This window comes from Anopheles ziemanni, chromosome 2 (assembly GCF_943734765.1).
Source record: "Anopheles ziemanni chromosome 2, idAnoZiCoDA_A2_x.2, whole genome shotgun sequence".
Lineage (NCBI taxonomy): Eukaryota > Metazoa > Arthropoda > Insecta > Diptera > Culicidae > Anopheles > Anopheles ziemanni.
Window position 1 is genome coordinate 86,718,972 of NC_080705.1, and position 72,089 is coordinate 86,791,060.

The following is a 72,089-nucleotide window of genomic DNA, read 5'->3' on the forward strand; positions in this document are numbered from 1 at the left end:
CCATACTTGTGTGTTGCCATTTAATTTTCTCCATCCATTGAGTATGGTTTTTGCACGAAAGGACTCGTGAACATTACTCCTCCCGAGTTTTTGTGTGTGTGTTTTCTGTCTGCTCCCTTCAAGCATAATTTTATCACCAAGGTGTCAAGCAAATGTTCCCCGCCTTGCAATTGAAAAAATCGGCGGAAAAGCGTGGGGGCTTAGGATGGGAAAATATGTCAAACAACCGTTTGTTTTTTAAAGCATAGACCTTCCAACTTTTTTCAATTCATTCCCAATAGCTTGCAGCTTTTCTTGGGCTTTATTTTATGCTGCTCTCGCGGCCCTTCGTTACCAACGCCACAACATCCTCTCTGGACGGAAACATTAAACTGAGGAGCAATAAAGTGAAAAAGAAACGAATCATCCTCAATTGACATAATTTAATTAACAGCATCATTCAAAGTTGTTGCAAAGTGTCTAATGAGTTTAGTGGATTGAATCAAACTTCGGCGCGAAGGATGGCCTGGATGTGGCACGTGTAGGACATTTTCTCACCAGGCAATTGGCATGAGTTGGTGGTAGTGAGGGGGCAATTTGGGTAAAACATGACTGTGTTTCCAGTCTCACGATAACTGAGATTCCGACTTTGAATGGAAGATTTCGGCTTTTCGTTCCTTCATGCGATACATGCCATATGTTTGCAACAAAAGAAGAATTTTCCTTTTCTTCCCTTGTCTCAAGCTCATGTGCAACCAGTCGATAAACGTAATTTTGGGTGATGAATGAGGTGGAGATGAATCAAGGCGATGATGGTAAGGAGAAAGACTGTTTGAGGATCGCACGTTCAGTCGCTGAGAGTTCAGACTTTCGCACTACTGAACCTCTTGTGATTTTTATGCCCTTTTCTCCACACGAGACAACATGTCGATGTTGAATTGTGTCTTCTATAAAAGGACAGCACGAACATCGGAGGTTCCGGACAGCTCATAAAACATGTGTCATCGAGAAAACGATGGCCCTCTGGAGAGTCATTTCAAACAAAGCGTAGCAGAGCAGAACATGTTGCAAGCTATGTTTGATTGCTTCAGCTGAGATGAGATCTATCTTTAGTTTGATAGGAATTAGATCTAACTATGGATTGATGAGGAGAATATTTTCTTCTTGTCATCCGCAAATTTTAGAAATCACTATTTTGCACAAATTTTTTGTTTCCCTGTTGTACGTGGATAGTCAGTCCTCTCGTACAGGGGAGGATCCTGTCTCGGTTGGGATTCGAACCCACGTCGTCGAAGTGGTAAGCCCATGCTACCACCTACAAGGTTACAACTATAACCCGATATATTTAGGGTATCAAATTAGAATATTATAAAACCGTAAGTATACGTTAGACAGCAAAACTGTATTAGCAACGCATTTCAGTATCAAAGCCAAATAGGAATGTTTTCTGAACCTGCTAATAGTGTTAGGCTGATTTGCAAAATGGCACAAACAGCAAATTCCCTCGGGAAGTTTGACAAACGCTAGCGTTACACAAACATCCATAAACTAACGAAAAATCGTGGGCACAAATCTGCACCTACGGATTTTCCATCGACTAAATTCCATCTGCGAAATTAGCGCTAATTCACTTTGCATTTTAGACACCGCACCGAAACTCGACGGGAGTGTCCCTAGGCGCAATGGCGTAATGACAAAATTTAATTTATCGAGTCTTCCATCCTCAAGCTCTCCAGGGACGATGTGTACATGATGAAACGGCAGAGGAAGAGGAAATCCTGATAGTTTATGGCATCTTGACGCATGGAGAATAATATCGTAAGATTATTAAATTAATTTTAGGATAGGAGCTAGTCTCCCGGCAGTAGCAGTTCGTGGTGAGGGTCAACAACGCTTCCGTCCTGTCATGAAGGTGTTTGTTTTGATTGACGATACGGCGGGTTTGGGACAAAACTCGTGTTTCGGGAGGAACACCACCAATCAACGCCATTTCCGTGGTTGCTGCAGCCTTTAATGGGGGTTAAATTTCCCGGCATGGATGCCTCGTGCGGTCGAGAATCGACGTGACTCTGACGGCGCTTCGGACGGACAACCTCCCGTTGGAAAGCCCGGCGGGCTACGCATCCAACCGCGGAAAGTTATGCCAGGCACGAAGCCACACCCCAAAGGGTTCATCGGCGCTCGACCACATTCCGCAAATGACAACGTGCCTACCTTAGACCCCCATGTTGCTTGCTTGGTTTTGACAGTAACGCCTCGCCGGAGGTTTGTACCGGGTTTACCTTGGGCTATGTTTCGCGGACGCGCTCGTATGTGGCGAAAGCGCTACCGAACGATTGAACAAACTGACAGACATGGGCATCCGGTCGCGTCGTTGCACGTGGCCCAACCCTGGAGCGTTCGGGTCCGAAACCACATTCTCCATGCCTCCGAATGTTACGACCCGGGATGGTAAACCTTCAGCAACGCATTTCAAATTCCAAGCAGTGACCTAACCTCTTAAGGTTTACGGGGAGTCTCGAAGTTACCGCTGTTTACTTGGTTTAGTCTATTTGCATGGCACTAAATCCAACGAAACGAAGCTTTCCTTAAAGTGAACTGGGGAAACTGAGCTCATTGGAACTGTCGTTAAGCAAACGGTTATAGACGATGTCATCGGCAGCACTCCGGATAGCAGTCTCTCTGCCTGGTGTGCTACAAAACCATGTCTTTGGAAAACAGGGTTCAAAGTCAAATACGCGTCGTCATCTCCACTGATGCCTTGCAGCAAATGAATGCCATTTGTGAAGATGGTAAAAGCAGCAGTATCCTCATTATGAGAAGCAAACGTCAAAGCTGTCGAGCTGTCGGTTGGAAAGCCGGGTTCTTGGTAAAATATGGAAAGCTGGTTTGCTTAGAAAATACGGATTAATTTCAGCACAGCATCCCGCAAGCCATGGTAAACGTACATTATTCTGGAGTTTCAAGGATGATGTAAAAAACCCAAAACACACCGAACCCGATTTGTGTAATGTTTACCTTCGTTTAATAGAAGCGAAAAGAAATTTCCATAACGCTGTGAACCGGTGATGGCATCCAGCTTCGGGCAAAGATTAATGTTCTCCCTCTTTCATAAACCTTAACTCGAAAGTCGGTTCTTCCTCAGGCGACGATGGAAAGGAAGACTAACTGATCGAGAGTTCTTCCATAATCGAAGAATCAATCCCGAATGAAAAAAAGAATCGGGGGTTTTCAGGCAAATCCGAGGAAAAATCTGAAAACTTCCTGTCCTGTTGGTAAGATTTAAGAGCTCAAAGTTGAACGTTTTACCGCGTCTGGCTTGGATACTTCTTTCCCCTTTGGAATTTCATATTTCCCATAAGTCCACACCGCGGGCTTTTTGTTCAATACCACCCTCCAAATACCTTGAAGTTTCTCGCTGGCTGCAGTTCTCCAGAACAACACAACGCTGTCCGTTGCCAAGAAAATGACCGGTCTGCGAAAGGTGGATGGTAAAACTGGGATGGAAAAAGATAATTAAAAATTAATGAAACTAAACTTTCGTCCCAGTCGGTTATCAAACGGCCCCACCGAGAGGACGGTCCGAGAGGAGCCAACCCAAACGGAGCTCATTATGAGTTCATCATCAGGGCATCGGGGATCATGCCGGAGACAGTTGCCACGGCAAATAACGGCGCACTCCAGGGCCGGTGATGGCGAAGACCCGCCGAGGTTCAGGATCCGCTTTGCGTCCTTTCACTAGGAGAGATGGAAAGCCAAGCCACAAACGACGAAGCAGACGTCACCGGCAGCGACGCGGTTCGATATCATTTCCGTCCGACGACCAGCCATCCCTGGTGGAAAGTGGATTCAACCTCATTACCATAAAAATTCATCATTCGTGCTCGCAAACCAAACCGTATCCGAACGGACGAAGAAATTAATTTCATAACTGCGTGAAACTCGGGACGACCAGCAGGTCGTTCGTTGATTCGTTTCTCTCGATCACCATGGATCCAGCCCGGAAACATGTGAACAGCACCGTAAACACGTGCTTACCGTGTCGGTGATGATGTTGTTGTTCTTGAATCAAACTGTAATTTTATGCCCACGCGATCCGTCGCGTTTGGTGAGTTGTTGTAAAATTAACTCGTTCATGCGCATTATTAGAAACGAGGTTACGGTGAGTTTCCACGCATTTTACGAAATTGGCAGACGGGTCGCCATACCGGTACGACCTTTAAGCCCTGATGGGGTAATTTGAATATAAGATTGAACCTTTCGTGAAGGTTAACAAACCCAATTGCTTCTCCGAATCACCCAGTGCTCAGTATAATAATGTAATCGATTTAAAAAGCTAAAAAAAGGTTTGTTCATGAATACTATAAGTTTTTAACTGACAAACTTGGGATCGGGATGAATATTGCTGATTTATTATTTTGTTTATAAAAAAATTCAATGAAAAATCGATTGTTTTTTGATCAAGACTAAAACTATCTACAACATATTGAAAAAAGAATGGAATCAATCCATTGAGCCACTTGACAATTTCATATGACTTTTCTGCGAAAGTGCTTCAAAAGTATATACTAATTTTATTTCCTCTATCTGAACTGCAATTTCTATGAGTGTGGAAGATTGGTAACTATTTCAAATCCATCGATAAAATGTAGTTCTGGCTATCCTACCGATTTTGTACGGTTTTCAATCTAAGAAAATGGTTCACGCTTTTGTTTGGGAAACACTTCACATCGGACGGGCTCATCGGACAAGGTTGAATGGGCAAGAGAAATCGATTTTCTATTATTACTTTCTAAACCATCCAACTATCTTCCACGGTGCGAATTTGTTGGGGATTACCTTCCATTACGTTTTCCTTTTTCGTCGTTTTGCTCTCGGCTTCAGCACATTGCACTTGCAGACAATCCCAAAGGGTTTTTCTTTTCTACCCAGCTTCATCTATTTCTGAGGTCTTACGGTTTGGATCGATTTATTCGATACTTACACATCCGATTGGAGGTTGGAAAACTATCGGGAAGGACAGAACAAAGCATATAGGAATCCCTTTTCCCTTCGAGTGTTAATTGTGAGCTTGACGTTTTCCCATTCCGTTTCCATAATCCTTTTTTATTTACCCTACAAGCGATGAAATTTGAACCAACATTCCAACGTATGACGGAGAGTCGGTTGTTTCCTTGGCTTGTTTGCACGGGCCAGAAGCTTTGCCATTGCTTCAAACTAAACAACAAATAAAAGCATCTGCTGAAAGTTTCGTTTTGGAGGCAACGGAGTTTAAGGGAACGAATGGAAATACTGACAACAGTTCAGATAAGTTTTATATTTTTCTAGGAATAAATAGACATTGATCCTAATATCCTTAACACTCTGAAAGGTCATGATGAGTTCAAATTCATAGTATTCAAAAATAAATCCGAAAGAATTGTATTCGAATATCAATATTTTCATGAAAGTTTTTCTTCACAAACTTCTAGTAAGCACCTACCAAAAAAGCATCAAATCAATCATAATAGTCCAATGAGGAAATTAATGTTTCCTTACCATAGCATTCAAATTCAAAGTGAAAAAGAAATCTTCCGTTCCAGCGCTACGCAGATGGCAAATTGATTGGTTTTTCTTCCGCCAAGATGGTTGCCGGCCATAAAAATTGAGAACTGTGAACGTGAAGTGGGGCCAAGTAATGTAAAGTAAAGTTGTGCTTCTGGTTTCATATTTTCCTATTTCGAGCGATATAATTTGCCACCCACTGTCGATGACAGCAAATTCAAGCGGGTTTTGGTAGGAAAGAAAAACCAAGCTGGTTCTAGACGTTCGACAGGAAAAACTTCTCAAACGAATCGTACTGGTTTGCACGATATTTGCGTTAAATAAATCATCTAACATTTCCTCGTAGAAGTATGGTACGGTGGCATTTACTTATGGCTATCGTTTTTTCTCTCTTTCTCTCGTTTTTCAGATTTTTCCAAACCTCAGTTGTTGCAGTGACAGTTTCAATGACGCTCGAACAAGTAAACGAAAGTCGTGTGCGGCGCAAGAAGGCTTCAGGCAACATCAGGCATCCGAGTTTCTAAGAATAGTTTGCAGATTGTTAAAGCAATCTCTGCAGCGTAACGAGTTCAAAAGATGAAATATCAATCAATGGAAAATCAATGCTGCCTCAATCGTACTTCATGGAAGATCACTGATTTTTGAGGTGGTTTCGAGTGTGTTCCTTACCGGGTCCGAGCGTTGATGGATTGGTGAAGCAGATACGAGTTCGAGTTAGATGCACGAACACAAATATTGCCTCGATGGACCGTACCAGACATCCGGACGTAGTTGAGCTGATTTGCATGAGCTAGAGTAGACAAACGACAAGCGGAAACGGATACCCATCACAGGAGGCATCCTGCCGATGGCTGCTACGTGATAAAACAATTTGCTTGAATCAACAGGAAGTTGCTAGAATTGCTCCCGCCGGATGTTGTGTGCAGTACCACACGGTGATCGGCAAGCGGAAGCAAAGGCTCGGGTTGGCAAAGCGGTTCGAAGTTCGGTCGAGAATTATATACGGCACGGTTTCAGGAGGGTGTTTCTTTTTGTATTTGTTTCAGGCCATGTTGTAGGTTGGGTGAGAAGAGCAGTCATGCGGTAGATGTCCATGAACCTGACCGCGTGTAGTGTTTGCTCAATGGACAGTGTGAAGGTTGTGCTCCGTGGAAAAATCTGTTGAGGTGCTTAAAACAATACATGGTCGTGTGGAAATAATTGTTCATTCTCATCGAGAGTTTTTGTGTGGGGTGTATATGTGCATGTGTGTGCTTTGTATGTACGTGTAGTTGAGGCTACCCTCAGTGTGGTGGCTGTATCCCTCCCGGAGGGACGTATTTTGTGGCACAGCCCCGCCGTGTTCCGTGATGAGTGCCAACGAGCTCAATGTTCTACACCGCCTGTAAGAAGCCTCCCGCGAACCGTCCGAGGAGGGCCAGAGCGAAGCAGGAAGAGGGGTGCGGCAGGCGGCCAGCATCCCAAGCGTTTAACAATGTTATGTCAGTGTCAGTTCGTGCTCTTCACCGTCCTGTCGTTGGTGTGCTTCGCGGCGGACTTCTGCCGGTGTTCGAGCTCGGAGTACTTAATCATTCGCCATGGCCGATCGCGCGTCCGGCACTCGAGCGAGAAGGACCACATCCGGTGGGGCCTGCAAGTGTTCGACAACTTTACGCTGCTGGACTACGACGCCAGTGGCGGCAGTGGGAGCGGTGCGGTTGTCAACGATGAGCAAACGATTGTTTCATCATCATCACCATCGCCATCCTCCAGCTCATCCGCACAGTCGGTTCCGTGGCGTGGATCCGGTGCGGCCACCGACGGTGGAGGGAATGCCGGGAGTGCCGGAGGTACCCTCACGATTCAGTTTAATGAATCGGAGGAGCTGGAGCGCATGATAGAGCTGAGTGATTTCGACAACCTGCGCTTCGGAGCCGCCAGTCCCGGGCGTAATGGCGCCTCGGATCCCGCAGACCCGTCGACAACGCGGCCAACCGGTTCCGCACCGACCACCGTCCACCCTCCGCCGAAGGAGGGCAAGCTCATCAAGAAGGAAATAATGGAGAACATTCGTCGCACGGTCGACAAGGGTTTGGAGTACTTAAAGTCGCACCGGAATCTCGATGAGGTGAAAATTGAGCTCGTCCCGTTCCGCTCCGCGTCCAAACGGTCCCATTCGCGCCGAAAGGCATCCCACGACCCGGAAGCCACGACCAGCAGCTTCCATCGAAGTAATCGTCCGGAAGAGGAACCGTTTTGGTCGACGAGCTCTTCGAGTGCGCGGCCTACTCCAACACAAAGTTCAAGTAATGTGAGGATTTCACTGTCAGAGCGTCAGCGAAACGCGATTGACGGGCCGCAATCGAACGTCGGAAGAGAATCGGAGGTCGACGGCGAGTTGAACCCGTGGGATGAGCCCCAGAGGAACCCGCGGCCACCACCAAAGGTTTCCGAGGGTCAAGTGTTTGCATCCAATCAACGACTAATCTCGTTAGGCGTAATTCCAGGAAGGGTCGGGGATGAAAGAGTGGCACTCGCTGAAGATACAGGAATAACACAGCATAGAAAAACTTCTCCCAGTGCTTCGGAACATCTCACCGATCCAATCGTGATCGATTCGGAATCCCGGCTCGAAGTGGAATGGAACGGACAGCAAGTTGTATCATCCACCGTTCAGCCGTGGCCAACGGGCGGGGAAGACTATTCGAATGATGTTGTGGAGGATGACGACCCTTCTGATAGTGACCGTGCGTCGGCCTACGTAGAATCGCCGGAGGGTGAGGAAGGAGAGACCGGTCATGGGGCCCAGGATGACGATCCGCTGCTGCAGGACGCGGAAGAGATCGAGGCTAACGGAGGCTTAGGTGATGGTTCCGAGCCGGGTGTGGTCGAGGTGGACGTGACGAACATTTTCCATATGGAGGAGGCCGAGCTCAACAAGCTGGACGAGACGAGCCGCAACAACCGGCGCAACCTGATGAAGGGCCGGGACGTGGTGACGCAGTTCCTGCAGATCGTCGAGAGCCAGCATCTGCTCGGGGCGAACTGCACCGCCGGGACGGCTCTCAATCTCGGCGAGGGCGTGGTCGACCGGTACGCACAGGATCGGTTTCGCGTCGAGGCGGAAATTGCCGTCAACCGTGCCAACATGCTGACCAGGTGAGTCGTCGCCGTGGGCGACCTTAGTTATTTAAAAAGCACGTTGTATGATTTGTTTTTCCACCAGTGCTGTTGAGTCCTTCAGCATGGGCTTCGTTCATCTAAAACGGATTATACCCAGGACTGAGGTTTATTTTGCAGACTGAGAAAATTGCCTCCAGGCGTTTGTATAATTGAGATCCCCAGAAAAACAAACATACTTTCTCTGGAAAAATATAGCAATCGACCAATGGGAGTAGTTATGCCGTTTGATTGCTTTTCCATGCCGGAACCAAACTGAACCTCTTTTGCCTTTCCTTCTGAACTACATCCACTTGGGTCTCCAATTTGGGGATTCGCTTGATTTGGTACAATATACTGTAGATGAAGCGTTTAGATGATGCGTAATGCTAGTGCTGGCGTTTAGGTGCTAAATGAGTGCATTTATTCATTCATTTTTCATTGTTCAAATTGCAAATCATTTGGATACATAAAAATATAACATAATTTACCATTCATTGCGACGAGCTGCAAGTAATAATAATTAATTTCATTATGGTAAGTTCATTACAAAGAAAAAGGAAAGAGGAAAATGTAATGTCTTCAAGGCTTGATTCAGCAATTGACGCATAAATGAATTACAAAGAATATAAATATAGCATGAAGTACTTTGCCATTACATCCATTACTCACTTCTTGCCAAAAAACCTTGACTTCCTCCCCATTCCCATATCGCTTCTGTTGCTCGTACAAAATCTCAGATACTCACACGCAACAGCATCCATCGATATTGTTCATTCTTTTCTCTCTCTTGCAAGACGGGTCGTGAAATTAAATTTCTCCAATAATTGAAGTACGTCAGATTCGATCACTTTCACACCGAGGGACTCGGAGCAAAAAAGCTTGCGGAGGGTGAACAAAACAGATGCTTCCTACCGACACCATCGATTGTCTATTGAATGTTTTGAAGCCCTCTGACGCCAGCGTGGAAGTCTAGCGATTCCTAAATGTTCTGGTGTGTACTGAGTTAAAGAACTGTTGGAGCACACACAAAATGCGTTGCTTTCACAAGCGCTTCCTGTGCAAGCGAAGTCAAGTGCCGCTTAATCTGGGCCAAGACGACGAAGGTAGGTGGAAGGAACTGAGCAAGAATCGTGCCAAAGCTGCGTCGTTCGCCCGACCCGACAGGTTGGTTTCATGCACTATTGAACCACAACAGTAGAAACCATCAACGACGTTCAGAGAGTTGGTGCTGAAGACGTATCACTTCTCATGCTTTGCAACATCATCGGTGCTTTTTGAGAAAGTTTCTCGACGTACAGGTGTTTTCTACCAACTGGTGCTGTTTTAAGACCTTTTCCCTGGAAAGACACGCAATGATTGCTAATTGTCCCGGTAAGAAACACAAGCAGACGCCTCTGGAACGACTGAGAAGGTGATTTCAATTGCTATCGACATACCTTGCTATTCCCGAGAAGTGCTGGAAATTCTAGAACAGTTTTGAAAACTCTGTGTGGGGAAAAGTTTTACCTCTGTAGAAGCACCAATCCCGCCAAACTAGCAGAAACAGCAAGAATACTTGAATACTTCTAGAGCATTCGTGTAAGGATCGGTAAATTGCTATCCCACCTGACGTTAATTGGTTGTGAGTGCCTCCATTAATTAATTTCCGAATGTCGTCATAGCGGGCGGGATTCCATCCCATATCAAGGATCGGTATACAGGACGCAGGCTGCTTGTCAGTATCACTGATTGGATTTCATGTTCAATTTTGCTAATAGCAAAGGAAGGTCTGTGTTTCTTCGGTTTGTTTGACTAAGAATCAAGTCAATGGAAACTGTGCCTCATCCTCCACCGTACACCGGCCGCAACCATCCCAAATCGGTAGTACGGCTTACAATGAAGGATGGTACGGCCATCCGCATATAGGTTACATCCACATCTTGTACCTGACGGGCCACTTCCGTTTGCTGGGGGTGACGCTCCTTGAACCGTGACCCGTACTCTTTAGAACCGAGGAGGGAGCTTTATTTCATCGACAACCAACCAACCTTGGGGCTTCGTTGGGGCGATACAAGACGGTTATTATTGAGGGAATATGCGTGAGCGTGCCTGTAATTCCTTTGCGAACGATATGGAAGCATAACCGTAGTGAAGCAAGTATAGGAAACTCCTCAAGAGGTTCCTTTCTGACGCAAGGTGTGCAGCATTCGAATGCCTGACGGAAACGGGAGTACTTTGCTAAACAATTTAATTGGAATAACTGTTGTGTAGCAAGGGTACAGGTCGCATACACGCATTAACTCTACTGATTATACAGCTCATAGAGAAATGAAGTGCTTGCTAGGAAATCATTTAAAATTGCTCAAACCAATGTTGTGCAAGACCTTTCGGAAAAATACGGTAAACATCGGTTGAAATAGAAACTGGCAATAGAGCCGCATTAATAAGAAAATCGTGCACCTGATGCCTATTTTCCTGCGGAATGCATCAAGTCTTACCTTCTGAAGTTAATTGATTCCACAATCCATCGAAATAATTTGCCCAAATAAGTAATCTCCTAGCATCTTGTTTGCTTGTACCCATAAAAGGATCATTTGTTTGTTCAACTAATGGAACAATGTTACTTTTGTCCAGTTTTTATTCCACAGAAAAGGTTGGCTGATGGTTTCCGGTAGACTTTGTTGAATACGTAATATGAGTAATAATTTATGGCGTCGTTAACCTAGTCCAGATAGAGACCTAGAGTCTCTACAAAAAGTGCAGTCGGGTGGTTAGTCTCTTGTCGAGCATCTTGTTTTGTTGAACTTATCCGGCTCAACCGCAATACTCTCCGGTGGCATACAGGATTAACTAAACACATCAAAACCGACCATATCCAGAGGGTCTCCATTGTGCAAGCCTAACTTTTGTGTCAACCAACGCGACCCGGTCGTGGCCTCGTTTGGTACGTCCTCGACATCCGGCAGCGTTACAATGATGTTCGGCCATGTTTTACTCGGCAAGTGACTTATGCAAAATAAACGATGCCTGCACAAAGTGAGATTAAAACAAATGGAAGTAAAAACCACCACAAGGGAGGGGATTCATTTCGTGCCGAGAAAGAGCATAGAATGCATCCCCACGGGAGGTAAACTGTTGAGCCTTTTGTTTGCTCAATAAAAAGGTACTTCAAGTTGTGTTTTCACATTCCTCCTTACGCTAAAATAAAGCAGTTGTCTACGAACGTTGTGGTAGCTTTTGTTTGTGGACCAAAGACCTACTAGATCAAGATCAGCAAAGATGTTTTATTTAATTGCAGCATTATCGTTCGTATCATGAAAAGAAACGATGGTTTGTTTTTGTAAAATTATGCCTTTTCTCAACATCTTCGGAATATCCGATCCGTTTAACTCCGGAAGTTGAACGCCGTTGAAGTCATTGTTATGAAAGGTAAAAGTAGTATACAATACTAAATGTTTACTTGCTTGTATAACCAATTCTTGACTGCGTTGCTAGGAATGCATGGGAACAACATCCTTCCAGATGCTTTCTCTCTGTGCAGAAAATGAAGCACTTTTGCATAAATGAAACAGTCATCAAGCCACAACCGATCTAGTTTGGTCCGGAAACACACATTGTTCGGGTCATGTGTGTTTGTACTTTGTTGACGCTAACCGTTCTACCACACTGCCCGTCCTGCTTACCACTTCTTTCCCTTTGACCGGATCCTTCCAGCGGGTTTGATTGTGTGCATGATAAACTAGTAATTTATCGTCCCAACCCTCTGGTGCAACGGACCAACACTTTTTCAACCTTCTTTGCCCCCAAAGCTTCCCTCTGCCGTGAGGTGATATTTACTCAAAAACTTTATTAGAATTAAAACATAATGAGTTTGCGTTTGCATTCCGTGGAATGGCCCGATGCAGCCCATTTTCTGACCCATTCATCAACAAAAGCGCAACGCAATTCGCTACTGTTTGGATTGTTGGAAACTCAAATACTTTGTTGTTTAGCCGCACAGCCACAATGCGTACAACGGGGACACTGGTTGGTAAATAAAGTTTGGGCAAGCTTAAAGAGTTATACTACTATCGTACACAGTTTGTTGGGGTTAAAATTGTGAGAGGCAGGTCGGTTTGTGAATCAAACCTATGTGTGTTTGATAATTTACCGAGCAAAGAATAGAAGCTGTTGGCATATTTGCTACCATAAATTTGATTTATTGCTTTCAAGCGATATTTGAAGCGGTCTATTTACTCTTCTCATTTAAATATGAATCCGAACTGTCTCCGAATTCAAACTCTCTGTGAACAAAATCGAATTTTCTATCAATTTAATTCTTACATATAATATGACATTCTAAATTTGACCGAAAGATGGACGACGTTAGGTGGAAAACTATGATTGAGTGGATGGCATTCTAATATAAATCAAAATAGTACGTCAGAAATATGATGCGATTGTGAAAGCTTCGTTTAACAACCTTTTTGAATTGTTTTCAACTGACATCCGATTAAATGTGGCGCTCCGAATTGATTGTTTGCTACGCGGAAAGCTTTGCACAATTTTCCGCCCGAAAGTGAAACTAATAGGAATGCTAATGAAGAATTCAGAAGCCAAGTTGTCTCCGGTCCCGCTGATAAACGTTCGTGACTCGGCTCTGCTCACAGCCCGAAACACGCTGGCCGTTTCCTAAAACTGTCATTGTTGCGACAGCTGGTTCCGGGCGGAAAAGTCGGCGAAGAAAATAGTATCTTTAAGGCAGCCGAACGAACCACAATCACGAAACGGTGTTTTGGCAAGCACTTGGGCCGACCTCGATGAGAGTTAGTGTTGGTGCCGCTCTGACCGCTGTCACGTGCTGACTGAGGAGAAAAAGGTTCGTCGGAAAATGAAAACGGCACCCGTCCGTACTTCTTCATCCCTCTCGGGTAGATCCACTGTTATCTCGGCGTCGTCCAAAATGAAATCACTTCCCACCACCACAGGCAACCCTCTAATGACGGGGCTAATTTTGGATGGCCCAAAACTGGCGAAGGATGGTCCGCTAAAAACAACGGTGACTGAGCACGTTGGTGGCGCGTCCTTTAGCTTTTCTCGACCCATCGAGATTCCACCGGCGGTGGAAGATGGCGCCGAGAGGCTGAAAGCGTGGGATCGGAATGATTAAACGCCCCGAGTGTTGCAAATTGATTCGCTAAGTATACGGTGATCAATCATCGACGATAGCTATCGGGGCGACCCGGGCTTCTTTTCAAACAAGCCGACAGGGACGTCCTTTGGTCGAGGAATTGAGGCATGAATCTTCCGGAATATCCACTCCAACTTGGTCTTTTCTTCGTCCACCCCTCCACTACGAGATGTTTGGTCAGCAAGGATGCCCATTCTTACGGTCTAATAAATAGATTTGCTCTGACTCGAAAATGGCGTGCGGATTGATGGTGGGAGCAGCAGGAAAACATTGGCTTAAATCTCCTCATCCAACGCACGCATAGAAGTCACCACGGGGGAACAAAGTTTCTAAGATGGTACATTATTCTTCGTCCAGTTGAGTCGACGAAACATTGGTTGGAGGTTTTAATGGCCTCAGCGATGACAAATTTAGGAGGAATCTCTGGGGAACAATTGACATTAATTTGGGATTATGCTTATTATTGTAGATTTAAGTCGCTTTATGAATAGTACTTATAGTAATTTAGAATAAAAACCGATAGAAACATTTGTGTATTGCATTAAGAACATGCAAGATATACTGCAAGATACGCTTGAAAACAATCAAATAAAAACTTCTCGCACTCCTGCTCCGACTCCTCCAGTAGATCAATTCGGAGTAGATTTTACTTTGAGTCAGGTTGAAGTAGTAACAAAATTACATTTCTTCGTATTGTTGTTTATATAAACATCAGCTGGTGTTTAAACAACTGATGGTAACAAAAACCGTCTCGTGGAACGTTAACGAGTTGCCGTACAACTTAATTAGCTCGATTTTCCTCGTTTCATCGTTTACTTCAATAAACATTGGCTCCAAGCGTGAGTGTCAAGGATCATCATCGTACTCGAGCGGGCACCAGAACCGAATAAAAGTAATTTTAAAGAATCAAACCTTCACCAGCACAATCGCCCTTTGGCAACTGACGCAAAAGTTAATTAGATTTCCCGCAAAATCTTTCATCCCACCTCTCTTTCTCCTTTCGTTTCTCCTATTTCTCTCGACGCAGAATTTTCAAGTTCTCCTCGGCGGACGTCCAGGCGTCGGAGCACCTGTTGCACGCGTCCGTCTTGTCGATGGTCGAGTTCGACGACGACATTTTCGCCGGCGGAAACTGCTTCGACTGGAATCAGCATCCGGCCAAGCGGGGCCTGTTCTGCCCGTTCGCCTACCGCCTGCCACCGCCGGACCAGGGCGCCTCGCTCGTGAAGGACCTCGCGCTGGAGTACCACTACTTGGGCAACACCTCGGAATGGTTCTTTCTCGCGCGCAAGAACGCCGAGAAGGTTATCGCGAGGAACGAGCAGTATATAAAATGTGAGTATATTTTCGATGTCACGGTTTACTGTGTATGTATACACTTCCGTTATTCCCTTTACATTCTACAGGACTATTTGAAGACTTTTTTCTTGATCGGAACATCGTTCTTTTATTTTTTAATATTTCCATGCCGGAAAGCTGTTGTGTTTTCTTTATGTTTGCCTTCACGCTATTCAAACACATCCGACCCGTGCTTTATAAACACCGCTGCGTTCTTTGGCAACCATTTTTTTGGCATCACTGCCATCACTTGCATCTCTTTTGGAAAAGTTCTTTGTCTGAGGCATTTCCTTCGAGCGAGAAAATTCTTACCCTAGCTTCGGTTTTTCTCCACACCTACATCCCGTAGGGCGCGCATTTTGTTGGGTTACTTCACTCAATGTTTGCAGTTCACATCCTTTCGGAAAGGTGTTTATTTTATACTTTTTGTGTTTTATCTGACATTTTCTCGTCAGGTTTTGTTTCGGATAGAATTACGAAAGCTTTGCGGAATATTTCATATCGCCACCATTCAAACCCTGAATACTTTCATTTATTTCCTTTCGCTTAGAAGCAAAATTAAGGCTTGTGGGATCTCCGTTACTGCAGGAAAGGAAAGAAAGGAAAAAAATCCTGTGCATTGTGCACGAAAAAAGAAGATTTATGTATAACCACAGCTTTAAGAAACATTTTGTTCATACACATTTTACGCAACATAGAATTCCGCCAACCTGACGGCAGACTTTGGGTGATGACTGCCTTTGTAGCGGGTGATTAAATGTAAGTCAACCGTTACTTCTGGCGTATTTGTTCAAGCTGTAAGGTGGTTGTTTTCACTTCATCCGATGTGAATCACACAAAAATGCTTTTGAACGTAGCGCTTGCTAAACAATCTTTTGCTCAATATTCCACGAAGAAATAACAAAATTGGAATTATTTGGCATCCAACCGGAATCACTCTTTGGCTTGAAAATAGAATCGCTATGTGAAGAAAAATCATAACATTGAAACGGTGTAGCTGAAAATATTATGCTTTCCAAACATTTGCTTGTTTACTTCGAAAGCTGGATTCTTCTGGTAAACGATGTCAACCGAAGAAAGTTAGCAAAATATTTAACATTCCCTCATACCTCCCCAACAGCTGAGCAAGCTTTGTTCGTACGACAACGTAACGTAAAGTCCAAGAACAATGAAAATGTTTTTATTAAGGCAAACCACAAATTATTGGATGAGTTTGTGATTCTTGAGAATGTTTGTTTGTCCCAATGGCATGTTTATGAATCGTACGATTTCATTTATTGAACGGTGGAAACTCAATACCGTTGTGTCTACAAACGATCCTTGTGATAAAGCAGGTGGAAATGGTGAACCGATAGCAGCTGGTGAAAAGTACTTCCGAAGCATTTTACTGTCAGGTGATGATACTTTTTCCGATTGACATGTCATTTCATTGTACTCTTGAACCGACTCTAGTTTACATTCTAGTCACTGAAGTTCTAAAAAGCCACTTGTACCCTTCTTTGTACGTAAGTCTATTGCCGTGATGAAATGTCTATGACAGGTGTAAGAAAAATATGCTCTGCACTTCACTTCATGACAACTGTGCGATGCAGCACTCGACTAAACATAACCCGATGCGTCCAATAAGATGCCCATAACATGATAAGAGACAACACAACACTTGAAGCCGTCAATAAAACTAGATTTAGAATGAAGTCATTGTTCAGGTGGCCTCCATCTTTACCTATAAAGGATACCATAGTTTTCCAGTCGAGTCGAATCTTTTTTCAAACTGCAGATTCATGGCTTTTCATCACCACTCCGTCCTCCTCCATTTGATCGCTTGATAAAGATACTTGTTCGTAAATCAACCAGCTCATTATATGCAAATCAATTTTTCAGCTCATCTCGCCTTGGGTTGAGCCGATTATGCCGGTAACGGCTAATTAGTTCAAATTTGTGTTCCGTGAAAAGAGGATCACCTTTGACCAACCACGAGGATGGTTAGTAAATATCTCTTTTTCTTGGCATCGATTTACGCTTGATACTAAACAGTAATTGGTTTCCTCATTCCCATCGTCCGTCAGAACAAGGACAAGAAAAACACTTTTCATCGCTCATAAAGCTAAACGGTCAAACAATGGTTTTTATCATAATAAAAAAGAGACGTAAAGTTTTCGTCTAAACGTTTTTCTATCGTTCCATAATCGTTTGACTTACGGACCGGCTTTTTTCCTCATTTAATTCGACTCAATGACTTCGAGTTTTATCCGGTACCGGTTTTTCTTTATCCTTAACGCTCTCAGCTTACTTCTATAAACGCTATAGCGCTGAAGAGGCACTTCTCGGTAGACCCCTAGGCACACGGGCCTTCTCCTGGCCGGTTCCGGTGGGATGGGGAAGAACTTTCAAAGCCCCCGCAGCATCCACGTGCCTATTCTCACCACGTGTTTGCGTCGGAAAGCGTCTTCGGAATTATTTTCTTTTGTAATTTTTCCGACACACAAGTGGAACCTCTTCCGGAAACTCTGCTCAAGTGGGGCAGGAAACTGCAAGTCAGCGAAAATTGATTACACCACGGGAATCAGCCAGCAAAACTGTCGGTTTTTCCTTTGGTTTCCCACAGAACCGATGCTCATCGTGTGATTCGGTCGAACCGGTTGAACAAACCTTCAACCTTTCCGCGTAAACCGTTGGTGTAACCTAAAAAACACGACTCGTCTAAGTTTCCCATTAACTCATTATTCTTCAAAAAGGCACTCGATGCGCTTGGGTTCACGAAAGCCTCCCGATGATGGTGATGATGATGATGATGTTGAGGAGGGTTTTTTGAATGAGGCGGTGCTGTGTTTTTTCAGAGGCAACGAGATGATTGTTTCGTTTTTTTATGCCTTCCAGTAAGTTGATGCCAATTTTGCCAACTACCTACTTTCAAGCTCCCGAGACAAGTGGGCCAGTAAATTGGGTGATGGTTATTCGTCCTTCCTGATTCTGTACCTTTTTTTTTGATCCTCCCGCTCGCTTTTTAGTCGCTTGTTTTTGTGTAGTATTCTAGCAAGACCTCGTTGGGTTTGTTTTTGTTTTCCATAAAACTTTTCCTTCCGTCAACGCAAACCGGGAATCAGTCCAAATGGCCACACAGGTCAAGTTACCACCGGTTGTGTGAATGAATATTCAAAATCCGGCACACGCTTGGTTTCATCAATCATTCTGCAGTCATAGGCCGATTTCGGTTGTCTAGCATTGGCCTTCCATCATCAATTCCGGACATGTTCGTATGATAAACAAATTCAACTCAGAGTTCTGGTAAAGCCAAGACTCGTGAAGTTGTAGCGCAAATGACCGTGACTGAGAATCGGATGGTTTTGATACGTCCAAGGAATCTATAATGTGGTAGTAATGAAAACTACATTTAGTTTGTCATCCGACAGCAACTACTTAACATAAATATACATTTCTCGTCAAGATGAATAGCTTTTGAATGATAAATGACCTTGAAGAATTCGATGGAGATTGTTTTGTGAATTAGAAATGTTACTGTATGCTTATCGAACTCAGTATAGAAGAACTCTGAGATTGTATGACATTTAAAGTGTTTCATTATTGCTTTCTTTTTTTCACTCAGAGCTCTATTAAGCACTAGTATTTCGAACTACCTCAAACTTTATTGTGGAGTGAGAGCTCTCCAGATTCCTTACCGTACGGTGATGTTCACATGCCTTTGCTGCCCATTTGAATGTGTAACCAACAGGAGGAACCGAAAAACTTTGACACCAACTCCTGGCATCAGGAATGTGGCTCGCAAGCGGACAAAGTTTTGCCGCATTACCGACATCGTCCATTACGCTGAACCAGGGGTTAAAATATTCAATACAACGCGTCAGAAAATGGCTTCCGGGCTTTTTCGGGCTATGTAATGTTCCCATCTATAGTCTTCCCGGACAACATCATCGTGTTGCAGAGGGCACAATAGAGATTTTCCCGCATTACCGAATCAGTATATTTTGTCTCACAGTGGTTCTTCAGGAAGTGAAATTCATGTTTTGCCTTTTGCTTCTGGGAAACATAATTTGGTTATACTCTGCTTTTTGAGCTTCAGTCACGCGTGAACGGCAGAAGGCGAAAATAAGTCTCTTCAAGACTCCCAAATGAGCAAACCCAAAGTTTGTAGGAATAAGGTATTTTCACACGAGAATCTCTCTTCCATTCTGCAGACACTGCCAGTTATCCAGGCTGCTAATCTAACTAATTTCTCTTCCGGCACGTATGTTATAATGATGCGTTTTCCGAATAAAAATAAAAAAAAAACCTCGACTCGATTGTCAGCAGCATACATGACATGGCAATGGCATTAATGGAATAAACTTTTCAAGGAGACAAATTCGACACCAAGCTGCCTCCCACACAGAAATGGAAGCCTCACACCGAGCTAAGCACCCAAAATTTAGAGATTATTTTCCGAATCTTGTTCACGGAAGAGTGAAGGCATTCCTGTCTTGGCAGCCTGTCTTTATATGGCACACAATGAACAGTCTGTCGATGGCTGCAAATAATAGATAAGCCTTTGGAATTTACTGTCGGCTGACAGCGAGCCTGGTAGGGAAAATTAATTATTTTAAGTAAAATAAATGTCACATTGTCGCATGCTAAATATGGGTTCTATGAGAAAACAATTAGTTACACTTGAGCGTGATATGTTTGTGTCAGGGCTTGTTGTTTGTCTTTCCTTTATTTTTATACAAAGACTTTGCTATCATTGAGACCTTTTAAACTGTTTGCGTCTTTTGAACTTTCCAACCATTATTTCGACCAAATAACTTTTGATATATTGCTGATCCTTCAAAGAGCTTATCCATGTATTTCATCAGAACTTTTGCTTGTCATAGTTTTTTTAACCAACTTCGTTTTCAAAGACCTTTAAGACATCTTTTGTTATAACAAAGCACTGTGGTCATCATAATTCTGGGAACAAATCATACTTATGAAAACCCAAAAACAACTTGTCGAAAACACTAACGACCTTCGATGTGACTGGCTCAACATTTGGTCATTATTCTCAAAGTTTAAGCATTTGAACACGTGTTTCATTTCTCCGGTACGGTACGGACATAACAAATTGGTTTCGTTTTTGCCTCGGCACACCTGAAAAATATGAAGTTGAAAGCTTCTATGATGTACCCAAATGAATTTAATAAAACAATTGTGGACAATGCGTTGGAGATGTGGTTTTTGTTTCTTCGGTGTGTACGTGTCAATAATGTTACTGAATAATTTTATTGTTCTTGAGGCTTCATAAGATGAAAAAGTTCTTATGAAACTATACTAAATTTTCGAAAAAGGCGTAAGCAACGAGATGAAGATAAAATCAACTGGATTAAGTAAAACAACTGGATAAAGTAAAAAGTTTCTCATTAAATATAAGTGGCGAGCTAAGCGAAACAACATATTGTGTTTAAGTTTTACCTTACAAATGTTTAATTAATAAGTGAAGGCAAAACCGAACTATTTTTGCGCAGCATCGTTTCGTTAAACTGAATAATAATAGTAATTTGCGAGTTAACAATTTCACGGAAGTGTCAGCAGAATCATCATTTTTGCTCTAGCGAAATATGACAAACTCCACCATTAGGCAAACGAGCAAAGTAAGGGAAATCCTAAACCGGTACACCAACTCCGACCTTTACCATCAGCTAATAGGATAAAATTCGAGTAAATGTTACCAGAAGAAACAAAAAACGATGCAAGTTAAACATGAAAAAACACCCTAAACATGATCCTTTTTGTGTTTCCGCCAGAGCGGGTCGCTTGCTAGGAACGGAAGTTCAACGAACATGAGACGATACTGGAGGCTTTTTTGATTCGCCCCTTCCCCCCCGCACCCATGCACGTCCTACTCAAATGATTATTATAACTCACTTTAGCCGATTGTGAGACGTAGTCGAGAAAATGACACGTTTCCCCGTCGCTGGAGAAACCCGCTCGTGTCGCAAGGGAGCCATTGATAACATGGTTCAGATTCGCCAACCTTTCGCAGGTCGCTACACACACACACGCATGTATCCGGTTTGATCCTTGAACGTTCCTGGCAATAGTATAGTCAACAGACATATTTTTGTAGCCTCCAACATCATCAACGGCATCGTCAGCGTCGGCGTTGTCGCCTTCGATGTTGTCGGAGCCATCTGGATTGTGGGAAGGCTCATGGGTTCATGGGCCTCATATCAGGCCTCAGTAAGGCTTAGAGCGCGTCTCGGTTGCATATCATGTTCCGGAAAAGGAGGAGAGGGTGACATTCACCAAGGGAGAGTGGATTAGAAGCAACAGCAACATGAACATATTTTGTCCCGTCCTGTATCTTGCGGTAACCGAAAATATGGCTCAAAGTGTATGAAATGGGGATCCGCCCTTTGAAACGCTGCCAGACGATCCATACAAACTGCCAATATAACGAAACCAATCCCTTTGGAGGGATCCGCCTGTCTTCTCTGGTGTGATTCTTCAAAACAGCCGGTTTCTGGTTGTTCAAACAGACGAGCTTTTTGACGAGACGAGAAGCGCTATGTTTTGAAAAGAATAAACTGGAACAAACCATGCAAGTGGACTATCGGACAACAAAACAAACAAACAAACAACTGTCACAAACAAGGGCTTCGTGAGGACGTGAAACAAGCTTCTCCCACCATATACGAAACTGCTAGCCGCGTTGAAAGATGGTGCTCCATCGTTCAAAGCTCCGGGCGTGTGCCAACAGTTTCATACAAATATTTCACTTAGATTAGAATGTCAAGCGTCGAGTAAGTGCGTGACGATGACGTTCTAAATGTTGCGGCGGCCTTGTCGATCTACTTGGTGAGATTTTCCTCCTTTTCTTGTGGGTTTTTCTCTTCTGAGCCATCTCGCAGTACCTTGCAGCCGTCCTACTAAGCCGAAAAGTTAGATACGCAGTTCCAAGAACATGGATTAATCAGTGTGGAACAAGCTTTATATCAAAGTTTGCACTCCTTAGCGAAAGGTGCAAAAGTTCGAAACCCCACGGAAGTTTAATTAGTTTCGCGCGGAAACAAGGATCAAAGTTTTTCGACGTTAGTTTGAGTGTGTTGTTTTGCATTATGAAATGATCATTAGGGCTAGTCAGAAGTCCTACAAGAGCTGCTGAGTAGAAACCATGCACAATACATCTTGTAATATTTTTCGAAACGTACAATTGAGAAGATAAAGTCACTTAAATGATAATTATTAAATACAAAACCTTTCATTTTTATAGTTGAACGACAATGATTTTGAAAGTTTTCCTTGTAAAAGAAACGGACAATTTTGTAGTTTTACATGCATCAGCACAATTCTATCGAAAAAATGTGGCCTCATCATCGAACCGCTTGTGGTTTGCCAACGATCGAGTACAATGGAATCAACAATTGGTTATTACGTGGAAGCCGATTATGTCGAAAGCACATCGGTGGAATCGGAGCGTGGCGCAATTTTTCCACCTGGCAAGCTCGTAAATGGTATTTTGTTGTTTTTGGTTTTTTGGAGATGGAGTCATGTATCCAAGCGGAACTGTGGCCTCTTACCATCAGGTAATTTCGGGGTAAACTGGTACCGTTCAATAGCAATCTTTTTAAGGACTTTCGTCCTGAGCCGGGGGTGTTTTTTCTCGGCTTCAGTAACTGGGAGGATGTACCTTGGGAGTTGGAAGGAAATTGAAACTTTACTCGAATCATCACGAGCATCGGTTGATTAGGTCACGAAAACGATGCCAAATTCGACGAAATTGGGCAAGTTGTTGCCGAAGGGATGATGTGGTTCCAGAAACGCTCAGCCTGATCGGTAAAATGATTCGGCGTAAAAACGGAATTGTTTCCCTTTCGTTACCATCGCAACGGAAGAAAGATTCAAACAATGTTTTTTCGGGTTTTGGTTTTGACGCGAAAAATTATTGTGTTTCTAACATCAAGTAGTAAAAAGAGGGAATAATTGAATATCTTTTTTAAAGGGGTTATTTACGTGTTTCATGAATCTGCTCTCGATGTAAAGAATGCACCGAATACAGACGTGATACTCCTGGGCCACGCAAAACGACTTTATCACTTTTTCGCAATGATTCTTGCAATAAATCTTCAAACTTTTCTCGGGCGCGAACCTGCCAGAAACTTTTGACCGTTACTTGCTCTTCGGTGGTTGATCGGTGAAGGCAGAAAGTAAGAGCACACAAACGTCTTACTTTGCAGCGACCTTTCACTGAGGACGGGTAATTAATCATTTGGTATGAAAACAGTGCAACAGTCGATGCAAATAGAAATCTTGCAAGATGTAGGCCCAACTATCGACCTCTGGTGAAAGTTTTGTGCATTCGAAGTTTTGTCTATTTGTCTACTATGGTTGTTTTTCTTTTGAAAAACATTGGAAGATGTTGGCGAAATTTTGAGATTAAAAGCATGGTAAAAATTACTAAACATTTCAGTCTAGTATTAATTTATTTCTTAATGTTCTACCAATTGAAGTATCAATTGCAAAACTTATTAACAGTATGTGCGTTTTTGAATGATGTCCGAACTTGAAAAATGCTTCCTTAAATTGGAATCGTTTAATTATTTCTGAGAAATAGAAAACCGTTCGTAGCATATTTGCTCCGAAGGATGCGATCCGATCCAAGCACATTTTCTAGAGACGATAAAAAAGCTTTCAAGAAAATGGAATCCCTCTTCCGGTTCACCACCATTCGATCGATGATGGTTTCCTAAAACTCGGAACGATTCATTCCATCACAACATGCCGAATCAAAGGCCGTAGAAATACCGAAGCGTGAGAAGAAACGGATGCCTTCCTCGTGGACGATTGTAGGATATTTCTCCACGAGTTATATTATTAATTTTTCTTCTACGCTCGTCCGCGGGCGTGCGGTCAACTGTCGTTACAGCTTTCCACGTCTATACCAATGGCTCCGAGCGCCAGGCGGAGGAGGTCTTGTCGGTGAAATACGAGGACGGACGGTGGTCGAAGCCGTACTACGACTGCGGAGGCGGCAATATCTGGATGCTGACGTACACGGTGCCCTTCTTTGGCTACGAGAATGGAACGTACTTTTTCAAGTAAGTCGATGACAAATGATCGTATATTTTTTTTCTTTTATTTGTTACTTTACCTAGAAGCAAAAACACTGGTTCAATAAAAACAACGCGCGGTGTTAGAGACGAAAACCAAGCAATAGAGTAGGACCAAGCTATGGTCAAACAATAATATGATAGAAGCAGAACTGATTTTAATCATATCATTCTCAAAGGAACACAAAAGAATTCGAGAGCCCAACCAATTAGCTGCCCAAATAACAAATTTGCACAATTATTTGCACTGGTAGCAATATATGCCTCCGAAGTACAGCTCACGTGCCATTGGCTAAATTTTGGCTAAATTCCCGGAAACGACAAGCCATTATTAATTGGGGCCGGATTGCACATAATTGTCGAGCTTTCAATTTCGACCACTCGTCGATTGGTGCGTTGCATCCAGCAGAAGCAAAATACTAAACCTCCAATGGCTTTCCGCGAAATGTTGGTCTACTGGAATCAGCAGGACTCGTGTGTTTTGGCATTTATGGCAGAAATATTTGTACCGATTCTTCAAACGGTCAATAATGAGGCATCGATGGCAGGCCGTCGTGCTTGGCTATGTTCACCGATGGCTTGTGCTGCTTTCATCTCTTACCGACAGCAAGTTCTAGCTGTTCGAGGGCACAAAAGCACACCTCGAATCCCGGCCGGATCCAATTTGATGGCGAATTGTTCGGAAAGGAAGAAAAATCGGTTCCATTTTGGGGAAAAGGTACAAATCGAGCTGAGCAACAATGCATTAAATGGAGAGAAATCGGAAGGGTCACCAGCGCGGGGTGTAGATCATGTTGCTGAAACGGAGCCAACTGGTGTCCGGGATGGTCCGTTATTTTCCGTTCCTATTGTTCGGGTTCAGCTTTCCCGAACAGCTTTTTCGGGAATCCTAACCGGGAAGCGCACACTCCACGCGTCACGAAACTCGAAATGAAGCGTGCTGATGCAGGATCACGGAAACATAATGCAACGAAACTTCCCGAAAAAACTCCATAGGGCGCTTGTTCTAGGAAAATAGGCGCTCTACCCTGGAAAAGGCATGAAAAGAGATGAATAGAAAACAATGGGAAAGCAACGGATAGCTAAGAAGCATAACTATTCTCGTCCCGAACCCTCAAATGACCAGGATCGGTGTGGTGTAGCTTACTTGTGGTCTGTCAGGCATCATCGACCACACGATGTGCTGCTACCGTAATGGGATTTGATTGAACGAGCTTTTACTCTCCTCAATCTTCGCTGTCTACAAGCCCACCTTCAGGAAAAAAGAGGGACGGATAGACCTAAGGCACAATTGATGGTGAAAATTAGGAATAGAATTTGGCTTCCCAAGGTGGAGCATTGAAATAAAAAAGGCGGTATCGACTTTTCGAACACGAAGCTAATAAAAACGACCATGACTCCGTCACACTTTTGTGGTTTTGGTTTGAAGGATCTCCCAAATACATCAGTGCCCACCTACATCACCATCCCTTCAAGTGGCAAGGACGTGCCACGCAAGTGAAAATTGATTGCGGTAATTTCGGTTCGCCTATTCGGCGTCCGAAACAACGAGACTTCGTTTTTCTTTGCGCTCTTCACGATGGACGCCGGTAATCCTGGCTAATGGCCGACTTGTTGCGGTCCTGGGAATGTCATAGGCATGGAACCCACAGGCTTTACGATTGATGTTACAGTACTTTATCGTTCGGTCCGCCAGTTCAGCTCTCGAACGCCCTTGAGTTTTGGGCACAATCTGAAGGACAAACGAAAAATGTTCGTGGACTTCGTTAGTACGTCAAGTATCGTAAATCACTCATCGTTACATCATTGACCAATGAATTTGAGCTGCATTTTTTCTTTCCTTCATTGATGTAGAAAGAGTCTGAAAGATATCTGAAGAGTAGGGCTCAGAGAAGGAAGCTTCCCTTGCCAACAAGTAGCATAAATGAGAACCATGTAGTGTGGAATTAGTCTTGGGTTAAAACAAGTCTATTTACACCAGTTCTCTACCGGCCGATTATACTCTGGCTCTTGAACATCATGCCAAAACGACGATTCAATGGGATAGATATATCGTGTTGTCGTCGAAAAAGGACTCAGAAGCATCTCGACATCTCGAGCAGGATTGTTTCCATCGAACCATGTTCAACCAACTAGCTTACACTACAACTTCCATTCCGGTTCTGTGACGCTCTTCATCGTGTTGGTTTAGGTTTTTGTCTGCAGGGGACGATAATTAACATCGGTCTGTAACTCTTTGCTGTTGGGGGCGTGCGGTAATCCGCTTATCTTTAATTTTCTTCCAACGTATCATAAATCCTGCCCACGATGCGATTAACAAAAGCGCTCCCAAAAGGGCTCTTTTCGATATATGCGTAGCACGTCTGCGTGCTCGGCTTGCTTTCAGGATGCCAATTGCTGTTCATAAAGAACAAGAACGAATTATTCGAAACAAGGGTATTTTAACAATATTCCTAAATCAAAAGGACCCTTTTCAACGAGCAATTACATGACCTATCATTAATCAAGGACCTTATCGAGACGATCGATCTTTGATTCATCGCGAAAAGGCAACCTCAAAGTAGGCGTAGAAGCAAACCTGTTGTTGACTCGAGCATCCCGTCGAACACTGATTATGATTCTCCATATCGACTCACACGCGATGCTCCATCATTCCCCTGGAGACTAATTATTTGACGATAATTAATAGTTTTGGAAATGGAGAGGAAAATCGATCCATTTCCTTCGGTTGTTCGATCGTAATCACCGGTTGCTTGTCGTTATCGATTGAAAGTTGGTCCTTTTCAAGCTCGCGAACTCATAATGATTAATTGTCTGTGGACAGAACGGAAATGTTTCGCTGTTGGTGAAATTTGCTGTTATCAAGCGGTATCTTTTATTGAGAAACTTTGTCCATACGTGGATACCGGAATATCGGGAAAAGAAATAGAACTGATATGCTACTCCAATTTCAAGGCGTTGCTTAAAGTGTTATTTCGTTTTGGTTAATGTTCGTTCTGAGCCTTATTGAAGCAGTCAATGAGGTGGTTTCTAATAATTTTCTATGCTGATCTACATTGTTTTATGCTTCGTTTACCCTTCCTTTGTCGTATAAATTTTCGTTTGATTTAAAAGAACGCTGGTTAAACAAATCATAAGTTCAGTCGATGTCCTACGTCAGTTCTACGACTTATTGAAATCGAAAATATAATAAAAGAAACTATGACCTCTGAATTTCTTTCTTCCGGTTAAATGAGGCTCGGAAAATGAAACAAAAGTGCTGAACCGAGCAATAACGCTAACGATAACGCCTACAGTCCCATCGTAGGTTCGGCTTATCGCTATCTTTATTGGAACAAGAAAAAAGAAATAGAAGATCGACTAAATAGCAAGCGCACAAAGTAGTTCGCCGTCTGTTGGTGAAGCTTCTGGTCGAATTCGCAGAAAAACCAGCACCCGTTCGGGTGGCTTCGAGGGCGGAAAACTTCCATCCGGACCAGTTCCCGCACGAGATTACTTTCACTTATTAACAGACTTCCGTGTCTCGTGGGAAAAGTCCGCCCGTTTTCCTTTCGCCGTGCCGCTTCCTCTCATCTTCCACGCTCGACCAAACTTATCCTTACACTCTTGCCCACATGATGGAACGTCTCGTCTACCCTTCATCCTTCTGCCCCGCGCCCACAGCCATTTGATGTTCAATTAAAAATCAATGAGCGACAACTTAATAGGATTACTTTCTGCCGGAATCGTCAGCGGACAGCGCCATTCACAACAGTTTCATCACTTCCGATTAGGACGATGTCGGTTGCTGTGTCTTCGAGGCCCCGCTTCTCAACTTTGCGCTGTTGTTTCTGTACTGCCCCCTTCTCTTCTGTTTTCCCTTGCATCAGATTAAACTTTAGCGATTGACAGCTGAGCAAAGCGCCCACACCAAACGCCAAACACGAGCCAATTGTAATGTTGACCAACGCCCTTGTGAAGAAGGAGACAGGCGGGGCGTTTTTCCGCTTCGGGAGTTTCCGTCTAGTTTTTCTTTGTGAGTTTCTTTCAACACTGCGGCTTATTAAGGAGAATGGCGGCCAGAGCCACGTGGTTGTGTTTGCCTTGCTATCCACTGAGTTGTAGCAGAGAAGAAGTTTAGCCAATCATTTACATTGCAAGTGCAAAAAAATATTGTGAAACGTAGAACATCTTTAGTTTTCATCATTTGAAAACTCTTTGAATTATGAGACATTTCAATTACCTCCAAAGAAACTTGACTTTTTTCGCGTTGTAATCTTTACCGTATTGTATGTTTAAATTTATGATAAATCCAAAATGAAACGAATATTCATCATACTTCTTTGTTTATTGCTAACTTTACTTGGTTCTGAAAAAAACCTTCCACCGGGATGCCGGTTAGCTCGGGAACCATTAGCCGTTATTTAAATTTATTGTATCGTTACTGGCCTGATTCAGTGCGGCTTCCGGTGACGGTAATGGCGATCGAATAAAGCCAATATGGACCCGTCGACCGAACTTTACTCGCTTTCCATAAACTGGCAGTAACCGGCCCAATGTGGTCTCTTACTTTTTATCTTCATCCCTCCAGGGGCACATCTGGAATAGATATCGATTTACGGCGTGTCGACATTGATCAATGTTCGCAGAAGAACTCCCCATCTGGAGCGCCCCAGCCGCTGAACATTTTCGCCGGCACGGACAAATGCAAGCAGCGCACGACGGAGGTAAGTCCATTCTGGTTTGTTGCGTTCTTTTCACTTTCTCGCAGAGGTTTTCTTTTCCATCTTCACAATGGGCATCATGCAGTAAATATTGGTATAAAAGTATCCATGCTTATGTCAACATTCATACAAATCCATATTCGCTAAAGTTTGTTCGTTTGATATGTTTTTTTTCATGCTTATGATTTTGATATGTATAAAAAGGCTAAACGAAGAATGTAAATTTGTTGGAAGATGGAGACGCCTGGTAGCCTACGAAGTATAATGGAGGCGCATGGTACCTCTAAATACTAACTACGAACGTTTTGAAATAAGAAGATAATTTACTTCTTCAGGATTTTAGTTAACAAAATATACACATTTTTTTGTTTTTAGTAGCACAATACATTTTATTTTTTTTAAGCCATATTATTTAAAAGTTGACTAGTTTTGAAAACATATCTTTGCTTGTTCCTGAGCGTCATTTTGTACTTAGCTGCAATATTAATGTTATTATTATAAATAACACAAACAACGGTATTTCAACCCAATTCCCAAGAAATACCCACTGTGTATCCCTCTAACAGAGACGGTGTTAGGAAGCAAGCCAATCAAAGTGAGAGTAAAGTTCCTTTTACGCCATTTTCGTTTTGCTTCTTCACGTCTACATGTAATAAAGCTTCAAATACCGCCTGCCAGAAAGGCCAGAGCGAAGCGGTCTAATCTAATTTCCGCTCACGAAACAAGATGGCCCTTACCCTTATCCCAATCGCAAACCCATGTGCGAAAACCCAACGCAAATAACGTGTAAATTCAACCCTAGTAACATTTTTATGGGTTACGAAAAGACCAACGATTGGCGACGTACCCAAAACGCAAGCCCAACACCCTTCGTTATGAGTTCTTCCTTCGTTCACCGTTTGCGAAGCTGCGGGGTCATTTTGTGTTCAGAACAGACGCGTTTGACTCTCGTATTTCATTTTGCCTTTTTTTTCGTTTTTCCTACCATCGACACAGGCTCCTTTTTGGAACAGTTTTTTTTTTCGTTTTGGTTTTCCAACGAAAAGGGAACAGGAAAACAACCGGAAAATTCGTTGGCATACGTAAACTTCGTAAGTGAGATGTTGAGTTATGGCACCACATTAAAGTTGCAAAGTGATGCATCCGTCGGTGTATGGCGCTTTTCAGGCAATTTATTTTTCTCCGTTTTCCATTTCTCTACGCACCCTTCCCAGCGTATTTCCCTTCATACGGTTACCATCCAATGTTTTGCAAAGGGCCCTTATTGAAATGGCGGGCAGTGTACAAGAGAATGCAAAAAATCTCTGAATGCGATAAATTTTCATTGCTTTCATTAGTTTTAATTAAATTGATGCTGTTTCAATGTTACTGCCCTCTATCTACCGTTTCTATCTGTCCTCTTTCCGCGGGCCTTCATCGATGTCCGATTGTTTAAGGATGAAATTTTATTAGCCATTTAATTATTATTCCCCTCTTTCACGGTTTCTAAATATGTTTGCGAGGTCTTTCTATCGAAAGAGGTTCTTTGTACGTTCTTTCTCGGTTGGGTTCTTTTTAGGACCGTTCATGAATCGAAGATATGTCCGCTTTTTTATTAATTGAAAGTATCCTAATCAGTTGCGTTGGTATGTTTCGATTTTGTCCTACTACATATTAAAATTATGAAAGGAATAAATGAAATTCTACTTTGGTTCCATTGTATAAAATCATTGTTCATTCGATTAATTCTATATTCTTTTCATTGTATCCATTAGTGCATTCCTATTCCCGGGCTAGGTTTTCGTCGAGGATCGTATCGTTGCATTTGCCGGAAGGGATACTACTTTCCCGACACCACGATCGAGCAGAAGTACTTCAATGGGAGCACGTTGGAGGAGGAATACGAAAAGCTAATGCTGGTACGGACAATAGAAACCAAATGCTCAAAACACAGCACAGGACGCTGAATGTAGGATTTCGTTATATTTTCAGCACGAATACAACACCTACAGTGTTCCAAATACGTACGAATGTTTGCCTTGCGCCGAAGGATGTGACTTCTGTGAAGACGCGTCACCGTGTGTGGCGGCACTGAATTGGCCGATGCGCACATCGATCCTGGTGCTGGCTTGTGCCGTCATCGGGCTGCTTCCACCAGCCGCCGTTTTCACCTTTAAGTACCAACAAGTGAAGGTAAACCGTCGTGTGGAAAAATAACCTCGGGATTTTGTTTGGATTTTATAACTGGAAAAAAACCATTTGATTAGCTTTTACGGGATGCTCTTAGCATTGAGTCACTTTGTTGACTTTTTAGTTGACTTCTTAGTAGAACAGTTTTCACGTAAAATTGCAAGTATACTACTATGTCAGAACGCACGGAAATTTCACATAATGATCAACATACAGCTTTTAAAGCTACCTACTAGAGTGCGGATTGTACGTGTTTAACTTTTCCTGCGAGAAGATGAAAATCGTTTTCAACGATCGAAATCGTCAAAACAATTTCCTCCATAATACTTAACAAACAAAGCTAATAACAAGACTCCGGGCATTCAGCCAAACCTTCGAAGAGCAGTAACAATCCTCTATTGTATATATGTTTGCCTCACATTGGAAAGGAATTTGTGTGGGGTTTCGTGTGGGATCGTTTTTTACTCCTTCGTCCATGTACACATTCACACCCAAGCATTCACTTTACCATGGTTTAAATTCCAACAATTATTTGTTGGAAATCCGCACAAAATTAAATTGCTGCATTTCGGGTTCTCAGGCAAGGGCTGACCAAATGTCGTTTCCACTTTTCATCAAGCTCTTTCCCGTTTCCGCTTGCCTCGTTTCAGGTCGTCCGTGCCGCAAGCCCGGCGTTGCTACGGGTAATTGCGTTGGGTGCATTTTGCATTTATTGCACGGTAAGTTTTTCGTTTCCGTTTTTCGTACTGCTTACCTTTTTTTTGCCTTCTTACAATTCATTAGCACGCAAGTTGGGTTATGTTTCAATTTAACCTACATACACAAATACCCATGCGCTGTTTCCGGTTGTTGTGCTTTCTTTGCTTCATACTTTTACACTCACTGAAACCATGGATGTACTCCGTGCGAAAGATACATTAATCTTGTTGCTTTCCATTGGCATTGGGATTTTTGTGGATGTTGAATTTGTTCCCTGCTTTCAACTGCAGCAATTTGTTACGTTGCTGCTAAACCCGTTCCGTGAATTTGTGCTTGGCTCGGACGAGCGGTAGTCATTTAATTCCGCTTACTTTACTTTTTATTTTACCATTCTCTTCATTCATTTTCCATTTAATTCTCCTTTTAAAAAATCGTTATCGCGTAAATTGACTTCCAATACCGTTTTTCAATGTGCGGAAGGGAAATCGATAGTAATTCCATTGCAATATTCAATTCCATATTTCTGCTTACGAATCGCGCATGTATTATGCGTTGCCTTTGCTCCAGCGAAGTGCAATTTTATTTTAATTAATGTAATGTATCTCCCTGTTCCGTAAATAAAATTGCACTTTGAGAAAAACTTCATAAAAAAATTCGTAACCAGTGTAAGCCAAAGGTAAATTTCTTCCTTCTGCACACTGTTTGAACCATTCCGACAAGTTGCAAATTAGGGACAAAATGTTGCAGCCCATAAATAAACCCTCGGTGCATCGAAATGAAATGCACGTGACTGGAATGTAATAATACCTCGCAACACTTGCACCGCCAGGCTAAGCTAAAGCCAGAGCTTCTGGGAAATTTTCTTTCGGGTTCTTTTTGTACGGTTCAGACACGCAGCAAATATTTGCCCGCTTCCATTCCGCCAACCATTTCGCTTCCCCTCTCTTTGGTAAGTTGATTCGGTACGAGAATCTTCTGACCTAGTCTGCTGGTCAGCCCACCAGGGCGGATCGACGTAAATCAAAGCTCTGCAGGCGTACTTTTCCGACTTTCCACCCATGCCTTCCGGTGAAGCGTACTTTTCGTAACTTGGCTGAAGCCGTCGGGGTGAACAATTTTTCGTTTCGTATTTTGCTTTCACTTTTCGCCGGAAATAATTCGCTGAATTCACCAACTTCACCAGACAAGGCCGCGGGAGTTTTCCTGTTAACCATTACGAATGCCTTCACCCACAGCTGCCACGTGACCGCAGGCAGAATTTCTGAAATTTTTACAAAACTGCTGGTCAAACAGAGGGAAACGAGATGAAAAAATTCTAATTTCAACTTTCCCCAAACACTTCCCGGATTCGCTAATTACGTTTATTTACATACAGAACTTGTGTGGATGTTGACCAACCGGACCGTAATTCCATTTTCGTTCACTCAATCTTCCTATTAGCCGTATTTTATTTTCCTCTCCTTCCACATCACTAACTAACGATTTTTTATCTCTCTCGATACCATTTTCACCGTTCTCAACTTCAATAACGCCAACAGTCGGTGGTGATGTACCCGCCTCCCTCACTGTACTCCTGCACCGCCCGAATATGGTTGCGGGAGATTGGTTTCTCTTTAACGTACGGTGCACTGATGTTAAAAACGTGGCGGTAAGTACTTTTCCTCAGTTTTTTCATAATCTTGTATGAGACTCGAATATTGATGCAGTTATATTTATTTATACAAAAGAGTGGCCGTAATACATCAACATAATATAACATACTGTTTGCCTAATCTATCTCTTAACTATTTAAACTCGTAGCGATACTAGGCTCAACTATTTTAACTCGTGAATAGATAACATTATTTACAAAAGTAATATATTACACAAGGCTCAACGTGACACAAAATAAAAAGAGAAGCCAATCATATTATGCTTTTGCTGAACAGAACATGGATCAATACGAGACTTGTATGTGTGCTTGGCTTGTCTTGGCTTCAATTCTCAAACCCCCAACTCATCTTTTCACGCACCCTTTTTTATGCTTCCTTATAATATTTCTCTTCTTCGCAACCAACAGGATATCGGTCATTTTTCGCGTCCGTTCCGCGAAGGCAGTCAAGATAACGGACGCGTATCTGCTGAAGCGGCTCGGAGTGCTCTGCGGTTTCGTCGGAATAGCGCTGCTCGTTCGCACGCTGGTCGCGCCCCCGGTCGTGATTGTTGGCCGGACTGCGGACAACCTGAAGGCTTTCCTGTGCAAAACGGATTGGTGGGATCATACCTTCACCTCGAGTAAGTAGCCTTTCATCCAACCCGCTTCTTTCTTTCACGCCCCGCGGTCAGCCTGCCCTCAGTTTTCCGAGATTTCCATTTTTCCATCCACCAAGCGGATGCTCCAGCGGCAAGGGTTAATGAGTTACGGCGATGATCTAGTTGGTGGATTAATTAAAATGTTTTCGCCCGTTAAATTGGCTTTCTACGCGGTGGTGCGTGGAAAATGGTGTTAGGCCCACCATCCTTTTCTTCTCGGTTCGATTTATTTTTTTCCTGGCTACTTGTTTAAAACGGCCACTAACTTCCAATTACAAGCGGTCTTTAATTAAACAGTGAAAGTTACGACTGTCTTGAGGGTATAAAAACGGATGTTTGAAGAGAAAAGCTTTTGCACGGATGCGTTTTGTTTAATACAGACAAATAAGTTATAGTTTGCGGGCTTAATGGCACTGGGCTCTTTGCTCTCGGTTTTATGACCGTTTTGGAAGATCCATTTTCATATTTCTGGTATGTTGGAATGGTTTGAATATGTTGCTATTTTGCCCACCCACAGTATAATCATTTGATGTATCCATTGTGTAAGTTGTTTCTTGGCAAGGCTCTTTCTTCTTTCTAACTAAACTTATTTTAAACTTCTTTCTAAATTAACTTCTATATCATAAGCACACAGTCTTCCATAACATTTAATGAATGCTTCGTTCATCTAACTTTACCTCTTCTCTAGAACTTTTTTCAATCTTTTTGTTCGTACTGTAAAATTGGAGCAAAGTTTCTCTTGGCGAAATCCTTTTCCCTTTGCACGAAAACTTTCATTCATGTGAACCGTTGGTTTTCCACTATTCTACACCAGCTGCTAGTGAGGAACTCTTATGGAACTGATGCATGTACAGGAAAGAACCGCTTGACTACGTTACATTTTTCCGGCACAAATTCTGCAATGCGCTGGCCTTAATGTATCCACTATCGCCCCGTAGAGAATGGTTTGTGCAAGCAGTGTGTCAAGAGCCAAATTACTAGCACATGGTGCAGTCGAAAAGACGCAGTTTTATTCCTCACCTTGTCTCCTTATTGGGCTTTGTAATAATGCACCCATGAGTTGGTTTTTTTCGTGTGAAGTGCATGCTGTTATTGAACTTTTTGTACCTCCTTCCGGTGGGAACCATATTGCCGAACAACAGAGCAGCACCGTGTTCCGGATATAGTTTGCCGGAGAGCCCGGTAGTAAATCCCGAAACTAACCCTGGATAGACTCACCTGCTCGCAGAAACAGCGGCACAAACTGCACACCACTCGAGCATGCTGTTAGGAAAAATGAGGAAATGAACTAGATGAATGAATGAAAAAGGCTGAAAAGGGTACTGCTAGTCAAAAGTTTCAGTCTTATGTTTATATCAGACTAAAACGTTTGCGAAAACTAGAGCACTAAGGTTCTTTGAGCTGCTGACTCAATAGTGAATTCGTGTTTTTGTAAGCAATATTTATTAGGAAACTTTTTAACGAACTTGTTTTTTGCCCTTTTCGGGACTCCCTTGAAAGGGCGTTTGTTCAACTAATAAAAATGGTTTATTTTACCGACCGAAACTGGGCAAAAATATGTTTGCCCTCCAGAACTTTTCCGCGGGTAATCCGCTACCGTATACTCATCATAAAGAAAGCTTCATGTAGTAGGGTACATTGTAATACCATAAAAAATAGAGGTTAACGTGCTATAAGTTGTCTATATCGTATCTTTATTCTCTTTTCCAACCGTTCGACCTTTCGACTCGCCGCGGTCCGACCCGATGGAACGTGCTGGCTTTTCCGGATGTCGTCGGTGCCGCTGATATATGACCGTAAATGAAAACAAAACATGACCAAAAATAAAAATGTGTACATAATAAAACCCCCAAACAACGCAACATTACACCACACTTTCGCCGCACATGTGACGGGACGCGCGGATCGATCCTGGATGGATGTCGTACTCGTGTCCTGTCCTCCTCCAGTGGAAGTCCTGTTCCTGGCATGGGGCGTCCGGTTGTGCATCATGGTGCGGAAGGCACCGTCCGAGTTCAACGAAAGCCGCTTCATATCGATGGCGATCTACAACGAGTTTCTTCTGACGTGCTTCCTCAACGTGTCAATGTGAGTATATCGTAAATAAACACATGTGTCCTTCCATCGGCATTGAATGTATTATGAGCCCGAGAGGTTTTGTTCACTTTTGTGGTGTTCATGGCGAGTAGTTACTTCCGGGAAGCGAATGGAATATCGGATATTGAGTTGTGCTAGATTGTTTGGTGACCTTGCTCATCGAGGTCAATCGGGATCGATGACAAAAACATGTTAACTCTTCCAGCGAACCCATGAAGCTGTATCATATCCGAAGAAGAAAATACGCGCAATGTTTTATGACAACTATGTCATATTATATTCCCCAACAGCCGAACGTTTATGCCGTTTAGAAAATCGGCCTATGAGCGACGTGGCACCTTTAACGGGCAGGCGTGACCAAGATGGTTGTTACGCCTAGAAAGAAAAGCAAGAAGAAGGAAGAAAAGAAGAAAAAGCTATAATAAAGTAATCCAAAGTGCAAAACACATGACGATGAAAACGGAAGTATCGTATGAGATGTAACTGTCAACAAACCTCTGCTAAATTTAACAAAGAAAACGGATACAAAAAAGACTAAAACACATTTCATTGAACACTGAAAAAATTACAAAAACAAGCAGAACGAAAGCAATACACATCAAACCAAAACGGCCGATTGAATATTTATTTGCGGATCGGTCAATGTTCGCGGCATTCGCGTGCAGACACCCAAACCCAGGAGGGAATCGAACGCCATTCAATACGTATGAATATTTAATGAAATGAAAGTGGTGCAATGAAGTGAGCTTTACAAAGAAGGGAAAAAACGCGAGCGACTAGCAAATGTTGAGATTATTTATGCATTCAACCAACTCCCGTTTCACTATCAACCAAGCCAATATGCAAAAGGGAGTGTGTGCGTTTGGCTAGAGCGAAGTAACATCCTCTGTCCAGCAGAAAAATGCATATTTTAATATGGAAATCATTATCCTTAAACACTTCACTTGTCATCGAATCGACTTGGGGATAAAAAACAACCGTATCATTTTACTGTTCAGCACAGGAAATGCAAAAAACGACCTCAAGGCGTAATATCCGGAGCAGACACATCTCTGTGGCCGGATGTGCAGGCAGATTGCTACAATGAAAAGGCAAGCACGTTTGCCAATGATGTGCCAAACGATGCTTTTTATCGTTGATCAGTCGTTTTTCAGTGAGTTCAATCCACTATCCTTCGTGGAATGTTCCGGTTACATATGGTTGGTTTATCGCCACCGTATTGCGGGTCATGAGAGTTCCGATTCGGTTGCCTTTGACGTAAAACCACAAACGTGCACTGACGCACACATACCGCGTGTCGATATTGCATTCTGTGGTGAATTACCCTATTTTTCTGACAAGCATGGTCAGGATCATCGATGTCCTCGGGTTGATTACTGGTTGCGATGTCGATTGGTCTCATTAAAACCGCCAAGATAATACTCAAAACACTTTGATCTATTTACAAAAGTAAATGTGATGTGGAAAATCGGACGGAAAAGTCACCCTAAACCGAGACCAGCTGGCTTGTTTGCATTCGTATCGATTTGTGCATGTGTTGAGTTTATGGATTAGAAAGCTCACTAGAGCTTCACCACCTTCTATCGACCTTTTGGATGATGGGTTTTTAATGTCCATCCTTAACTTGCCCCGACTATCTTAACGCATCGGAGACATTGCGGGAGGGAAGAGGTTTGATGGTTTTTCACCCCGCTTTCCCAGCGCTCGCTTTTCTGTCCTTCCCTTATCTTGCGTCTGCATTTACTGTTAATGGCTCCAGCGCGCCGGGTTGTATGGATGGACCGTGTTCGAGTGGTCGATCGGCCGGTCAGCCTGTCTCGGTTTGGGTTCGGGATATGCAAATAGGATTCGTTGAAATTCAAGGCGAGCGGTATTTATGGACCAATGTTTCCTTTGCCTTCCACTGGTTACGCGGACGTCGGGAGGACATGGAGTAAACCGCGCTCGACCAGCATATGATTAAGGCACAAGTGAGTGCTACAGATGCAGCTATACTTACCCAAGGTTCAACGAAAATGGCCTTCAACCGTTCCGATTTATTGAACTTTATGATGGAAAAGTTTATTGGCTGCTCTTGTGTTTTACGTGGTTGATTTGTTAACCATGTTCACCTTGTTTTCCACTTTTTGAATTTTCACCAAGTATCTTGTTAAGTGTTTTGTCATACTTTCTATTTTGCTAAACATATTGTTTCTTCAATTTACACAAACAAATTCAGATTTCCGTGCAAATGCAGCCTATTTCTCTAGTAAGATAGCTCTCATTTTCAAATGTCCAAAACTACGTTCATGTGCCTCGAACCTGAACGATTGCAGACTTTATCACTGATTCTTCAATCTAAGGGAACGAGTTGATAATTCGAGAAATTTCTGCACTTTTTCATACGCCCGTCATACTAGACATAAGATGACCATGGAAACTCATCCAATTTGTCTCGGATTGAAGAGGTTTCTTGTTTATTTTATTTTACTCTTCATCAGATAGCCACCATAACTTCTAGTAGGGAAGATTTTTACCAAACTCTTTGCCACATGCAATAAATAGAATGGTTGCCTTCAAGTGGATGGTTTAGAATCCGGGTGTTTTGATTCAGTCGAAAAAAGGTGTTGTTGATTTAGGAAATGGAGAATGAAACAACGCACACACGTAAACCCACTTGAATGCCCACCCACTAACCGGATAAGATGAAATATTGTCTATCCTGTGAAAAGTGTTTGGATGATGCGGTGAAAACGTAACGCATTTCTCCATGACAGAAAAACCTTACTAAAACAAACGAAACATGGTGTAAAATAAATCAACCTAGTTGGCGGATGGCTTCAAGCGGTTCTGTCACGTCAGCCGCAAAAAGTCGGTCCCAGGATAATAAATCGTGCCAGCTAGTTCGCTGTAGCATTCGGTGCTACCAACATTGAGAGGGTCATTTGTGAGCTCCATTTCTTCAGAAATACATCTTGCGCGGGAACAGCATCATTAGAGAGCTGAGACGTTTGTCCAAGAAGTACAATTGGTCAAGCGAATAAAGTGTACTGAACATTGCAGCTAAATGACAAAAAATGGAAAAAATATAGTAATAAAATATTCAAACTACTTCCGAAACAGTATATTTTGCTCCTTCCAAGTAACCTTGTAGCAAATGACGATCATTAGATGACGTCTGAGATTCCGTGGCACTAACGTTGAGTTCTTTGGTACGTAAAGAATCACGGTCAACATAATTACCAAGTGATTCTAGTATCGTAGTGATTGAGAATGGTCTTCTACATGAATTGCAAGTATGTAGAAAAATAATCCACAAGAGATTTTCAATTTTGATCTGTAATAAACTGAAATGGTATACCATTGAACATCTTTCCTGGAAAAAGTGTTAACACTTTCAACAGCAAAAGTCACCACATAATCCTCAAGCATGCTGGGCACGTCAAAGAGTAGCAATAATAGAGAAAGTAAAAACAATCGAGATTTTCCACCAGACCAACGCGGATGATAGTGTTGACGGTCATTATACTTTCCTTCGTACTTGGACGCCTTTGCGCCATTCCAGTGACCGGAAGTGATCATCATTTTTTATTCGTCCCTTCGCTCCACTCGACAGCTCCTTGTGGCAATGTCCTGTTAATGTTTTACACTGGTCCATCTAGCTGGTGATATTTCATTCGCAACTTGGCTGCCGGCGAAATGTCCGTTTTGCTTCTGTGCGAAACTTCTTTGTTCCCTTTTTGTAAGCAATAGGACAATTGTTTCTTCTTTCAGCTCTATCTATTTTCATTCGTGCCGTTCCATACTGACTCCGGTTTTTCTCTTTCACCTTTCCAATTCTCTGCCCGACAGGTTGTTCCTGCAGTCACCGGCTAATCCCGATTTATTGTACATCATATTTTTCTGCCACACGCAGCTTACGGTCACGCTACTGTTGGGTTTGATTTTTGGCAGCAAGGTAAGGAGAACTCATCGGTCATCCATTTATCCGGGGATATTGCGGCAGGCTTTTGCTGTCCTTCGTTTCTCTCATCATCATTCTGCTCAACCCAACTGGAAGCGAATTGGGTTATGCTTCAGCGAAACGAGCTTCAGCTGACACCTTACCTGTTTTGTTTTGTTTTCTGTGAATCCATAAAAGAAAGAATTCATCATCCAAAAATACAATTGTTTATGATTTATCTCTAATTCTTTTTTGTCGCATCGCACTGCTGATGACTTTCTGCCGAGATAAACTATTATTTTTTATTTTTCTCAATATTACTTCGCTGGTAGACGACCTGCTTAAAATTATTTACAAAATACTCAAGGATACAATTTTTCCGGTAAAATTTCGAAGTACATAATGATTGCTAAACGTTAAACATATTTTAGGCTGATTTCATTTTACTTCATTTTAAATATCTTTGAAGGGAACCCACTTGTAATCGGTGTTTCATTTTGGTTACATTAATCTGACTTTCAGGAGTTTTAAAACATAACAAAACTTTATGTACGGAAAATTTAAAATAATCAAATACACTCACCAAAATTCCCACAAGAGAATTTGTGCCAAAAGCTTCTCAAAACATTCAACCTTCAACTAGACCCTCTTCATCGGGAGATTCATCAAAACCCTGAATCAAAATCCAGCAAATATATTTTACAAGAACTGTCGACCGAAAAAATTGGTTTTAAGATGAATTCGCAATCAAGACTTTCGACATATCTACTACCCGAAACGCTTCCCAGTGTTCTTCGCTGAATTCAGACCGAATGCCTAATTCGATTCCTTGTAAATACCGTTCCCGTTTACATTTCCTGCTCTCCATTCTATTTCCCGGCCAGTTTTACAACTTTTCACCCGCAAAGAAAGCTTTCCTCCTCAATACCTGTCGTGGTGATTTGCGTCGTTCCGGGAAACTTTTACCGCCCCGTCTTTTTCCCCGGTGTCATTCACGATTACTTTCTTTCTTTTGGGAACGGATTTTCGCTTTCTCTTCTATTTGACCCGGTTTTTTCCTCTTCTCGATCAGGTCTACCTGGTGTTCCGTGGAGGTGGCAAGCATCAGGACGATCAGACCGGGCTGGGCATCAAGCCATCTGGTGCTAAATTTATTAGCCGCTCGCACGGGCGAACATTTGCCAACGCCAGCAGCGTCACGACGTCTACCGCCCAGCTCGGAGGCAACATGGGTAAGTACAGTATGCTTCGGTGGAACAGCGTCTGTCGGACAGACGCCTCGGACAAATCCAAGAATGGAAAATACATGCATGTGTGTGGGTGAATTCGAAGCAAAGGTTAAAGACCAAACTCAATGTTTGGGGGTTGGGTCTAGAATTTATCGAATCCTGTCGACAGCCAGTGCTAGAGTATTGGATGCTCACAGCAAACCACGGCATGCTGTTCCGGAAATGTTCGTACAAGTAATCAAGAACCAGCAGACTAGTTGTGGGTGCCCGAGTAGGGAGAGAAAAATAGAAGAATAAGCTAGAACAAGCAACAGCCTCAGTGCGTACGATGTACCCTACATAGGGTTGATTTTTTACGAACATAGGAAGTCCTTCCTGCGGGACATTGAGGTGGACAGATTCCACTTTTTACAACGCCACCGGGACCGATGCAGCAGGATGCCAGATTGTTTTCGTTTCATTAAATTCAATTTGGAAAATTATTTGACATACGGACCGGAACCACTCGGAGCGAGCTGTGGGGGTATGTGTGAGGATACCAGGCTAAACTAGGAGCTCAATTTATCAAGCAAAGGGGTGCGATTAGCAAGGGGAAAAAGTACGGTCGAGTGAGGACAACGAAGAGAGAGCAGACAAAAAAAGAGCAGAAAATACATTGTCGGTCACTTTCGCTCCAGAATCCAAGGGAAATAGAAATTTGCTCGAGTTTCCTTTCCGTTCTATCCCCATTGTATCCCTTTGGTGTGGATTTTTCTCCAACGGACCCTTCTATTTGTTCCGCATGAAGCAAATAACGGAGCAAACCAATTACACACGAACCCGAGGCAAATTTCGATAAATCACTTTTTCGGAAAAGTTGCTGCAGTGCAACGGCCATAAAGCGAACAAGCCGAGGGTTCACCAGGATACATCGGTCCAATTTTTCGTACATAGACTTGACTTTTTTTTAGTGGAACGGCTGGACACCACGTTCGCATCTCGAATCGACCAACCAAGTGCGTTCAACAGCTCCCTAAGGGCGTTCAACACAAGAACAGAGGTTGATAAAAGCGAAAGGAAAGACTGGAAGTGCTTGGAGCCGGGATGATGACGAGGCACTCGAATCCCGGATGATGAATGCAGTAATGGGCGGTCGATGGTTCGATTCCGCCCCCGGGATATATGCCCTTTTGGACCCCTCTCAACCCCCTGGGGCTCCACCAGACCATGAATTATCGCTATCACATTCCGCACTCGATCAGAATGATCGATCAGCTATTTTCATTATCACTCCATCGTGCCAACTAGCAACTGGTAGATGAAATCCGGAAGCCCTTTCCGAAGTCCCACAGCCCCAGGACCATTCCCTTTCAAGTGTGTTTGGCTGGAATTGATTGGGTCAGTAAAAATAAAAAAGAAACCCAGCCATCATTTTTCCGGAAGGGTCACACAGGAGTGGCCATTTTCCTCACCGCCACTAGCAATCCAATTATGTTCATCCGGATCGCAGAGAAGGGACGAAGGAAGAATTTTTTGTCATATTTTATGTCCGGTTCGATAAACGACCTAAATTTTATGTGGCCGCATAGAAACTGCATTCGCTTGTTCGGGCTAATAAATTATCAAAAATTAGTTCATATGGTCACGTTTTGAACGGGCAATGTGTTAAATCAACTCTATCTAATTTTATAACTGCTGCATTAAACTAAATCTAAAGCTCACAGTAGATCATAGTAGGGCAAAGAGAAAGGGAAATCCAAACCGAACACTTTTACACCGAAGAAATCGAGAAGGAAAATAGAGAAATGTTCTTTTATTCTTCGTCTTAGATTTCTAGGGTAAAAAAGTTAACTTGGTTGTACAAATAGATACATGTTAAAATACGTTCAATGAAACAAAAAAAGGCACATTTTATGTGAAGACCTTATATAAACTAAATCTGAAAAATCAATTAAACACGGTATTTTCTGACTTATGAAAACTTAAAACATGGAGCTACATTACTCAGAGTATTAAAGCTTTGACGCACCTCAACACACGTAATTCATGAGTCCTTCTACCACTGTTTTAATTTTCTCCAAAACCATCAGTTGGGTCCGCAGACGAGCTATCGGATGATGAATCTTTAATAACCTTCCTCTGCTCTTATTGCCACCCTTCCCCTCCACAGCCAACGAAGGTCGCCTGACGGAGACGGAAGCGCTGGAAGAACTGAAGCTACTCTACACTCAGCTCCAGCGGTTGTACGAACGTATTCCGCAGCGTGGCGCCGCCATCCTGACCGTCTCGAGCCTCATAGAAGCCTGCCGTAGCACTTCACTCCGGCCCCCGCCGGCCATCGGTGCCCCAAGTCCACTGAAAGCCATCCAGACCGACGGTGGACCGACGGTGGGCGCCGCAAACTCCGCATCACCCTCAGCTGCTTCCGCTGTGGTCCGACTGGACAAGAGCACCAACACCAACACGATCGCGACCATTCCAAATGGCCAAATTGAAGCTGGTGGTGGTGGAGGTGGGTTAACCATAACCACACCCGTCGCAACCGGTGGTCCGAACGGGATGCTGCCTTCGCCCACGCGCATTACCATCACGGACGACACGTCGGACGATGGGAGTGGGCGGCAGGAGGAGGGCGAGCGACGCCAGACGCAACGAGAGGCCCGGTCGATCGATGGCAGCGACTTCCGGCTGGACCATCAGCAGCTCCAGTGTATGTGCAGTGACGGCGGGGAAGCTCTCTACGATGGGGACGTGGCCGAGGGTCGCCGTTGCACCTGCTGCTGCACCTGCTGCGCCTCGAACCGGTCCTCCGGTAACCATCGACAGCAGCAGAAGCAGCAGCACCGGCGCAATGATAGTGTGATAAATTATTCCAACAGTGCAGTCCAGCTGGCTAATGCTGGCAGTACGGTTAATTGTAATTGTAAGATAAGTGCAGTGAGCGACCGTTCCGGTTCCGGATCCGGGACGGCGGGCCAGTCGGTGCCATTGCGAACCGCCAAACAGCACAACTCGGAGCTGGTGCTGAACTGTCAGTTCGCCGGTGTGGGGAATGTTGCACCGACTCGTTACGACCACCAGAACCAGCAGCAGAAGCAGCATCAGCATCCACCGCAGCATCAGCGTGCCTCCAGCACCAGCGAGTACAGTGAGTTCAGTACAAAAGCTTTCGAATCTTGTGATAATCTGCTACATCAGCATCAACACAACCTCCACCACAACCACCACCAGCAGCAGCAGGCGCCACACCAGACACAACCGACCCAGCAGCAGCAGCAGCAGCGCCAACGACAAACTTCCAGTTCCGGTGATAGTTTAGATAATCATGCGTCCTACGCGTCGGGACGGGGTGGTGGGGCGCGCGGTGCGGAGGGGACCCTCGCTCAACTGTCACCATCGCCGGCCACAGCCACGGGACCGGCGACGGCGGAGGACGAGAGAGCGGCCGCCGAGGCGACACGGTTGGTGAATCTAGAAAAGTTTAACAAATTGTATGCCAACAATAGCAGTAGGATAGATAGTCTCAAGGAGCACTTTCTCATGCGAAACGCACTCACGACGGCCCTGCAGAACCTGGAGAACGAGAACCGGTCGCGGGGTGTGGCGCGTGGTCGGTTGAGGGAACCGTGCGGTGAAGCACCAGAACCGGAATCCCGTGTTTCCGGTGCACCGGTGGAGCTGAGTGCCTCGAAGGTGGACGGGTCGGAAACCGGCGGGTCGGGGGTTGACCGACAACTGTCAACCCCCTCGGCGGAGGGGTCCGCGGGTGTCAAGCGAATGGAGGATGGAGCAAGTAGAGCTGTCAACGCCAACAGTAGCACCACCAGCAACAACAGCTCCAGTAGTAGTAGTAGTAGTAGCACCGGTGGCGGAAGCACTACCAACTCACCAGGAACGTCAACGGCCGGTGAGGGAGGCGGTGCTCTTGGCAACAACACGGAAGCACCCAGTTCCGGTGGAGGGAAGAAGAAAAAATCTCCCGAAAAACGGTTAGTCATCGATCTGAACGATCGCTCCAAATACACCGAAGAGGTGTCGGTGTGAGTGGGTGGTAAAAAAAACTTTAACGGACGGAACCGGAACCAGAAGCAAACTTTTATCCAATCGTAAACATTGTCACGGCGGAGAGAAAGACAAAACTAACGTAAAACAGAACACCCCAGCAACAAAGTCACACAGACAAAGCACAATCAAAAACCTTTCCTCAAAGTGGCGATGAAAGATGGCCGCAAGAGGAATGGCCGACTTTCGGAATGGACAGTATCGCTTATGCTCAACAAACTTTACCCGTTTGGCAGATTTTTATGGTAAGGAAGATGATATGAAGTTGGAGTTCATGGATTTTTTTGTTTATTATTTACGTCGCTGCAATAGCTGTCGTTGTTGTTGCGCTGTGCAGTGTTTTAAAGCCTCACAAACTTTATTTTAAAACAAAACCGTTGATAGATGATTGAATAGTATATGAAATATTTTTTAATAGTTGTTTTAATTTCTCTTAGCTTAAACAAATTCTATGCCTAATCGGTCGAGTTAGTAGTTAGTGGATTATTTTACGATGAGATATTGTTAGGTTAACTTGTTACTTGAATGGAAGTATGTTAGTAAGAAAAACCGTTTCTATAGAAGGCTTTGACAATTTATTCAATTTAATAAGAAGGTTTCGCATTTTGAAGACAACAATGTTTTTCCAACGGAGAAAAATTCTAAAATAATTCTTTTATGATTTTTAATGAATTAAGGAGTGTGCTTCTTATTTAGGAATTTTAACAAAGTTTGTTTTTTAAGTATTTGTTTGAATGTGATTTTTTTCTGTGAGTACTATTTAAACAGATATGAAACTAAACTGTGAACATTTCTTCTTCGTTATAGATTTGAAAGACAACAAAAATATCTTACGTTATTGAAATCTTGAAAAATCTTACGTTATTGAATATTTAAATCAAAATAAGTTGGAAAAATATGTATTGAATTTTTTGCCAAACATTACCTTTCATTATCTGTCATCTTGTTCTTATTTGTTGAGTTTCCGTTCTGTCATTAACTCTGTGAAGTTTTTTTTTGCTTTTCCCATTGATCATTCTCGAATCATTCATGATCTGGTTGATGGATGAGATAAGAATCTGTGTTGATATTTTATGAATAATTTAGCATTTCATACCGTCATATCTTTACCATTTCCCAAAGGCAAAGGCTGATGATTTTTTTGTTTCATCATGTTCTGAATAATTAAATCTTACGTTGTACTATCATGTTACATTTCTGTTTCCTGCGTGCCATCGTCTGAACTCGAACAGGAAACAACAACAGCTTATCAACACATTCCCATGTTCTCCCCTCCCTCACCGACACATTTCCCTTCAGTGAGTCGAAGTTTTGGTCGTAAAATCAATTTATGAACTGTACAGAGTAGCAACACGTAACAAAAGTTATTATCTTCTTGATTCTATCTTGATTCCCTAAAGTGGAGCACATGCCTCCCGGAGGTTGGAACCGGTATGGGTAAAGTTGTTTGTATTGGATTACAATTGCTGCGTAAACAGCACCAGCATTTCTCTACCATTTGCCCGCCAATCGTTGCAATGTATTACGTCACTTTCAGTTCCGGTGGGGACGGACGGAGACACAAAATCCCACGGGCATCTTACGCTGCCTCCAACGGAACACAAACAGTAAAATATGACATCCGTGTTGTCATTGCGAGTACACAACATCGTACCGTAGCGTCGGAAAAGCAAGACCGATCCGGGAGCGTGCGTTTTGCTATTTGACTCCATAATTTGGTATATTTATGAAATCGAAAGATCTCCATTCCGTGCACGATATTATTTACTAATGCTCGGAAAAAGCCGATGCGTGTGGCGATGAAAGTGGGGATAATAAACGTCCCGATTTTATGTTACATTTGTGACCGTTTTTTCCCCATCGTAAGTCGGGGCTTTACGTCGGCACGCGTTTATTTTCCCACCAGGGGGTTGTTCTTTGTGTCTCTTTCTTTCGAACCATTGCCGTGGCGATGCGCGACTGAGCTGTCAATGCAATTTAATGGCTCATTTTCCCTGAGACAAAAGTTCAACAAATGTCCCACAACTTACTTTACGCCTACGGAAACTCCATGGCAAATCAATGACGTGCTTTAAGCTTTTTAAAGTGCCTACGTTTTGAAGAGCCCCGCTGAGAGGAAGACGCAAAATCAGAACTTATTTGCGAGCGCTACACGTTCTTTTTGTGGTTAGAAAATATTTCGCACAACTTATTTGTGGTTGAAGCATGTCGGTACTTCCGCATATACTGAAGCTCAACATACTTCCACCTGTTCATTTTTATAAACCAATGGGACACTGAACATATTTTCCTCAATGAGAGTTTTTCCACGTTCAACCATGCCATTTTACCACCGTAGTTTATAAAAGGTTGTGAAAAATTCTTTTGATCATTCTCTGCGCTGCATGGTCCTTTGATGCCTTGAATTCAGCAAAAATGAAGTGGGCAAGCACTCGTACCTTGAAAATAACATCTACCATTTTCTTGATAGCTATCCGATTGGGACGAAATTGAAAAGCGTACGAGTGCATCGTACCCGACATTGCAAGTGCTTCTGAAGCCCTCTGTTTCTCGCTGAACAAACTTATTTGTAACGCTCGCGTGGATGGAGGCGCCTGGTGGCTCGAAGGGTATTTTTAACATGTGCATTACTGTGCCACGTGTCACGGGGGAGAACAAAATGCTTACGAAGTGCTCTCTGTGTCAGGGGCAATGGAATAAAAATGATTGAAACGACAAGCGTTTCCAAGAATCCAGTGCCGCTCGTAGGATGCTGTTATTGCAACGAATGAAAGTTGCATTCAACAATGTGAAGAACAAAGAGAAGCTTTCCCTTGTTCTAGGATCAATAAATCATGCAGACCAGATGGAGCATGTTTTCAGATTACAGTAATTGATCACTCGTACCAAAGGTTAATGTGAATCACATCGAAAAACACCAACTCATCGAAGCATAGTTCCAGCACGCGATTTGATCATTTGGGTTGTGTTTTAGCGTGCGTCGACATATTTCCACTTTCCGTTTTCTTTGACGTTAAAAAATAATTTCATGAGCCAATTACATTTCTTTCAATTTAATGAACATTTTTCTCTGTTTAGTAAGCGCACAAAATGGTACGATGTTTTTATATTTTGTTTTTTCGCTTACACTTTACCTTACATAATTTTCTGTAGTCGACTGTGGATAGTCTACAATGAAAAATTATTTTACTTATACACTTACAGTGTAAAATGAGGTCCGTTGAGGTTTATTTTCATAAAAGGCTGTTCAATTCGTTCGTTTAATAACTACTAGCTTCAAATTCTCCACAAAATCACCACCATCGTAGTCTTTCGGAATGGACAAACGTTAACTTTGATTGAACCAGAATGAACTGAAAAAGAGAACGCTTTTATTGCAACCCCGTCTACAGACACAACTCACCCACAACGAAACAAATGTGTTCACTAAGAGAGCCCCTTAGCAAACATTTTTCCTGTGTGGGTAGTGTACCGGGCATGCGGGGAGGTTTTTGAATTTAAAACTGCACGATGGTGGTCTTGATTTGTGTGGACAATTTGCAGGACATTGGACAAACGTAACGTTCACTAGCAAAGGTGGCAAAGATCGCTTGGGTTCGATCAAACATATCTCAAAATCGTTCGGTAGTAAGTAGGTCAGTTTATTCGGCACTAATCTTAATAATACAAAAGCAAAAAGTTTTCTTCTTTCAAAATAAAAACAAAACGGATACTGAAACAGCACGTAAAGTTTAACGTAACGCAAGCTGTTGCTATATTTGTAAGGAAAATCTTCCACCCTAATCACTTTATGTAAATAACGAAGGAATGATCATCGAACGAAAGAGTAGTTACATAGGATAGTTGTAAAATAAAAACAAACAATCGCAAGCATTTAATAATTAAATGTGTTCAATGCCTTCAACCTTGATGGCAGTGGTTTGGCGATAAATATTTAGTTAAAATGAAAATCTTAAAACAAAAAATAAACCGAACATGCAAACATTGGTTGTGGTTAGACAGAATTTTAATTTTCTAGCCAAAGTAGACAGTCCGCTTGTTGCTTTGTTTGTTGAATTTAAATTCTTATATTGATCTCATTACTCTCTTCTCCCTGACTACCTGTCCCGTTGGGGCACTACGGGGGTACAATACAATTTGCCAAGGAAACACACTGTACATTGCAAATACAAGTGACTATCGAATGTAGATGAAGTTCGCAATTTAGGTATAAATAAGACAAATGGCTCAAGCTCAAATACACCTGTTGATTCGATTCGGGGGGAAAGTTTACCCCACCTGCCGGTAGGGAAGCACGTTAGGATGTATGAGTAATGGTATGGCATCTGACAGCGGACGGCGTTATACATATTTGCATTCGGAGCATCGTGCAAAACTTACAACATGAAGCATTGACAGTGAGATAGTACGATAAGAAAAACGGACATCCAGATTTATACGTAACTTAATTCGAATCTAAAACTACTCGAGAATATTTGGCTGTAATCTTCACTGTTTCAAACTGCGCAAAAGCATAAACGTAGCATGAAGACAGGTGTACAAAGAAATTCAGAACGAAAAACGAAGGGAATTTTACTTTAATGAGAGAAAAGTCCGTATCTAGTCGGGCAGCAGAGTTGTTCATGTTTTGTATAAAGATAAAATTTAACGAAAGTGACATAGCTAATATGTGTAATATACCAAGAAATCAAAAGTAAATTGATTATAAAGTCAGCATATATCATAAGAAACATAAGGAATATGTAAGTACAGCGCTGAGTCAACGGTATGGAACGAGTTGTCACGAAGTCATTCAATAAAAGATTTTATCATTAAAAATTATTTGTTTTGGTAAACTCATTTCAATGCATTCGAAAATTGATAATTTAAATAAATTTGTTCCAGCTCATTGACGATCATTTTTGACATACGTACAGGTAACAGTTGTCTTTTAACCAGAACACCTTTGTTTTGCCTATTTTGGTAGAACAATTCGGTTCTCCGCTTCACATACTCAACGCATAAAACACTCATCAATTATGGAAGCTCAATAAATTCACACAAGAACTGGTATCAGCATCATCTGCACAAACTTTCACTCGACTGGGTCAGAACAGTGGGTTATATCGCAACGATAATGAAAACGAAGTAATTAATAAGGGCAAAGTAATGAACTTCTGTTCTCTCCTCTTGTTCTCCGTCCGATCTGAGAATGAGAAATAATTAAATTTAAATATTTCATCTTTTAATGCAGAATTCCACAACTTTTTTTTTTTTTTTTTATGTGGCACGACATCCCCTAGTGGGAAAAGGCCTCTCTCCGAAGAGAGTTTGTGTGACCAAAAGACGGTATATTATAGATCGGTGGTCAGCCGTTCGTAATACCGGAGGGTGCCAGACTCGAGATTCGATCCCACACCTGTGGTGTGGTGTTTCCTCGCGCTACCGCTGCGCCATGGGCACCCCCGAATTCCACAACTAGCCTGTGGGAAAAAATGCCATTCATTTATTTATTCTTTACATTGCAGTCATCTGTTACGGAATTGGTGTGGTAAATATATTTAATATATGAGACTCAATTTTGCTCGAGCTTATAAATCTATATTGGCTTGGCATTATCGTTCCAGTTAAATTAACACAAATGAAAAACCAATGAAAATTACATGCTCACTGCAGTTATTTGATGTGACAAAACCTTGCATAAAACACAAAAAATAAACGAAACGTACTCAACAAAACAGAGTCAAGTCGGTTGTAGGTTGTATGTTCGAAAAAAGAAGGGTGCAGAGTAAGGTAAAAAAGATGTATTTTTAACTTTTCAATGAACATCCTCAGCAGCATGATGGCTTTCCGTCTTCCAATAAGTGCCAACCACTCATTGAAATGGTAGGATAAAACGAGCTCTACATGTTTGCGCATTTATGATTTTACGCTTCCTATTGCTGAGTGTGTTCGAAGCAACTTTTAAGCTAACGAGCACCACACAGAGAATCATCTGGAAAAATCATGTAAATCTATGATGTTTACCATTAGCTTAACACCGGCTAAGCCGATTCGAGGAACTCTGGAACGAGTCACCTTCGTTGGCTGATCTTAATGGTCTCCAGAAGCGTGAGCACGAGAAAGGAAGAAGATTGAAGATTTTAACTTTGGCTAAAGAAAATCGTTGCAGATTTTCTCGATAAATCGATAAACCGTGTTTCCTTTTGTTTACAAAGAGCGTTAAAGAAAAACATTTGAAGATCGAATTCCAAAAATGTATCGATGAGTATCATGTATATAGTTTCAATCCAGGAAACGACGGGGTATAGGAACATTAAAATGCATAACGTAAATAAAATTAAGTTTTTATTTTAATAAATAAAGCAAGTATCATATTCAAATACCACCGACTGTTTTTGAATCACTTACAACAACTTGTTAATTTTTAGTCGATGTTATCGCTGCGTAAATGTTTGAAATGGGTTTGAATATCTTTACATCATCTGGGGACAATGAGGTCCTATGGTTTACTTTTCGCTCTCCATTAAAATCATTTATAAAATTAGTATTTTTTCTGAAAAATATTACATGAACGAATCGCGGCAGTTTGTGTTTGGGAGAAAATGAATCGTTTCATTCAACGAAAGCATTACTTCGTGATGAATGTCGGGTATAGTACCGATGCTCCAGATGATATCGTATTGAAAAAGCGTGTTGTCTATTCAATGCGACTTAATTTCATCTTTATTTAGTTGACCAGACCTCCCAACTAGATCTATCGGCTTTTCTTTTTAGGCCTACTTTTTCTAAAGAAAGGACTTTCCTGGACCAAGTACGTCGCGGAAGGAGTTAATTAAATGAAACGTATTAATTCAGTTTCCGGTTGTACCTGTAATGGGGTGTGTTTGCAAGTTCGTTATAATACTATGTTCGTCTGAAATGATATTGCACCTTAATTAAATTATAAGCTGGAATTTATGCTCAAGATTCTAGATTCACAACCATAAAGAAAGAACAGCATGCCTGATAATATGGTTCAACAACTCAGATATATCTAGGAATATTGAAACATCACGGAGATGAAGAGATATATGAATTTCAACATCACAGAAACTTCCCTATATTCTGAAAGTAAACGGTGAAGACCTTCTTTACCAAATTGAATTCGTACACTAACAATCCCTATCTTCGACCGTCATTATGAGCCCGAACAATATATTTCCTGTGTAAAAAGCAACACTGAAGTTGACTCTTCCCAGCTCATAAATAGCTGCCTTAACATTGAAAATACTGTCGTACAACCGGGATGAACCCAATGTCATCAACAGTCGTTCCAGTTGCTTCCGTGTTGGCTCGTTGCCGAAAGGGATCAACATGGAAATATGTGTACCGGGTGTGGGTCCCTCTTCCCATTTCCCACCCCTCGATGGAGTATGTTCAGATTCTTACTGTTATGCATAACAAATCTTTAGAAGGAGGCCTCGGAATGAGAAAATGAAGTCGCTTTGTCACTTCGAATCCTAATCGCACGGCTCGCTGGCATGGTAGGGAACTTTTTCGACAGAAATTATGGAGTTGACTTTTCGCTTCATGGTCGGCTGAGTATCTTTCCCGCTCACAGCTGTCGATGGTGTGCTACACACGGTAGAAATATGTTGTTGCCGAAGCAGAGCCGAACTTTTGTATCTCCGACAATGGAAATGCCCCGGGCTGGGAGTGCTATTTCTTAGGCAAAACTTTTTCGGTTGCCCATATTCGCGTGCGTATCGTAGAAAGAAAGGCTGCAGTTTCCCGAAAAATAATCATCTGCATTAACTCTGAGCTTAATTCTCGCCTGAAGGTGATAGGAGCAACACATTGCTGAGAAACATATTATATCGTAATTTCCGTAGAGGATGACTAATTTTCAACACCGCGTTGGCGTTTTTAGATGAACGCCGCCATAGATATAATAAAATGGACGATGGTTGAAGTATTCTAATATAAAATGTAGACTTTTGATCAATGTATAGTAATTTACTAACCACAGTTGAAAAAAAATGGTTAACTTGAACGCTAAATTTAAAATAATTATCTGGCTTCAGTGGCCCTGTGCTAGAAAGGTGTTTCTGAGCATTCGGTGAAAGATGGGACAACTGTTTAGTAGCATCAGCACCGTTGGGAACGGGAAAAGTTTCACACTCAGCCCGCCCGTTGACACTTCATTATGGAAAACTTTTCCTTGCCAGAGCTGCAGCTCCCACTTAAACTGAACAAATGTTATCTTCGTTGGTGTAGGCTTTTTGAAGGTCACAAAAATAGGAACAAGTAAAGTTTGTGTAACGCAAAACTGTTAAAGATGGATCCACTTTGTTAGAGCAACATTAAACAATGAACAAACTTTTACTAAGAAACAGGGCTTTTGGAGTGCTTGATTTGAAAAATCTTCGTTGGATTTGAACAAATAATGGCTTGTCGCTCAAACATACGCTTCCAAGAAATGCCTTCATCGCGCACGCTTCGTTCAACAATAAATCCTTAATCCCCATGCCAGTTTTGCGCGGCCACAGGATTTGCAAAACCAATCGTTCACCCATTGCAGCATGTCTCGTTCGAAAAAGTGCCCCGCAACGCACAATCGATCCCGACGGCAAACAGTAATAAGACCGGCGAAGATGGTACGCGCGTCTACGCCGATCAAATAAAATCCTTCGCCCACTTGTTCGGAGCCACCTAACCTTCAACCCTCCATAGGGGGAATCGTAATTTGTTTGCGAAGGAAATATCGACAAGAAAATTGTTATTTACTCACCGTCGGTAGCCCGCACCCCGTTTTCGCCGAGAGACATCGTTAGTCACTCGCTTACAGTGATGCGTTTGATCCGTGGCACACATATTGAAAATCTAGTGGGAGTTTTCTTTTGAAACATTTGTTTTATCAACGTTTCATTGATTACGCGTTTCACATCCACAGTTCGCAGCCTACTAAATCCGCTATATAACACTCATCCAACAGACGGGTTTCTGGGAATCGGTACGTTTTATTAAAAACTGGAGAAAAGAAAAACAAAATGCTTCCTTGCAGTAGGCAGATGATAAATTCCATGATTTCTTTTCGTTGAACGGGTTTTTATCGAAAGTACTTTTATATTTGTTTAACGTGTGTACGTTTGTTCAGCCAATATGTATTTAAACATCTTACCCTCTCGAGTCGGTTTGTATGCCCTTTCCAAGAAAAAATCGGTCCTTATGCTTTGTTCAAACTTGACGGCCCTTAAAACCTTTCTGATGCACTGTAGAACTTTTCAGTGAAATCCTTAAAAACGAAAGGCCCATGACCTCCGCCTGCTGGTGATGTTTCGTTCAGGTCAAAAAAATCCCCTTACGTAACATTTGAACAGAGACAACATTTACAAAGAAAACATTGGAGCGTAAAAACAATAAAAAAAACCCATCCCATTCGTACGAGTAATATGGGGCCGCCATGTTTGATGATCCAATGCGAAGATTGTGTTTTGTTACCAGAGAAAAACGGAAATTTACATTTCCCTGCAAACAATCATTCATCAAATTCTGCGTATGTATATGAACTCAGTAGAAAAAGGTTAAGAAAAATAGAAAGCAAAGGAAAGCCAAATGGAAAATAAAATGGCCCTTAGAAAATGATAAGAGCTCAATGAAAAAGGAAACAATGTTAATGTTATGCATCAAGCATTATGGTCAAGGAAATGCTAGAGTTTTCGGCAGTGATGTGTGGGTAAAATAGAGAAGTGTTCATTGCAGGTAATACATGTAGTAACTGTTGCATGTAGTAATTCGAGACGACGTGACGAGATTCTTTTCCAAGACCAACAAAAGTCGATACACTACAGAGCTTTTGATGAGCGTAACATAACGTTAAAAAGAAAATTGATGCGTCACAAGCGCAACTCCGGGTTTTAAAATCTGAGAAAAATCTTCCACCTCAAAAAAGCTACCTTTAATTTCCTAATTTGCATGTAAATAACATTCGATCGTAGACGATTTCGCCTACGCGTTTATGCTCGTGCGCTGCCACATGACCATTAGGTAGTGTCAATCATGGCGAGCCAGAGTAGGATGGAAACATCTCGTTAGTCCTGAATCTCTTGCGAGCTCGCGTTGACATACAGGACAGGTGACATGGAAATCTCTGTCCCAGAACGGTTTATCCCTTAACGAACCGCATGTAAAGGTGGCTTAGTGCCAAACCTAATAAGAACAAACAAAAGTTTGAGTTAATGCAATTTTCAACTAGCAAGAGACGGGATGTTATTCGATTTTAATTATTGTGCTCAAATTGTTTTACATCACGTGACACGATTAATAATTTCGGTTCCTAATGTAACGTAAACTACGTACAAACCGAATTTGATGGGAATTTTTTTTTCGACGGTTTTTGATTCCAAATTTCGATTGCCTAATAAACATAAGTAGCATTAAAACATAACACATATATACGATGGTTTGATTCATACTATACAGATATGTTCATACATACATACAAGACAGATATATTCTCTTTTTGATTTACAAGTAATTTAGACAATTTACTTTGAAAGCTCTGCCAATGTATCAGGATAGAACAATTATGATATGGAATTTGAGGTCCGTTATTCTTAGATATGAAAAGTACCGTAGAATTCGTTGCAAGCACCAAGACCATCACTGGACCACCATTTCACCTCCGTCGACGCACTTCCGGTTGATTTTCCGTCGTTTCCGTGTGCGAAAGGTAATCGTGAGGTCAAGGATAAATGATTTATAACGCACATTTATGAAACCTGGCGGCGTGCTGGGCCTGAGTTGTGCGCTTCGTAATGGACAAACCTGTAATAAATTACCCACCGGAGACGTGCACCAAAGCGTGAGCAGTGCAACACGATGAACCTAGAAGAAGGGAAAATACTATACAAATATAATACTGCCAATAGGAGGACAAACCTGCTGGAGCGTGAAAATAAATTATTTTCTATTTCGCTTGCCACTAAGCGAAGGAAATAGAATGTACGAGGTCGAAGGATATGGATGAGAAGCACGATATTTCTTCACTAGATTCATCCTTCGATCGGCAGGGTGACTTTATGATGCATCAGGTACGCGACATTCAAAGTTACGGTTTGTCCTTTTACTTATGCACGGAAGGTCAATCCCAGGACGGGATTCTTTCATGGAGCACAGATCAGTTTGAACCTCAACTTCAAACCAAAAAATGTTTCTCTGTTATCCACAGAAAAGACTCCAGCGAAGATTGCTAGGGTACCTACCAATCATATCGTCCTCTGTCACTTTGTTTTGTTATGGTTCCATTATTATGAGTTATTGGGCCAACAAACGGAATTATTCACGGAATATATACCCTCCAGCCAAATGAAATACTTGTGATGTATTTTAAACTTGATAACTTGGTCTAGGAACTAAAATAAGACATAAAATAATTCACTAACTTTATGAAAAATATCCTTCACTCTTCAATATGGAGTAATTGATAAATATTTTACTTATCTATCAATATTTACAGTATTTTAACAATGTCTAAGAAATACGCTTCTACCATCTGTTAGGAGTTTCCACTTTACATTTCCTAGATTTACAATCTCACCATTAACCCAAGAAAAAATAAACGAAACCATAAAAGAGCGACACAATAATAAAGCAAATTCTGGTCGCCGTTAATTTTCCTCATCTGCTTGCCACATGCCATGGGAAAATCATTGGTCACTGGTTTGTATCTTGCAGGAGTTTTTCTTTTTATCGTAGAATGAACGACAAAAAGATGTCGCCTTCCGTAAATCGGGTAAAGCAGCCAATAAAATAATGCCGACGTCGAGGCGCGATAGATTGCGGGACATTTTCTACCACTCTCACCCAAACGAAAATCCACCATAAATCCCGGCAGGCTAGATTTTGGATATTAGAGAAAAGGAGAGAAAAACCGGCGTACGCCTGTGTGTCTAACAACTGATAAATTAGCAAACAAGCTAAAGAAAGCAGCACAAAGAGGAGAAAAAAGGATATCAGTTTGTGGTTGGACCAGTTTGACCGCAGGCTGGGTTACGATTCGATGCGACCGATGGTTTTGGGAAGAATTGTTTGCCAGATTTACAAGGATGTTTATCGGTTCCTTTTTGCTTCGTTATGGCTGAATTGTGCAAGAGTAGTTAATTCGAAGCCGTGACGAATCCGATGGGAAAAAAGCTTCAGTGTGACTGGAAAAAAAAACTCAAAAAATAAAACACCGGTATATCCCAGGAAAACTGCCAGAAAGCGTCGTACCGAGGATTTGGTCTCGAATCGTAAGCATAAATTTGACCGTAATTTACACTCAGCGGCCCCGCATGACAGGAGAACGACAATTTATTTATCGACATGTCTCAATCAGAGCATCCTAATGGTGTGGTAAACAATCGACCCGGACAGCCTCGGGACGAAATCGTTTATTTCGCAAAGAAGGGCTTTTTTCTTATCTGTTGACCTACCATGGTTTTCGATTTTTTTTAGCAGAAAGAATTTCCGCGTACAATTGGAAACACGGTTCGGTTTTGGGTTTTGCCCCGTTTTCCTTCGAACCGATTATTGTGTTCGAAACGGAAAGTGATTAAATATTTCGACCGAAATTGGACGTTCCATTGTAAATGGTTTGTTATTTGACAAGGCCCTTGCCTTGTTCACCGGCTTCACACTTTATTTTCGCAGAACTTTAAACAGTAATTGGGTGACGATAAATGACATAGAAATTGGCTCTTATTATGCCTTGTCTTTTGGAAAGATATTTGTTTTGCAACAAATGTTGTGAATCTTTCCTTTACAGAACAGTCTAAATTGGAGGCTTTTATAGATGCAGTGACAATCGAAATTTGATTACACATTTTTCAGTAAATCATTGTTATCATAAAAACTGTTTCAAAATTCAAAGAGTATCTCTCGACGCAACTCATTTAAATCATTTCACAATCAATAATTGTCCGAACTAATCGTTCGTCTGGTGTCCGACCGTTACTAATCCGACCGACCAATGATAGTCTGCGCAAAACCAAGCCAACAGAAGTTATCATCATTTTTTATTCTGCTGAAATATAGTATTCTATCTTTCCTTATCCATCCCACACCACAATTTGACATCTTTTTCAGCCGTTTTTATGAAACTCCCACCACAAACAACAATTGTGAATGACGCACGCTCCAAAAACAGACATTTCGAAAGGGTTGCCTTCCCTTTGGAAACACTTTGCTTTTGATTGCGTTCCCATCTTTTGGGGTTTTCTGTTGCTTCATAATTCAATGTTGGAAAAATATTTGCTACGCAGAAACGAAGGAAAAAAGGGACCCAATGAAAAGATGTCGAAAAATGTGTTCCTTTCCTAATCTCAAAATGGATAATTTTCTAGCCAACAACGCTTGAACAGTATAGTACCGATAAAAGCTTTTGCAGGGTTTTCTTACCGTTGCAAGACAGAGAAAGAATTATAAAATTTTATATTGCAGCATTGTACAATGTTATTATGTTTTCCTGTTGGGCTCAAAGTTGTCGGTTGAATTTAATTAATTTTAATAAAAAATGTTCCGGCATTTTAATAAAAAATATTCCGACGAAAACCATTTGTGGAAAATGATTTATCATAAGCGCATTAGAAAAAAAAACTTCAGCAGTGGTAAGGTGCTAACCATGAAATGCGCTTTGAATTACGAATAAGAAGCAAATGAGTCTAAGCAAAACATCTAACTGCAAAATGTCTTTTCACCCAATGCTTTTTATCCCTGCAGCACGATCGGAAACCATCATTTTACTCTTTGATCCCGGCCGCGTACCATTACGATTTACGGGATTATTTCACTTTACAGAACGGGTTTATGCTAATCCGGAGTAAAAATCTCAAGAAGAAAAATGCTGCAGCGTCAACGTGAATAGTCTTTGTAAAAAAATTGACTTTTGTTATTTGTTAAGCTATACCGGAATTTCTCGGATTTTCTTAAATAATGTTGTGCAGCATCACCCACTAAGTAGATTTCTTTCTGTGGAAATTTGGATTTAATTCCATTTTGATGTACAGAATTTATAAATAGTCATTTATATTTCAATAGAGATTTGAATTTGCTGGATTTGTAGATAGCATTTCAATTTTTCGGGAAACGCACGAAACCGGTACAACTCAATACTCGTTTGCTTCGATGACGGTAATGTCCATTTTCCTCAATATTAACTATCTTTGCCACCCGTTGAGTGTTAATAAAGCACTCCATTAGTTTCAAGTATGAATGCGTGAACCTTTATTGCTCTGATGACGCACACAGAACTTCGTTCTGATTGCTTATTGCGTCGTTGGTGCGTACTTTTCAAACGCAACATACATTTTACCAATCTACGCCTAACTGCATGTGACAGGTTGCGGCGATGAAAGCCGGCGCAACGGCATGCCCAGAATATGTAATCGAATCCATTTTACCCAGGGTGCGTTTATTTTTCGAGATTATTATTGAAAACAATTCGATTCAGAATCGGTTCGCATCAAAGAAATATTTTACACTCACATCAGGTTCAGATGAAATTTGTTCACATCCATGCAGAATTCCAAACCGAAGCATACTCTTTTCATTGGAAATTTATAAAGGATAATCTGCGCTCGCTAGAACTTTCACTGCTTTAGTAGTTATACTGAAAACGGCAAGATAAATTGTCGCATTTCCATTCTGCGGAATTTTCCGTGCACAACGAAGTCATTCATGTGAATGCACTAGTGTCCAACGTCAACCATTAATCATTCCATCATGCACCCGGACTGATAAAAAGCGGCGTTTCAAATCATGCTCATCCCCGTATGTAGGAAAGCAACTCATAACTCATTTTCGGGAAAAGGCAGCGCACGTCACCGCATACCGTCGCGGGTTTACGCCTTCACGAGAATAGTTTACTGCTCGAATAAGGAGTAAAGTAAAGGTTGATTTCGTTTTGCGGTGATTAGTGAGCAGAGAATATTTATGAACATAAGGAATAGCTTAGTAGAAATCTATATGTTTGTCTGTAGTTTATGTTTTTTTAAAAAGTTTGTTGAATTTCTGATTGCATTTAAAAACTGTTAAGATACTTCTCACACAGAAGATTATAATCACATGTGTTTCATAACATCAACCTAACTTTCAGTATAATCAGAATTATATTTAAGTGAACTTGAAGTTGCAAATGTTTATCTTTCTTTGGTGAAATAAGTTATGTGGTATTCAAAGGGAAAACCAATTTTACAAGTCTATCGTTTTCAAACGATTCTAATGTTTAGCCCTCAGCAAAAACAAGTTACTGGTCAAAAAATCAAGACGTCTCCCGACACGGTTGAGGAGTTAATTAAAAACGTAAATTGACCCAGGATAAAGTTGGAGGAAACAACCGACATTCTGATGGTGGCGACTGCCGCTTCCCAAACCCGTTCCGCTACACGCGTCAAATTAGGCTGGCGGATCGGCAAAGTGGGCTGCCCGGCCTGAGCGCTCGAGCGTAGCTAATTTAATTTTCACCATCGGATCGCCATCGGCAGGGCAACCGTTTTTCCGAATGCCGTTTGTCCGAATCTCGGGTCGTAAAGTCCCGCTTACCTGCTCATTAAATCCAGTAATGAACCGGAGATCGGCGGCCTCCGGACCCCGATGTCCCCTGAGACCCTTTTTTTTGGGCTCCCGTTTTGAGTATCGTTTAAAAAGGTCTTCTACCACTTTGAGGCTAGATTTTCCCCAAGGGGTTGTTCGAATGTTTGGTTGAGTTTTTATTAATGTACGCAATGAGTGTACAAAATCAATGCGAATGATTTAAATTTCGTTTCAAATAAATCTTTCTAGATAAGTTAAGATGGTGTCTAGTCATAGTTTACCTACAGATCACTTTGAGGCTATTTTGCAGAATCGTTCATATAACTTTAAGCATTCAAGTCTGAACCGAAAATTGTTTTAAACAAACCATGAAATAGGTTTAATACAATAAATTAAAAAGATTATATTTTATATTGGCTATTGCATAAGAATTATTTTATGTAAAATAGTTTTGAAAACAATAAGTGTGAATCTTACGCTAAATAATTTAACGTTCAATTAACCCTCCTTCCTTCTTTGGGTTACTTGTTTCCAGATCGCATTGGTTTGCGAAGGAAAAAAGAAAAATCACACAAAGGCAAAAGCCGTGGCCAAAACCAAGCCTTTGGGGAAATCGTGCAGGTTGATGAAGCACAAAGGAGATGTTATCGCAATGGAGGCGCCTGGTGGTTCACAATCCGAAAGGAGTCTTGAAGCTGTTCATTGTGCGAGACAATCGCGCCCTTTTTTCGTCCCAAGTTTTCCCTGAGGAGTTGCTAATTTGGGCTGCAGAAACGGGAACAACGATGGTCGTGATTTAGTTGGCTTGTCAGAATGTTACATTTCATGTACCATGTTTTGGGAGAATAAAGACAATGTAGAAACAGTCTTTTCGCCAACGTACGGCATTGACCATTAGTTTCAAGATGCGGGCGTTTGTTCCTTCTTTGTTTCCGTAACGGGCGGTCTACGGACCCTTACCAACAACATCCGGTGATGAAAGTTGCCCGAACAAATTGAATTTATTTCTTGTTACATTACATTGCTGGCTTTATCCCTTCGGCACGGACCCGATAGGGAAATCACTCGGCCAACGACAGGAAGGGGTAGCAAAATGGGAAGCCCTTACGTTATCTGTTTTGGCAACACACTCGCGAGAAACTTTTCTTACATCGGGTACATCGTCGCTGATGGAATAATGCGCCAAGGGCGCAAGGGAAACTTTCGTTGCTTCACTTTCAACCGTTCAACGCGAAGCCACCAACTCACACCATACCTTTTATATTATCCTATCTGGGAAGGAACTTGATTGCCAGTGACGAAGTGTGTTTTGTATCCTAATCCTAGCGGAATTTACTATCATCAGGCCACCATGAACGGTGCTCTGCTGAAATGTCTGTTGCTATCTAACGCCAACGCCGCGAGTGAAACGCTAGCGAATGCAAAAGCAAGTCTCCAGACACCGTTGACCAACAGGCATCCTAGGCGAAAGTTTGCGCTCCATTGCCTCCAGTCACTGAGTAAAATGGACACGGAACGGAATCGAATGTGGTAAGCCTATGATACAGGGTGGTATTAGAAATCAATCAAGCCCTCGCTGGCGCAGATCGGTCCCAAGGAATCGAATGTGATCACCAAACGACACCGAAGATTAGTCGTGAGCTGTTTTCGTCCTGTGCGTGTTTGGACGATTGTGGGATGGGATAAATTGGTGGAGCATAGTGGAACCACTACGCATCGAAAAGCTGCCAACCATGAAGGTCAAAGAGCGGACTGATGTAATACATAGCAAATGAAATGAAACAAAATAATAAGGATGGAAAGAATGAAATAGGGAAGGCAGCAAGCAGCCGCGTGGACTGTTCTTGATCATCCGAAGATTTGTGAAAAGGAAGAAAACCAAATACTGAAACTTAATTCTGTTACCAAACTCTACCTATATTTCGTTCCTAACACTTGGAGCTGTACAATAGCAAGGACGTGGGAGTCGAGAAAAGTAAGTTATCCTACCATTCCAATAAACTCGCTAGGCTTTGGGGAGAAATAAATCTTACATCGATAGGCCTTTCTGGGCGGCAAAGGTCAGACAGCCTTTATTTTTGCCTTTTTGTATCATGCCCTTTTTGCTTCCTATGCTGTTTTACTTAGCAAGCGGTAGAGTTTCACTCAATAGTCATAATTTTGTGAAAGTTTTTTCAGCCATAATTGGCGTGGAAGATACAATTATGTTCAACCGTCGTTTAACATGTGCTTTTGTTAGTTGGAGTATTTATTAGCATCTTGAACAAGATCTGATATTATCAAGAATAAAACAATGAACTATTACGAATATAAACTGTGAGAACAAAGTAGAAAAATCTGTTCGCCGATATAAGGATCATTCAGATCATGTTCATTCGAAGATAAATAGGCATGCTTTATTTAACATTTCAACGTCTATCTAGGATCAGGTGGAAACTAGCAACGTCCATACCCATGAATATACAAAATATCTATTCTCAAGTTTGGTTCAAACTTGAGGTACGAAAGTTTCAATGAGTGATTCAAAAGTTTCCAAATTGATTTGGATGGCATCAGGAAAAGTTTATCACAGTTTTTGAGTAATTGATTGATGTGGTAACAGTCTGCGTTCAATAATCTTTTCTTCTTTCGTGAAATTAGGTGAATTTTGTGACAACAGCCTTCCATATTCCGGGTGGATTATGGCTAGAGAATGGGACCATCTGGTTTAGAGGATTTGGAAAGAAAGTTCAAACGATGAAGAGGAGAACTCATCTGTTATACTCCCTTGGGTCCACCCTTTCGTCGCTACATTTGGATTGCTCTGCCATGGCAAATTTTTCTGTTCGAAATATCTAGAGAGTTCCAAAGTTTTCCTATTGTTTCAAACATAAAGCATTGAGAAGCATTAAAGGAAGAAAATATCAATTTCAACCTTTCTTGAGCATAATAAAAGTTGAACTGGGAAAACATGCTAATGAAAAACAGACATCCCTAGCGTAAATACAACCCTTTCGTGCTTCTGGAAACTTTTTTCGTAATGCTCTTCGAGTGATATGCAAATCTCTAGAGAAAAGTCCCTCAAGACCTGCCGTAAGTTGTTGTCGATATAACTCATAACAGATGAGTTGACCAAGTAATTTTCTATTCTATTATCGCAGAAAAACTTGGATTTAAGTTACAAAAGGTTGGCTTGATAGGACTCCCTTGGGGTAAAATGTATGACATATTGAAATTTTATGGTCGAACATATTTGTGAAGTTTCTCAACCCTCCTAAGCATTCAAGCGCTTGCAGTTCATGATAATTGTCTAAATCAATTGTTTAACCAACACCACAACCTGTATTAGTTCATCATTTGGCGTGTTTGCTATCTTCTATAGGTATCGTTCGATAAGTAAATGGACAAGCAATATGTTGGTGTCGGTTTTATTCATCCATAAATTTCAACAAATTTCTTACCCAGATTCGAATTATGCTCCTATTTCCATGAACCCATGCTCAAAAGGTTGTTTTATGATTTTTTCACTCCGTTTTGGTATTCATGGCTTTCACTTATGGTCTCAAAGCATCCTTTCATATTTTAAGACCACTGAAAACCATACCCGATGTAAGGATGTCCTTGTTATGATGTTGTCAGTTTTACAATTTTTTTATTATAGTCCCATAAAATCTCAATCTGATTCATGATAACAATAAGATTATGCTGTGAATAATAAGGATCGATATCGAAAATTTGTTTTGCATATAAAATTTAAATTTACTTGCAGATACCCTTTTACAGCTTCTGCTTAACAGTGTCCAAAGCATCATAAACATCTATTGAGATTCGGCACTTCTACTATGCTTATAATCATAAATCATTTGTTGAACTGCAAACCAGAAGCCGACGTAATTCGCGCCAACGTCTAATAAATGGGTTTCGTATCGCATCCAACAAATCATAATCCACGCGCCATTACTCATGTCTTCTATCTCGCGAATTTATAATACACTTCAGTTCGCTTCGTAAATTCTGTCGCTGTTCATGATTTCCTTCGGAAAGTGTGCTTTTACTGGCGTAGACGGCAAACGGCTTACCCACGAAAGACATTCACAATCATCGATGAATTTGAAAGGTAGTAATAAACCGCCAGAGGCCATAAGTTGGTTTTGTGACTGGCGATTCGCTCTGAGTCCTTTAGTTCTAGAGAAGGAGAAATGGCTTCAAGTAATGTATAAACATATACATCTCATCCGTCATGCAAGAAGCACTATGAATCAACATGATTAATGCATTCACAAGTGCGCCTAAAATTTCCACGCTGAATCATGTTTGCACGGAGAATGTTGTCTCGGGGGATGTAAAATGTTCTGTGCTATGGAATTGAAAACATGTCAATAACAAATTATGGTGATGCAAGTAAAACCTTTTTGTTAAAGTCAGTGATGAAATTATTGAACAACATTAATGAGGTACATCAGAACGTTTGATGTTGTAATCTTCACTTCTCAACGTATTTGGAAGCATAAGGATAAAAAAGTAATTTCAATTGCGTATCACTAACAACTTCCGATTCTCTTTTTTCAGGACAAAAATGTAAAAATTAAAAACATCATGATGAAAATTTACCAAAAGTATGTCAAACCCTCACAGCTACGAAGTAAAACTGCGAAATATGTAAAAGGGTTTGGTTTAATTCCAATTGAGTACAGTCCTTTCAAGTGATCTCAGTAATGTAAATTTTCCTTGGAGGCCGATAATTTCAAATTGAAGCTACTATTAGAAGCATATAACGATTAACTTTTGCCTGAATCAAAAAACTAACCGTCGTAAATCACTAAAGATTTTAAAGACTCTTCTAACTAATGCTTCTCTCTGTGGAACGCCGAGATGGAAAGCATCGACTGTTGAACTACACTGCAAAAGCTGTAAGTGGTTTTCACTGAGTGTCCCCAGAGCACGAAGGGAAAGGTTATTACATTCGGAGCCCTTTTTGTGAAGCAGCTTTTCCGAGAAGTTTTGTATGTGCGCAAGAAAATTCGTCGTTACGGATTCTTTGGCGCTCGTGCTCAGCAAGCACTTGTAGCAAATCATTACAACTCAACTGTGCGGTCAGGGATGGTCCGCTAGATATAATTCTCGTGATGCGTTGCTATGGCAATTCTTACTAGACTGCAGAAGGACTCTAGATCAAACCATGAACGAGCGTCTTTGGCTTGTAATCTTCCGGAGCGAAAGAGAGACGAAGTGGGATGAAGATGACAAGGAATGGTTAAGCTCGACTCTCTACAGTTGGTTCACTTTGCAGATAATAAAAATGAAACACTTTGTGCTCAGGGAAAACGAAGCTTTTAACCTCGTTTCGTTTATGAAATCAAATAAACTGATCATTTGATAAACAGTTTCTTCGGTTGGCAAATGAAAAAGAAATAAAACAGACGCGTTCATTAAATTTGGCAGATGACAGACTTCTACCTAATAAGATTATCAAAACTCGCGTCGATAAATTGAATTACAATACGTTATAGTAATTAAACCTGCACTTGTTTAATTAAATCGTAACCATACAAACATTGTTGTGCATCGAATGAATACGTGATTAATTCCCTATTTGCCGATAGCTACGTTCGTCCAACGGTTTAACGAGCAAATTTCAAATTGCAAATTACAATTTTCGAAGGTGCGCAATGCATTGAAGGATGATACTAGAACCTCGAGTGTTTCATATGCGCCCAGTGGGCAGGTAGTGGTCACGTCGTTTGCATATTGCTGATTGAATTTTCCTCTGCGCATTATTGTTCATATAATTTTGCCGTTCGCAATAATCATGCAAATGCGTACGGCCAACCGATTCATTTTGATTGAGAGTTTCATCGCGTTTGTACAACATTTATGCGAATCTACCGCACTGATTCTGTGCGATTGCTTTCCAGCCAATTGTTTTGATTAAAATATTGTGTTAATCGAAAGATCATCTTTACTACCGATTCGATAGAAAACGTATTAATGAAAGCATTTCATAAGTAGAACAAGTTAATAATACCCAAAACCACATTTATTCCGTAACATGAATAAAATATTGATTAAAGGAAAACCAAAAAAGAAGGGTCGATAAAGCTTGAAAGCAACAAGAGAAATCAGAACAAGTTGGAGTCAAACTCCATTTTTCAGCCTGATCCATTGAGCGGTAAAATGAGTGTACAAAATGAACTTATCAATTTCCCCCGCTCTGCCTAACCTTTACCGAATGTAACGATTTTCCGAGATCAAACGAACGAATTACTAAACATGATTAATCGCTCAACAAATAACCCTGCCAATGGATAAAAAGCATTTCTCGTTCGTCATGATTGCGTTTGACAGAAAAGTTAAATCGATCGCAGGACTAAACCGAATAAGCAACGGGAAATGTACGCAGTGACAGCAGATTACGTTCTAATATAATGATTATAAAACGATGAAAAATGTATTCAATGTGCGCCCGAGCGTTCCATTTCCTGCCTTGCTAGGAAAGACATCATCAATCAGTTGCAAATTAATGAAAAATGGGGATTACTTTCACTTCCGTTCGCAGCCAATTTGGGATATTTGAGTTTAAAATAGGGTAACCAGTACGTTTCGTAAGGTCACAAGCGTTGAATCATAAAACTGTCATTTTTCTAGTCCAATCTTAACCTTTACCTTCTTTGCTTCAGAGGTTTTTGTAATGTTTATGAAACAGTGTTCAATAGACCGTGATTTAAGTTTCACTCCTGGTTATATAGGATCGAAAGGAACATTAAATGTGCTCCATTATTCAATTGAAATAATGCGAATTGGCTTTCCGGGATTACATAAACATTTGATTAACATAACCCTTTTCACCAATTTTGGATGGAAAACTGTATCACTAGGCCTTTAATAATACAGTGAAGATTAGATGGTACGGATATTGATAACGCTTCCGGCCACTCGTAAACATCATTATCAGACCCATTTTATCAAACAACCCCAGTGCTTCCGTGATTCCAATCCGTGACATCAGCACACTGTTTCACCATTGCTTTAAAACGGCATGGTAAGGGATGAACATCATTAAAGAGAATAATATTCAACACCAGTAGAAAGGATCGGCTTAAAGAGCATTAACAAAGACCCTTTTTTCAATAACCTGCTCTTTGAACGCGTCCTGTAAAGTAATAGAACGAAAAAGGATCTGGGTTGGAAAATAAGTTTCCTTAGGGTTTCTATGAAATTGTTGTTATCGTGGGAAAAAATCTTCACTTGGCTTGATGCGTATTAAAATAAACACATCCTTTTTTAAATCATATTCGAAGGTGTCCACATTAACTTACATCATGTATCGATAGAAAATAAAGGGAGTTTGCCAAAAGTATTACCGGGTAGATTGACCATCAAGCGATGAAATATATAATATAATACACACTTCAGTGTTAAAATATTACAGGGTATTAGTGAGACTCATTAATTTACATACATCTCAATATTATTCTATCATGCTTACGACCGCGATACAAGTGTTTTGGTTATTTCCATTTTGGGTTCTTTTTTCCACATAGGTCTTACACATCAAGTCAATTAACGATAATCGAATGTCGCCAAAATAATGTATTCAATTAGTTATTTTATTTATTCCGTTCCACGTATCAGTCCTACCATCTGTCGTATTGAAAAACCCACATTTAACACAATCCAAACGCGTGAAATCCAATTGCATGACAACCAGCCTTCCACAAGCGTGATATACTTTCACACCTTATTTGCCTTTAAATTACAGTTTCTTTCGTGCGTACGAGCCCTGTAATGGGGTACTTTTCCCCTTACTTACACCTTCCATTTCACAACGATCTAGAAGAAGATTCTCCCGCCAATGCTCACTTGCAACCGTATTTTACCCAACCTCTAACTCTACACCTGCAGGAAGAGCAAGAAGAAGCGGTAAAATTCGTAATTTAGTTGGATTGTAATTCTTTCGTTTCTTTATATACCAAATGTGGTGGAACTGGGGCTATGATAAATAAATAAGGAATTGTACCGACCACTAAAGGGAACCAAACGCATATTTGTATAATGGCTGATACTAGTTCACGTGTTATAAAAGTGTTGGTATGTTTAAAATATCGCAGCTGATGCACTGCTGTCACATTTTCAAAATAGACGGCATAGAAGCACACAGTTGACCGATGTCTAATATTAGTTCAACTTTTTTACCTATTTCTGGTGAAACTTGCAGCATAAATAGCAATCAGGCAACTCCTAAAACCTTCATACTACTTGATTTGCAAAAGTCAAACAAACTTCACCCAATTAAACAAAACTAAATCGAACATTTATCCGCACTTATTTCTTGAGGTATGGTCTCAAGTACGATCCAGTTGTTGTGTTGCATTTAGTCAAACAAAACCGCGAAAAATTTGCTCAGTTTTCAGCAGACTTCAACTGATAAGCGCATGTTTGTCTTTCTTAAACATCAATTGCGCTTGCATGAGCGGCATGCGAATGACGACATCATACGTCCTCGAATTCGCAGCACGCAAACAATTTGGCAACCGTAAACTACAAGCTCCACTTTGGCTCATCATCATGTCGAAATCTCATGTCTCAAGATTGCATGCCTGAGATGTATACATTGTAGATAATTGATGCTGAGGTATATTAAATAATTTTGAAAAGAAAAACAAAAACAAGTCGCATTCTTCGAGTGCGGCATACACCACCTGGCGTGTACTCATTAAAAACGACCCGGTGCAGTGATTTGATTTGCATAATGAAGAATAATTAAGCAGTCGAAAGAGCTGGAACGATGATGAGGTAATTCAAGTGATGAACATTGTAAGAGCATAAGTTAAACGACTTGCTTTTCAAAGCATGCTTTTATTTTCTTAATCCAAATGCAATCGTTACATTTAAAATTTTAGTGGTTTGGTACAATGATCTGAATAGTAAGTATTTACATGGCTGTAAACCATAAAATCTTACCAAACAGACTTCTATTCGCGATAAATGACAGCATGATTCAACATTAAATCAATCATCAGTGAATGGAAAATATACACATATTGTTTTTTAGTAAAAACTTCCTATGAGTAATACTGATCTAGAAGCAAGTGATAAACGAAACACGTGTGTAAATTGAAGTTTAGTCGAACAAACATGCAGCTGTAAGCACTTGTTCCTAATTAGCGGTATAATAACTGGTGACTTCTGGGCAAGTCACACCAACATACACGCCAGATACCAACTAGAACATTATATTTATCACTGCACTTTCTCCCACTTCTGCTGGGACGGAAATTCCCCTTGCTTTTCCGATACAAACAAGAGAAGGAGAATCAGAGAAGAGATAGGATAAAAATTAGCATAACACGTTCGAGTAGTAGCGCCGATTTACTTCCGCTTTTACACCGATGCTCTCCTGCCGCAGGAACGCCACGCGTTACATAAATTAGCATAATTTGTGTCGTGCACGATTCTGAGTCTTGGTTCTGGGAGCTCTCTCTCCCTCTACTCTGTCCCTGGTTAAGTACAACATGCAAATCCACACCACGATCACACGTAACTACATGTGCAGCAGCAGCACCACCAAACATCCCTATGTTGGTGGGCGATGTACCGACGTTCGTAAATCATCTACGGTCTCTTTTTGGGCTGACGTTTAACGCTTGCTCGCGCGGGTTACAATGTTTGGCAATGGTGTCGTTGCACGCCCTTCCCTCTAGCAATTTATAAAAAGCTTGTCCGTGATGGACGGACATGTAAGGTGCACATGTAAATGAAATTTTTAAACACCACCAGTTTCACACCGGAAACGTTCGTCGCATCGTTGATGTGTAAACCTCATCAAGGTCAAAGTCGAAAACATGCTGTAGTGGGATTTGAATCTGAATGAATTTCTTTAAATATGTTCTACAACTGTCTTGTGAACGGTTCAATAAATCATATATCCTACAACCTTTTAAACTTCATTTCACAAATGAACATGAGAGACGTTAAATTATCACTCCAACTAATGAATGTATTCATCGGATCTGTGGCACTGTATAGGTAAAGAAAAAGAGACGTCCTTTTTTATATCAAAAGATAAGCTTGGTACCTGTATAAATTCTGTTATCAGTCCCATTGGCGATGAAATTCCGCTCCACAGTTCGTAATCTGTTTGTCTGTCTCAAACATTACCCACAAGCAGCCCTCAGCTTCCAATCCATCAGACCGAAAACGTGACAGGCTGCAACCGAGACTATACGGGAGCAAACCGAAACCCGCAAAAAACAAGATGGAACACTGCACACATCGTGGAGCCGTCGTCTTTTGAGATGAGCAAAAATCGTGACTTAGCGGAAAAACCTCTCGTGCATTGATAATGCAATTTGCACAAAACCGAAACCCTAATCGCTACGCTCTGCCTTCGCCAAAATCTAAGTTACCCGGTTTCGGGATGGAAGATACACAACCCGACCGGGTAGTCGGATCGGCAGGAAAATCTGGCGATCATCGAACCGTTAAACTAGGCCCGAGGCGTACGAAACGTCCCTTACCATCGTGAAGGTTCTTTCATTCGCTACCCTACGCGAGGTTGGCCCTGATCTCCACACTTTGTTCCGAATCGCAACGGGTAACGAGCATCATGGCCAAGGGACAGGAAAAACCGCCAAACCACCACCGTGTCGTGTCTTTGCACAATCAATGCAATTTTCACTTTAACGACTGTAACTGTCGAGGGCCGATGCGATCTCTGGCTTTTTATCGTGTTAATCTAATTGCTTGAGTTGGTCGTTTGTTGTTTCTTTCTATCCCCAGGCAATGCTTCCATTTTCAGGTTACAATTTTAATTGTAGTAAGATCTATTGGTTGCATCTGCTGGTAAATTCACTCCAAGTAATTCTTTATTTTATCTGACTAATATTGTCTCTGTTTCGCCGATTCATTTGGATTGAGAATTGTCCAGGTTTTTTTTTCATAGCGCTTATCATTGTTTTGTTTGAATTGTTTTTTTTTTTTTGTCAAAAGTAACTAACAATATACTCATCAATATCAGAACCGTTGAATGAAAATAACAGACAATTGATATGCAAACAAATGCATCATAGCTAAAGATGAGATCAAACTCACAACAACTCAACCATGTGAAATCTAACGATCATGCACAACAAAACATTGGAATAACAATTTGCACATATCAACAATTGCAGCCATCTCTTGTCAAATAGACGC

The 72,089-nt window shown here is 41.7% G+C and overlaps 1 protein-coding gene across 1 annotated transcript; it reads left to right on the plus strand.

Moving 5' to 3' along the window:
* The first annotated feature begins 6,997 nt into the window (after window positions 1-6,997).
* Window positions 6,998-45,365, plus strand: LOC131294630 (uncharacterized). The gene is made up of 13 exons (XM_058322674.1): window positions 6,998-8,661; window positions 14,841-15,148; window positions 24,048-24,219; window positions 28,802-28,937; window positions 30,689-30,832; window positions 30,906-31,106; window positions 31,754-31,822; window positions 33,341-33,450; window positions 33,862-34,076; window positions 36,044-36,182; window positions 40,023-40,128; window positions 41,186-41,345; window positions 43,492-45,365. Exons 1-13 carry the CDS (start codon window positions 6,998-7,000, stop codon window positions 45,363-45,365), a joined length of 5,298 nt encoding a protein of 1,765 aa, XP_058178657.1.
* The last annotated feature ends 26,724 nt before the right edge of the window (window positions 45,366-72,089 follow it).

What these genes read in the sequence shown, in the direction of transcription:
- LOC131294630 (XM_058322674.1), top strand. Translation starts at nt 6,998, where the DNA reads ATGTTATGTCAGTGTCAGTTCGTGCTCTTCACCGTCCTGTCGTTGGTG. An exon ending in GCAAGCAGCGCACGACGGAG is followed by an intron (nt 28,938 to 30,688) that starts GTAAGTCCATTC and finishes TGTATCCATTAG; the next exon opens with TGCATTCCTATTCCCGGGCT. An exon ending in GGATCATACCTTCACCTCGA is followed by an intron (nt 34,077 to 36,043) that starts GTAAGTAGCCTT and finishes GTCCTCCTCCAG; the next exon opens with TGGAAGTCCTGTTCCTGGCA.